Consider the following 72,089-nt stretch of genomic DNA (forward strand, 5'->3'; position numbering starts at 1 on the left):
TTATAGTTAGAAATTAGCATTTAAAAAACCTTAGAAATTCACTGAAAAAACAAAGGTTTCAGGGACATTATAGTTAGTTGGACATTTCACTTGTACAAAACCAGAGAAAATCCGCTGTTATAGTCAGTTCAGCTAACTATAACTCGCGCCCCAGCAATACACTGCTGATGACGTCACATATTACATCATTCATGACATGGTCAGTGACATCACTGATGATATCACTGATGACATCTCAAATGACATCACTGGGCATGTGTGGGCCAGCCAATCAGAGTGTTGCTCCAGCGGGAGCAAGGTGGCCCAAGGGAAAAGAGGCCCTCTAGGCCAAACTGAATGCTCTCATTTTTTTAAAGTTAGATGCAGTACTCTGAGAGTCCCTCAGACCCAACCATCCAGCTAAGGAAATGTTTTTGTACCTTAATTTCTCAAAAACTACTGAATGGATTTACACTAAATCACAAAAAGCACACTTTCTAGGCAAACGATCTAGCTTATAGCCAAATGTGGTGAAATTCTGTTCAGCAGTATGGGATGTTGCTTTTTTTTTTTAAGTCCTAGGAAAATGTATGGGGAACAGTGGCGTCACTAGAGGGGTGCGGGGGGTGCGGACCGCACCAGGTGTCACCCCATCTGGGGGTGACACCAATCTTAGTTACCTGCTGCAGCAGCTTTAGAAAGTGCGCCACTCACGCACCGCACCGCACCGCACCACCAGACCACCTCCCCGATCATACTGTGTATGCGTGGGTGATGATCGTCATCACTGGTGTCTGGTGTGGTGGTGCGATGCCTGCGGATGCGTGCGGCGTACCCACTGGACAAGCTGGCACTGGCAGAAGCATGGGCAGAAGAACTGAATTTAGTGCAGTGTGAATTATTGCACGCACGGCCGGCTACCGCTATTCAAAACAGTCAGTACGACCCCAGCAGCAGCAGTTTGGGTCCCAGGGCCGTCAATCTTAGCCTACTCCAATGACGGCCCTGGGACAGCCCCCGCGCGCTGTGCGAACTTGACTTGCCCTCTGACGTGTCACGGCGGTCAAGCGCCCGCCAGGGAGAGTGCGTGCGCGGTGGTGGTGCGGCGTGAGAATAAAGAAGAAATTACGACGACACCACGGGTCCGGTCCGGCACTATCTTTTGTGTCTCCCCAGTTTTCAAATTGGTACGGTGAGAGTCTGAGAGACTAGAGAAATAATATACTGATAATAATTTTATAATATATTATGAATACTTATTACTGCATGTCATGCATGTCCATGAAGTAAAGTACGTAAGACATGTGGCACTGGCAGTGCAGTGGCACACAAATGATGATCAGATTCAGTACATACATGCTTTGTTTCTTTCAGTTTTATTTTTTAATGGCACAAAACCCCCCTAGTGACGCCACTGTTGGTGGCAACAGGCAGTAAGAGGGTAAGAAGCTTATGTGTGGGACGGTGGCAGTGGGGACGCTTGGGGTGTATCCAGGGAGGTCCCCAACAGAAGCTGGGGCTCCTTAGTAAAACAGAGCTTTGGTTAACCTTGAGGGGTCTGTGAGCTCGGCCTCTAAATCTGGCGTTTGATGGCACGGGCTGCAGAAACGAATGTTCCAAACGGCTTGTTTGTAGGAGGATGGGCACCTCGGTGTCACGTTAAGATGGATGGATGAGGCTGGTCCAAACACACGCCTACAGGAAGAACAGGATGACCTCCAGTGCCTGTGTGGGTAACCGCTCCTCTGTGATGCTGCTAGAGCAGAAGCGCATGTTCCAGGCAGTTGGTTTGCCAGAGGATGGGTCCGACTCCCACGGCGCCACATTGAGATGGATGGGACGGGTCCAACGACCCCACCTACAGGCTGAAAGAATAGGGTGACCCTCCGTGCCTGTGGGTTTCCGCTCGTATTTGATGCTGCTAGTGCAGGAGTGAATGTCCCAAGCGGATGGTTTGTGTGAGGATGGGTACTACGGTGCCAGGTCAAGATGGGTGGATAGATGAATGGATGGATGGATCGATGGGGGTGGCCCAAACACCCTCCTACAGGCTGAAGTTACACGGTGGGCCCAGTGCCTGTGGTTAACTGCTCCTCTGTGATGCTGCTAGAGCAGGCAGGAACAGAATATAGCATTCGCTCATCGGCCCAGTTTGCTGGATTAGTTTAAAAAGGCACATGAGAAGGAATATTCCTTAACACCAATATTGCGCAGTCCTAGGTCTTAGGCTACTGCTGCTTTGTGTTGTATTTTAATAAAGGAAGCCTACCCATTTCTCTGCAAGGTCTTCCTAACATTGCACCTGAGACCTCTGCAGCACTACTAATTCTTTTTCCACGACGCATGTGCCTAGAGTCACCATAGCACCTTGTTTCTTGATGACCAGAAATCAAGAGTACTTCCTATTGTGGCACTAAACTGGTGCTTTTTGTACGTGACCCCCAGTGCATTGTATCAGACGTGAAGGCCATTACCTTACAGCACAGCCTTCCATGCGTTTAGGGGGTCTTGCTTGATGGTCGTGGGTGTTTACTTGAAAACAGTGACAGCCTGCACTATGACAACCTCACTGCACTTTGTGCAGCTTCCAGTGATAGTGCAGTGGGAGCTGACTTGCTGCCTCCTTTTCCTTCCAGCACACTTCTCAGAATGATGCCTCAGAGACTCCATGTCTTCTGTGGGGTATGCCCCCACAGACAGATAACCGAGTGCCCTCCTTACCAAGGTGTGCAGCAGGTATTTGTGCCCATTCGTGACCCTCATCATTCAGTCCTGGTGCATCTAGGTGGATGAAGATTCTTTGTCAGGGTGGCAAGATTGTATGGCCCTGGGTCTCGGAATGTGGTTTGGCTCATCCTGGGTTTGATGAAAAGTGGAAACCTTGTCATTGGTCAATATTCGTGCTTTTCCTTCTAACTTGTAGTAGCAAGTGATGGTCAAAACTTTAAATATATAGATTTTTTTTGTATTCCTTTTCCAGTACTAGGCATAATTGTTTCATTGCAAATTAGACTAGAACAAGTGACCCAACATCTTTTACACAGAATGGCTGGTTCAGAGCAAGTGAGTAATAGTGAAGAACTGAGCCTCATGGTGTTCAGTATGAAATGGGCAACAGGGTCGTAGGCAGATTATCTGTAAAGGTGCAGTTTGTGTCCACCAAAGGATGTCTTGTTGCACTGCAGCGTGCAGGGGGCTTCCATCCAGATGCAAGTCTGGGATGGAGTAGCAGGCCTTTCCTGTAGCTATTGAGGCCCTCACTGACTACTTTAGAGACGGGCACTACCACGGTAAAGAGTAAAGTGATGCACTACAGTTAGATCCTCACCACCAAGGGTAGCTTGTATGTGGCATTCATTGATCTGCGGGCCGCCTTTGATCTCGTCCCACGGAATTTACTGTGGGTAACACTACAAAATATGGGGGTCCCAGAAGAGCTACTCAACAAATTAATCCGATTACACACAGAGAACTATGCAAAAGTGAGATGGGGAAAGGACGACGAACTATCTAATCCCATACCTATAAACCGTGGGGTGCGCCAAGGGTGCGTATTGGCACCCACGCTGTTTTCACTATACGTAAATGATATACCAGCGTATCTAAGGGATTGTGACCATGACTCGCCTAGGTTAGGAGACGAGGCAATCACGGCATTGCTTTTTGCCGATGATACAATCCTTATCTCTCAGACGCCGAAGGGTCTTCAAAACTAAGCCTGAGCGTAGTAGGCGTAGTGGGGCTACGCGAAGCTACGTGAAGTGGACCAGAAACTACGTCCACCTACGCACTTCGCGTAGCCCCACTACGCGCCACCCGCCTCACGAGAAATGCGCATGCTCGGGCGGCCGCGCATGCGCATTACTATCCATGATGGCGGCGCGGTTACCAGAGGGAGCCCCGGAGACGCAGCCGACAAGGTAAGTGGTGTTTATTGTTTATAAAATCATTATTTAAGTATTTAGGGAGGGCGGGAGGGAGGCGGGTGGCGGGCAACTTCGCTACGCCCACGGAGTGGGCGTAGTGTTGCCTGCTACGCCTACTTCGCAAATGGCGAAGTAGGCAACACTACGCCCACTCCGTGGGCGTAGCGAAGTGCTACGCCCAGGGTTATTCAAAACCTGGTGAACTCCTTTAATGGCTATTGTGAAAAGAAGGGGCTGGAAATAAATTCTTCTAAAACAAAATATATGTCTATAAACCCACAAAAGTCTTTCAAGAAGAATTTGGTCTTAAATAACAAAAAACTGGAATATGTGGAGAGCTTTAATTATCTAGGTATTACACTGGATAGTAACAGCTCATGGAAGGGACACCTGACAAAGAGTAGGTTGGCTTTCAAGCTAAATTCTATGCCCATCCTAAAAGTGCACGGAGCTAGCGACTCCAAAGCCATCACACCGGCACTGGAAGTCCTTAAAGCAAAGGCCCAATCAGCTGCACTCTATGGAGCTGAGGTTTGGGGGCATTGCTGTAAACACAATTTTGAACGGGAAGAAAACCACTTTGTGCACAGGCTACTAAAAATACCAACTAGAACCCCCCTAGTTCCAGTATTTTTAAGATTTGGATCTGAAACGTACAGATCACCAAGCAGCCCTCAGGCCATTGATGTACTGGGTAAGGCTATGGACAACCCCCGAGTTGTGTAGCTATAAAAATGGATTAATAGAAATTACCCAGATCGACGAGTATAAGAAAATTGCATGGCTAAAACACATCGAACTATGGTGCACCAGGCTAGGGCTGTCCCATTTCTGGAATGAACCCCATAATATGACTTTTGTGTGCAAAAAGACTTTAAAAAGTATCTATTGGTCCTGTGTTAACGAAGAGCCATCTCACTGTCCATCTATTGGTTCATTGTCCCAGAAATTTCCGTCTATAAAAGACACTGCTGCATTCGAATCGTTTATGGACGAGATAAATCCACCTCTAGCTAAAACTCTATACTTGCAATATAGATATGGGGTACTACAGACCAACACCCACACATGCAAATGGGGAGATAGCAATGAGGACGGTATCTGCACCCTTTGCCCACTAAAGGCTAAAGAGGATGATGCCCACCTATTGTTTTTCTGCTCTGTTTATGCACTACCTAGACAGCGCTGGATAAAACCTCTGTGTAAAAATCTGGGCGTCAGGACGTTTAAAGAGGCTGAGCGTATCATAAGGTCTAATACCTCACAACGGGTGGTTTTTTGCATAAGCAGATTTTTATTCAATGTGTTTCTTATTAGAAAACGCCTTGATTACAAACTATAATGTAATAACGAAATCTGTAGTTTCTCCCTACAATGTTAAACAACGTAGAATGCACTGAGTTTACTATTGTACAAATCCTGTGGTTTTAAAGTTTTTAAAGCGATGTTTTTAGTCTGGCTTTTATAATGAAATAATCTTTTTATGGTTTTGAATTGAATTTTAAGAATAGGCATAACTAACTGTATAGAATTAACTGTTACTCTGCCCCAGTATATATCAATTGCAATGTGTTACTTGACAAATTGTCATAAACTGTACCTTTCCCTTTTCAATTAGCCCATGCTTGTTATAGGTTATTTTTGTGTACTTCCTGCTTTTATGGCTATCAGCCGAAATAAAGTTGAACTGACTGACTGACTTCCTTCTTGGGTGAACTGCACTTCCTTCTTCAGTGAACCGCACTCCCTTCTTCAGTAAACCGCACTTCCTTCTTTGGTGAACTACGCTTCCTTGTTCAGAGAACTACACTTTCTTCTTCGGTGAACTGCACTTCCTTCTTCAGTGAACCACACTTCCTTCTTCAGTGAACCACACTTCCTTCTTCAGTGAACCACACTTCTGTCGTGTATTTCTATAGGTTCTGAATCAGTCCCCCTATTCCTGACCCTATTCTGGTTAAACTAACTATCAAGTTAACTAACAGTCAGCCCATGAGGCAAGAAAACCCCCATGATGCAGATACCGTTATCTGACGCAGTCACGCTACGGCACAGGAACGTGTTATCTGATTAAGTCATAACGCTTGAGATCTAATTAGACAAGCGACATTCCTCCAGCCCCTGATAAGGCATACGACGTTCTCATAACAAATCAAACCTATGACAACCTGGAAAATCCGTGCGTCCATTGTTTTGATTTCACAGAGAACTTTAGTAAAGAATGTGCTAACGAGCAAGTCGTATGACATCTTTATTGACGTATCTATGTCCATCCTTACGTCAATCTCGGCACCTTTAAGGTATAAATATTGCCGACCTTGCCCTATGCAAACACACGCGTGGTGACAAGACGGAGCAGCCATACTTGCCGAAGCCGAGAGCAGAAGCAGACCCCGCTGGCAGCAGCCCCGCCTTCCTGACGCGCTGAGAGACGCGCTGCTATCTCAAGCCGAGAGACCCAGCACCGGCGTTTCTGGGCAGCCCTCGCAGGCAGCCTGGAATATCGAGAGCAGAGAAAGAGATACCATTCCTCATCCATCCTAAATTCCAGGTACAGAACTGAATAACCCCTCACAGAGAATTCTTTAGTTATTCACTTGGCAAAAACAAACTTAACTTAAACTGTAACTTTCTATTCCCGCCCACGCATTAGACTTAGGTCAGGTACACGGGGTAGGCGTATTTAGAAACACCAGTTGAGTACGTTTAGTCAAATGTATATGTGTATGTAAATATATTTTAATCATTTTAAACATCATATGGCTCAGAAACCATATCAATGTTTTTACAGTATTATTTTATACTATTGCTTTTAATGTATGCACTTTACTTAACTATAAGTATTGCAATAATATCGATCCATTTCTCATGTATGAGAAAAGAGACTGATCAATAAATAACACCTTTTTATTGAACACGCCCGTCTCTTCCTTTTCTCTACATTCTGATGAGACTAAGAATGCACGTACTGACTGAGTAAAATAATTGCCTTGTGCTCACACGACTCTCGAGATTGACTCTTGATTAGGGGAGAGCAAAGTTGTCATGTTCTATGGTTGTCAGAAACTAAATCCCTTCTTGTCTAATCAGGGGAGTTAATTCCTTCCTTGAACATTCGAGAAAGTTTCTAGCGAACTCTGAGCTTAGCTGGCAAACCCAAAAATTAAGTCTAGTATCGACAGTAGTAGACCTAGTTAACGTCTGGCCTAGGCCTTTACTGCTGTAGGTACTATTCCAATGCGCAGAGCCTATTGGGAAAATAGGAGCTACACTACATGGCGCCCAACGCGTTTGGAAAGGGCGATAAAACTAACGTAAGACATTTAGAGTAACTCAGTCGTGCTTTCTCACTCAGACCCCTTTTCCCAAATACTCCAAAGACGTCTGGAGTGGGTGAAAGGTTATATCCTCCAAAACCTCGCAGGAGGGAACTCCTATGTATGGTTCTTGGTCAAGTCAACGTTGAAGGATAAACAGTTCCAAAATATTGTGCATCTAATCTTTGTTCCATAAAGAAACCTGATCTGCAAATAGACATAATACCATCCTGTCTGTAAAATGGGAGACAGTGATGAAGAAAGAGAGGCAGTTAGATTAGCTACTGAACTCGCAGATGCTGATGCTACCATGCAAGCAGCAGACCCGAATATAACACTCATTCCGGTCATTAAAAGGAGATCTATAACCTTAAAACTTATAGAAAATGGACTGACACCTAGAGGTGGCACAGTCATATTCGTAATTGAGGCACACGAATATCGGCAGACAGAGGTATACTATTCATGGATACATTTTCCAGCAGCAAATGCTGTAACAAAGTACTTCCACTATTACAAAGTAGAGGAACCTCCTGAAACGTACACTCCTTTCGAGGAGGTGGAAGTACCACTCAAATTCCAAGAGCATTTGCTCTTATTTGATGGCGCCCTAATACATAACAATCACATTACAAGGCTCGGTCCTTTAGGAAGACCAGGAGCAACGTGGCCGGTCTTAGCCGGATACACACCACATCCAGACATCGATAGAATGCCTGCAGCAGAGCTGTTAATACAGCTAAAACAACTACTAAAAATTCATAGACAATTAGTTCAGTATGTAATGCGGACTTCAACAATTCAGCCAGCGATTAAACTTCCACAGCTGACCCCTCACCAGGGGAACACAAATAAAATCACACCACAGAACATCCAATCCTGCCTAGGTAAAGTTCCAGCTAAACGGGAACAGATACCATTCTGGTTGGCACAGAAAATCACCCAAATAGAGGCGGTGTTTCCTGACACCACCCCGCTGGAAAAACACAGGATTCTGACTATATGTCTCCCAATGGGAATCGCACCACACATTGAGGACTGTGACACTTGGGGTACAGTCTTTGCTTCCATCTATACAAAAACGCACGGTGTCCCATCCATTTCGGTAATACCAGATGTTAGACGGGGACCCTGAGGGTCGGCCGGATACCGAGGGAGAGATCCCCGAGGGGGACCGTCTCCGGCGATCGTACAGATAAGTACCCTCCCTCCCCACAAACAGGCACCACACCAAGTCGAGTTCAAGGTTTTATATAAGGTTCTTAAGGCAAGGATATCAGCGATACAGGATAACTTGGACCCGGGGGTCCTCTCACTTCTAGTCTCTGTAGGGAAAGGGGGTAGCGGGACAGTCTTGGTACCGGATCGGTACAGGTTGTGGTAAAAGGCGAGCTCACAATCCTCGAGCTGGAGGGTCTGTGGATCGGGCCGCGGCAGCGCCAGCAGGCCAAGGTGATAGTCTCCTAAAGCAGAGGGCCGCGGCAGCGCCAGCAGGCCAAGACGATGGTTTCACGAGGCAGAGGGCCGCGGCAGCGCCAGCAGGCCAAGACGATGGTTTCACGAGGCAGAGGGCCGCGGCAGCGCCAGCAGGCCAAGACGATGGTTTCACGAGGCAGAGGGCCGCGGCAGCGCCAGCAGGCCAAGACGATGGTTTCACGAGGCAGAGGGCCGCGGCAGCGCCAGCAGGCCAAGACGATGGTTTCACGAGGCAGAGGGCCGCGGCAGCGCCAGCAGGCCAAGTCACGGATGAGTTCTTCTCGGGTCTCTCGACTCCAGGATACAACTGCCTTCCTGGTCTGGCCCTGCCCCAGTTATAGGTCTGGTCCCCTTTGATGTCCGGACCCTCGCGCCTGGGGGCCGGGAGGTCCGGGATGAGGGAGTCCAGACACCCAGCAGGGGGGTGGAGCCAGCGCCCAGGCGGCCTGGGGTGATCGACACCTGGCGGAGGAGAGCCGTTGACGATTCCTTCTCCCATTGACTCGCCAAGTGGTCACTCTGCCTCCTGGGAGGATGGTGGGGCCTCGATGTCGGGGCCGGCTGGGCCCGGGGTTAGGGTCGAGTTGAGGCCACGCGGCCTCGTGCTGCAGTGCCCCAAGATGGCGGCCGGGTCGATGTCGTAGGGTAGATGGTGACCCGGGCCAGCTGGGTCCGGAGCTGGTGTCTTGTAGTGGAGGGATTGCAGGGTACTTCGGGTGGTCGTTTGAGGACTCTGGCTGGGGATGCAGGGAGAGCCAGGGTCCTGGTCCCATTGCGGGGAGGGGGGACAGCTCGAACATGCGGCCTGTCCAACATGCGTCCCCCCCAGCTGAAGGCGGGGAGAGTCAGCCATCTTCCTGGGGACTCTCCTCGCTGAGGCGGAAAAAGCGTGACAGGCCGTCGGCGTTGGCGTGGTCCTGGCCTGGACGATGTTCCACCGTGAAGTCCATCCCCTGCAGGGAGATGGACCAGCGCAACAGCTTCGGGTTCTCCCCCCGCATTTGCATCAGCCATTGCAGGGGTCGGTGGTCTGTTTGCACCCGGAAGTGGGTGCCGAAGAGGTATGGCCGGAGCTTCTTGAGTGCCCAGACTACGGCGAAGGCCTCCCTCTCAATGGTGCTCCAGCACTGTTCTCGGGGCAAGAGGCGTCTGCTGATGAAGACCACCGGATGGTCGACCCCTTCGGTGTTGAGTTGGGAGAGGACGGCCCCCACACCATGATCGGAGGCGTCCGTCTGCACAATGAATTCCCGGCTGTAGTCGGGAGCCTGGAGCACGGGGGCCGTGCACATGGCGGTCTTTAGCTTCTCGAAGGCTGATTGGCAGTCCGGGGTCCAGTTGACGGTTTTGGGGCTCTTTTTGGAGGTGAGCTCTGTGAGGGGCCCCACGATGCTGCCATAGTCCTTCACGAACCGCCGGTAGTATCCGGTGAGCCCCAGGAAGGCCCGGACCTCCGTTTGGCTCGTAGGGGGTTGCCAGGCCCGGATGGCAGCAATCTTGAGTTGGAGAGGGGCCACCAACCCGCTTCCCACTTGGTGTCCCAGGTAGGTCACGGACCCTTGGCCAACTTGGCACTTGCTGGCCTTGATGGTGAGCCCGGCTTGCTGGAGGGCGTGTAGAACCTCCCGCAGGTGGCGGAGGTGGTCGGTCCACTGGTGGCTGTACACAGCAATGTCGTCCAGGTAGGCGGCGCTGAAGTCTTCCAGGCCCGCCAGTACCTGGTTTACCAGCCGTTGGAACGTTGCCGGGGCGTTTTTCATGCCGAAGGGCATGACTTTAAAGTGGTAGTGCCCGTCTGGGGTAGAGAAGGCGGATCGTTCTTGGGCCCTAGGGGTGAGGCCGATCTGCCAGTAGCCCGCTGTTAGGTCGAAGATGCTCAGGTAGCGGGCGGCCCCCATCCGGTCAATTAGCTCGTCTGCCCGGGGGATGGGATGAGCGTCGGTCCGGGTAACTGCATTCAGCCCTCGATAGTCCACGCAGAACCGGAGCTCAGGGGCAACGCCCGGGGCAGCTGCCTTGGGAACCAGGACGACTGGGCTCGCCCAGGGACTGTCGGAGGGTTCGATCACGCCTAGGGTCAGCATCTTGGACACCTCGGTCTGGATGCAGGCTCGTACCCGGTCTGGTACGCGGTATGCTCGGTGTCGAATAGGAGGGCTGTCCCCGGTGTCTACATCGTGGAGGCACCAGGGGGTGACTCCGGGGGTGAGGGAGAACAGGGAGGCGAACTGCCTCAGGAGCGTTTGGCAGTCTTGGCGTTGCTCCGGGGACAGGGCCTCGGAGAGCTGGACCCCCTCCACTGAGCCATCCTGCTCGAGGGCCCTCAGTAAGTCCGGAAGGGGTTCGGAGTCTTCTTCTGTCCCAGTATCGGTAGCCATCAGGAGGCTGAGTTCGGATCGCACAAAATGGGGTTTGAGCCTGTTGGCATGGAGGACCCGTAGGGGGTTCCGGGCAGTCTCCATGTCGATTAAATAGGTGACGGGCCCCTTGCGTTCGATTACTTTGAAGGGCCCGGACCATCTGTCTTGGAGGGCACAGGGCTCAACCGGGGACATCACCCAGACCTGTTGTCCAGGTTCGAACTCAATGGAGGACGTGTGCTGATCGTACCACCTCTTCATGTCCTCCTGACTGGCCTCGAGGTTGGCTTTGGCGGTGTCTCGGAACCGCCGGGTCTGGTTGCGGAGAGCCAGGAGATACCGGTAGATGTCCGGGGGAGTTTTCTGGGGAGGCTGCTCCCAACCTTCCTTGACTAGGCTGAGGGGGCCCCGGACGGGGTGCCCGTACAGTAGTTCAAAGGGGCTGAAGCCGAGGGACTTCTGCGGGACCTCCCGATAGGCAAACAGGAGGCATGGAAGCAGTACGTCCCACTGGCGTCGAAGGGGTTCTTCTAAACCCATAATCATCCCCTTGAGGGTGCGGTTGAATCTCTCGACCAGTCCGTTTCCTTGCGGGTGATAAGGGGTCGTGAATTTGTAGGTGACCCCGCATTGCTGCCAGAGGGACTTCATATATCTGGAGATAAAGTTCGTGCCCCTGTCACTGACGACCTCCCGGGGGAACCCCACCCGGGAGAAGATCCCCATCAGGGCCCGGCCCACCACGGGGGCCGTCACAGTCCGAAGAGGGATGGCCTCGGGATAGCGGGTGGCGTGGTCTACAAGGACCAGGATGAACCGGTGTCCTTGGGCTGTTCGGGGGTCGAGGGGCCCCACAATGTCTATTCCCACTCGTTCAAACGGGGTGGTGACGACAGGAAAGGGTTGTAATGGTGCTTTGATTTTTCGGCCACTTTTTCCGCTGGCCTGGCAGGTGGGGCAGGCCTTGCAGTGGTTGGCGACATCCTTCCGCATGTGGGGCCAGAAAAAATGGGTCACCAGGCGGTCGTAGGTTTTATCCTGCCCCAGGTGTCCGGCAAGGGGGACATCGTGGGCTAAGTTCAGGAGGAAGTCTCGGAAGCGAAGGGGCACCACCAGCACCCGACTGGCCCCTAGTTCTGCAATTTTCTGCTCGCTGTAGAGCAGGTCTTGGTCCCAGTAGATCCAGTGGGCCCCCGAGGTATCCCCGGTGCTCTGGGCCAGGGCTTGCTGCCGGAGTCCTTCGAGAGAAGGACAGGTTTTTTGCTCGGCCCGGAATTGTTCCTGCGTGGGGCCTCCCTCCTGCCGCCATTGCGCCAGGTCAGGGACGTCCCGAAGCTGGTCGGGTCCTTCTTCGGTTTGGGTCAAGGGAATGGCTTCTGGGGCGGCCTCCTCTGGGATGAGCGCGGGAGGAGGTTCTGGCCACTCGGGCTCTTCTGGGCGGGGGACCGCGCGGGCGGTCATGGACCGGGTCGTGACGCAGACCCATTCGGGGAGGCCAAGCATCCCCAGGTGCTCCCTCCGTTCGACCGCTGCCCAGGGAGAGCTTTCAAGGTCGTTTCCTAGGAGGCAGTCCACGGGGGCATCATCGCGGACAGTTACTTTTAACATCCCTGTTACTCCTCCCCACTCGAAGGGGACGCAGGCCATGTGGCATAGGCTTTCGGAGTTGTCGGCTGATCGAACAGGGCAAAGAATGTTCGGCAAGATTTGGTCTGGAGTGACGAGGTGGCGTCGGACCGCCGTTACACTGGCCCCGGTGTCGCGGAGGGCTTCCGCCCGGCGGCCATTGATGTTGACCCATTGACCGTACTTCTGTGTGTTGGCGGGAAGGGGGGCCCGCGGAATCATGTCTCTCTCCCCTAAGCAGACCAGTGCCATGGCGGCGGGTGCCCATTCAGAAGGATCGGTCTCGTACTCCTCTTGGTCTTCCGGGATTATTTCTTCCCCTAGGGCCGCCGCTGCAACTTGGCGGGGAGTAGTGTTCGGATTCTTTGGGCAGTTGGGATCACTGGCGTAGTGGCCGGGTCGCTGGCACCTGTGGCACGTAATGTTGGCCCGGAAACCGGCCCGGACGGCAGGGCTTCCCCGGCCAACCGGGGTCGAGGGGTTTCTGGGGGGTGACGAGGGGCCGGGGTCTCTCCCCCGACCCTGACTTCCTCCTCCCCCTCGGGGGCGATACGATCTGGATACTTCGCTGGGTGCGCTCCGGCCAACTCGGGTGCTTTCCCACCGGTCGGCTTCGGCGGCGAGTTGTCGAGGGTCGGTTAGCTTGCTGTCCAGGAGGTGTTGCCGGAGCTCCACGAAGCAGTTGTTCGACAGGTGTTCCCATACGATAAGGTCAAAGAGTTGTTCGTAGGTGGTTACTTTGTTGCCCTTGATCCACCCCTCGAAGGCTCGGCTAAAAAAGTTCACGTACTCCACCCAAGTTGTACCCGGAATCCGTTTGCAGTCGCGGAACCATTGGCGGTACATCTCAGGTGTGAGCCCGTATCGAGTGAGGAGGGCGGCCTTCATGTGGTCGTAGGAGGTCATTAGCTGGTCCGGGAGTTGCAGCAGGGCGTCCCGCCCTTCGTTGACAAACCTCCCCCATAATCCGGCTCCCCAATCGCTTCGGGGAATCCGGTGGGAGGTCATTGCCACCTCATAGGCTTTAAACCACTGCTGGATATCATCGTTCTTGTGGTATTCCCGGATGACATCTTTGGGGATGTGAACCTTGGGCTCGGTCGAGGCAGACGGGGTCGGTCGTTCGGGGAGCCCGAGGTCTTTATTCTGTTTCTGAATCTCCAGTGCTTTGAGATTGCGCTCATGTTCGTACTCTAGTCTCTTTTCCTCTAGCTCCCTCTGTCTTTGCTTGTCTTCCCGCTCTTCCCTGAGCCGTAAGTGTTCCAGGGTTATTTTTTGTTCTGCCAGCTTGAGTTCCCCATCCAAGCGAAGTCGGGCAAGTTCTAATTCGTGGAGTCTGGTTTTTTCTCTTTCTCGGATCTCTTCCAGGGAGAGATCCGCTCTTTCTTTAGTTGGTGCGGGGCTCGTTTCGGTTGTTTGTGTTCGGGGTACGGCCGTACCCGTTTCTGCCCAAGCCTCTAGGGCTCGTTTGAAGTCTTCCTTTGTGCTAAGACCTGTGGTTGGAAGTCCAAGTTCTATGCAATATTGCTTCAGTTCCCGGTGGTTGTAGTCTTCCAATTTTTCCATCTGAAATTTTTCCGTTGTTCCGCTCTCTATTGACATGGTTGTTGTGTGTGGTGGGGCGAGTGACTTTCTGTACGATTATGCGTAGGTTCGGATCCCGTCGCTGGCCACCAATGTTAGACGGGGACCCTGAGGGTCGGCCGGATACCGAGGGAGAGATCCCCGAGGGGGACCGTCTCCGGCGATCGTACAGATAAGTACCCTCCCTCCCCACAAACAGGCACCACACCAAGTCGAGTTCAAGGTTTTATATAAGGTTCTTAAGGCAAGGATATCAGCGATACAGGATAACTTGGACCCGGGGGTCCTCTCACTTCTAGTCTCTGTAGGGAAAGGGGGTAGCGGGACAGTCTTGGTACCGGATCGGTACAGGTTGTGGTAAAAGGCGAGCTCACAATCCTCGAGCTGGAGGGTCTGTGGATCGGGCCGCGGCAGCGCCAGCAGGCCAAGGTGATAGTCTCCTAAAGCAGAGGGCCGCGGCAGCGCCAGCAGGCCAAGACGATGGTTTCACGAGGCAGAGGGCCGCGGCAGCGCCAGCAGGCCAAGACGATGGTTTCACGAGGCAGAGGGCCGCGGCAGCGCCAGCAGGCCAAGACGATGGTTTCACGAGGCAGAGGGCCGCGGCAGCGCCAGCAGGCCAAGACGATGGTTTCACGAGGCAGAGGGCCGCGGCAGCGCCAGCAGGCCAAGACGATGGTTTCACGAGGCAGAGGGCCGCGGCAGCGCCAGCAGGCCAAGTCACGGATGAGTTCTTCTCGGGTCTCTCGACTCCAGGATACAACTGCCTTCCTGGTCTGGCCCTGCCCCAGTTATAGGTCTGGTCCCCTTTGATGTCCGGACCCTCGCGCCTGGGGGCCGGGAGGTCCGGGATGAGGGAGTCCAGACACCCAGCAGGGGGGTGGAGCCAGCGCCCAGGCGGCCTGGGGTGATCGACACCTGGCGGAGGAGAGCCGTTGACGATTCCTTCTCCCATTGACTCGCCAAGTGGTCACTCTGCCTCCTGGGAGGATGGTGGGGCCTCGATGTCGGGGCCGGCTGGGCCCGGGGTTAGGGTCGAGTTGAGGCCACGCGGCCTCGTGCTGCAGTGCCCCAAGATGGCGGCCGGGTCGATGTCGTAGGGTAGATGGTGACCCGGGCCAGCTGGGTCCGGAGCTGGTGTCTTGTAGTGGAGGGATTGCAGGGTACTTCGGGTGGTCGTTTGAGGACTCTGGCTGGGGATGCAGGGAGAGCCAGGGTCCTGGTCCCATTGCGGGGAGGGGGGACAGCTCGAACATGCGGCCTGTCCAACACCAGATGTGCTAAAACAAATTCAAGATGAATATGGTCCTGAACCCGCTTTAACTCTTGGTATGAAATTACTAAAAGACTTCAAGCAGGTCTCGGCTATACTATTAGCCAACATAAAAGGAGAAGCAGCAAACGTGGCGATCCGCCAGAGGTTAAAAGAGACAGATATAGCAGACCAACCAGCTGAAATTGCCAGAATCATAGAAAAATCCTATGAAGAACTAGGCAGAGATAGTCTAGGTGGAATACCAGTAAAACCGCAACTGACTACAAGTCCAGAAAAAATATTTTTTAATAATAATAATTCACCAAAAAAGAACTGGGATGGAAACAAACAATCCAATCCTAAAGAAAAGAAATTCCAGTCCCGAGGAAGGTCTCCCAGGCGAAGAGAGAAATCTCCAAACCAAAGACAGAGGTCACCGCAGAGTGACCGCTCTGGGAATAGATATAACCTTAGAAATAGGGATAATATTAAAAAACCTGATAGATATCAAGACATTGATACACGTCCCTCTCAATCTTTTCAGAATTCCTCGCAGAAATCGGAAAGAAGAGGACGATCAGAAGAGCACGCCAAGTCCAAAGACAAGGAACCTGCTCAGCTAAAAAAGAAATTACAATTTCCAAAAAAGAAGGTAGCCAGTATCAAGGTAGTTAAAAATGCCGAGAATACTGAGGACACAACTGAAAAACGGAGAATGGGCTCAGACAATGCTAGACAGCGCAGCAGAGGTGAGCATAGCTCGCAAAGTCCTTATGAATCATCTGGAGACAGTGGACACGAATGAATACCTTCAAGTGGAAACTGCAGACACCAGAGTTAGCAAGCCCCACAAGATATACGAGATAACATTACGTATAGAGGGAGATAAGACTAGGAAAATAAGGGGACTATTTTGGGATAACCTCTCAAAGGGTTATGACATCCTTCTAGCTGAAAAAGACTGGCCACCTGAGTTTGTCAGGGAGTGCCCTCATGGCGAAGAAGTAATTATGCCTGCCTTCTCGAATCAAATACCGATTCATAAAAAATACACACTTGCTAGAAAGTGGGCAGTGGCCTTAGCACCTGCTTTATATAAAAATCATGTAGGATGGGATGAGGATTCTCCTCCTCACAAAATCCAGTTAAAATCACAACCTACTGCACAAAGGCAGTACCCAATTAAGCAAGAAGCTAAAAAACAAGTAAATGAAATACTAGATCAGCTAGAATACCAGGGGGTGATTGAAACTTGCACCTCACAAATGAACAACCCTTTGTTTCCGGTCTCCAAACCAGACAATTCATATCGTCTAGTTTTGGATTACCGACACCTTAACACATGTTGCAAAACATTTGCAGTGCAAAACTCACACAGTGCTGCACTAATGAATAACATAGTGCGCAAAAAATACAAAACAACCTTGGACATCTCCAATGGATTCTTTTGTCAAAACATAGCACCAGAGAGCAGATATTTAACTGCATTCTCAGTAAATGGCACTCAAAAACTATTCTGTCGGTTAGCCCAGGGGTACAAGAACAGCCCAGGGGTATTCTCAGCGAGAGTAACAGAATTACTACAACTATATGATGATGAAGCATTATCTTATGTCGATGACATTTACTTAACAGATGATGACTTGGATACTCACTTGAAAAGAGTGAACACCATAATACTTGGGTTCGCTGCAGAGGGTTACAAATTCAACTTTAAAAAGTCCAGAATTGCCCATCTGACAGTCCTATTCTTAGGATATGAGTTATCAAGTGAAGGCAAAAGCCTGGCAGACAATTTCCTAGAGAAATGTGCCGTAATCCAAGCTCCTAAAACACTAAAAAACCTACAGTCAATTCTAGGCTTCCTAAATTTCGGAAGAACATACATTGCAAATTACGCAGAAAGGGTCAAACCCCTTTATGATCTAATTAAACCAGACTTTAAAAGATCCAGTTGGACTCAAACACACACAGAAATTTTGAGATCCTTACAAACAGACATGCTAATTAAAACAAAATTAGAAACACGTGATAACACACGCAACCTTGTGATCCGAGTCATCCCAGGGAGATGCGGATTCACATACCTGACCTCTAATGAGGGAGAAAAGGTACCAATTGCATTCAAATCACACTTGTATACAGAAGCTGAACAGAAATTCAGTAATACAGAAAAAATAATTCGTGCAGTTCAAACCGCAATAGCTAGACAAAAAGACATAGCTGACGGTAGACATATCACAGTCAGAACAGCAGAATCAGCCTTTGAGGCACTAACAACACCTTGTAATTTACCAACAACAACATTGAATCCGGAATGGATACAATGGGTGAATTCAATCACAACGGACAAAGTATACTACTACTTTGATCCAGAACTAGAAGAATTAAAAAATCTAAAATATGAAAAGACGTATCCTCTGCCAATCGACATTCTGCCTCTACGACATTACGCCTGTGTAATCTATACAGACGGACATGCTCAACCCTCCGTTTGGGGAGAACAAGCATACAACCCCACATGTGAGATTACAAAAGAAGTGTGGCGCGGAGGTAAACTAAGACCTCTATTAACAAAATCACACTCAGTAGAAACTAATTCAGAACTACAAACTGAAATAATAGCTTTGAAAATGGCGCTAGATAATGCGGATCGCGAATTCCCGACACTTATAGTGTCAGATTCATATTACTGCGTCAAAGCATATAACAAGGATTTGCAGACATGGATTCAGAACGGTTACAAAGATGACACAGATGCACCAATAAAGCAGAAACTGCTCTGGGAACAAGTAGCTCTTTTGAAAAAAGAACTACCAAAGACTCACGTGACACACTCACTGAGTCATCAGCGTGATGGCGTTCACGTTGTGGGGAATTCATTGGCTGAAGCAGCCGCAGCGGCAGCCACTAAACCGGCTCCCGTAGATCGAAAAAAGCGTACATTAAAATACATTGACGGTGAAACAATGCTGGCAGTGAAAACGTCATCAAAAGGCGACTGCTCAGCGTTACCGATCAACTATCCACTCAATTATACATACATAATCGATGCAAACTCCGTCCCTTTTGCTCGAATCCCTGGAGTGGGGGATAGAGTGATTCCAAACATGGACAGGAGAAGCTTGTTAATCGCAGACGCACACATGGGCGAGGGTCTCAGACACCTCAAACTGAAAAATTCTCTGGAAGAATTACAATCACGGTACTGGTGGCCAGGCATGAGCCTGCACTACACCATGTTTGTAAAAAACTGCCCAAACTGCAACAGAGATCGCAGTGGGGAGAGAAACAGTTTAATACCTTGTCGTATCAAGGCAGATAATATTACCAGCAAAAAGAATGGCTTGCGATTAACATATACAGGCTAGTTTCCACTTATAATGTAGATCCTCAGCACTCGGCTGACGTCCGGACTGTTATACAAAGATTTGCGAGTCTAAATGGCATATACGCTAAGAGCATGTTACGTTTGACCATTGTTTTCACTCAGGCATACCAGCCTGGGGGGAAACATGGCCAAATGAGCACAGCCCAGCGGGAATCTTCTCACTTCCTTCCTGAGGGTACAGGATGGTGTAAAGAAAAAACCAAGGCAGAAAGCAATCTATAATAGAAAGGATATTAGGTTCGGGAGCTGGGTGGGTCAAACATCTAATAAGTGTCCAACGTAGTCTAAATAACTTGCCAAGAAATTCTCTGAAGGGATTCAGTCCGTACGAATTATTATTCGGAACTAGGATGTTGATCTCTGACCTTGATAGTCAGACTTCAGTGGTAATAGAAAAAACCTTTGATGTCAAAGACCGTTTGGCTATTTTGCAGGACTTAAACAAAACAAGAAAAGACCTGAGCAACATACAGTTGAAACAACAGCCAACAACCACTGAAGAATCACCACCTGTCTCAGCAAGACCTGTCTGGATTCCAAAAGTCGGGGATCTAGTCAGGGAGAAGATCGCGGTAAAGAAGGAATTTGGGCCTTCTTACAGAAAAGCAGTTCCTGTCTTGTCTGTCAACGGGACAAGATCAGTTGTACTACCGCCACTTGCTGGTAAAAAGGAGAACCGAGTTGTATCCATCGACCTGGTAAAACCACAACATGTGGCCGATAACAAACAGTAGGCCAAGTGGACTCCCAATAAGTAGCAGAACACCAAGGTTTGCTACCAGCACAGAGGTCCTAACAAAAAGGCTCATCACATTCGAAACGCCTAAAGAAGAACAAGAAGGACTATGCAACAATGCAATAGAACTCAGACCTCTTAAAACCCAAATAAAGACATTTAGCAGAGACACACCAATCTACAATGAAGTGCCGAGTGACAATGCAAGAAACAAAAATCCTGAAGCAATTGGAACAATTGACAGAACTGCATCCGGGTACTTCATCAACTTCGATGATTCCTCTGAAAGCCTCAGTGAATCAAAGACACAGCCATCATCAAAATCCTTTAAAGACAAAGCGAAGGAACTTTTGAAACAACTGAAAGAAACATATCTGGTTTCTCCATGGATTGAATTTTGGGTGGGTTTTGGTGCATTTATCCTCATACTTTGGCTCATCATGGTATTTACTTTGGGACGCTTCATTGAGGGAAAATATGCTAAAATGGACACAGCAAGTCAGAACATCAACTTGATCCTCAAACCACACACATCTTCACACGTCGAGAAAAGAGAACTCTCTTCAGAACTTTCTTCAGCCAACTTCACAGCCAATCCGATACCTGGTGGGGTAGCCTGTGACAACACTGACTATGAAATTTATGGTCCGGTCGAGATCCTGAAATATCCACACCAAATCAAGATCTCCTTGAGTGACTTTGCAAAACCAAACTCATTTGCTGATGATTGGGACTTCGAAAGCATCAACAATATGATGTCTGACTTAGTAATGTCTGCTAAATTTACAAGACATGATTATTTGCAAGGTTCTACAAATTATGATAGTATATATTGCTAGAACCATTATGGTAACCATTTTTTACATAAATCGGCACAACCTAGAAATGTTTTAAATTATAATCAATGGGAACATTGTGCTACACCTCCAAAAGGGAGCTCTAGAACCGTTTATGACAAATATTCATATTTTTCAGGTTTTAACATAAGTAATGCTGAAACATTTTATTTTAAATTGTCAAACAAGACAGGGATGAAAACCATGATAACCAACACAAAATTGATATATTCAGATTCATTCTTCGAAAAAATGAATACTTTTGGATTTGATTATTGGGACAAAAATGTTGATTTGAAAAGTGTTTGGGGTACAAAAGAATGGCAAGTACAGGGTATAGAAGCTTTGTTTAGAGCCTGCATGATCCCAGAACAAATGATATTTTTAAATGACACTGTTCAACAAACCACCTGTCTTGGCTTAGCCAAAATCAAAGATTTAAATAAACCGTCTATTCCAAAGCCAACAATGTTTAGCAATAGCTCTGATACAGATGAAGAGATAGACGTAAACCATATATTAAACCAAAACAGAACACATCCTGATTGGAAACAATGGTTGATCTGGCCCACAGATACAAATAACTGTCAAGATAGATTCCTGAGGAGGAGGAGCCTAGCCTGGAAACATGATGGCCGCCTAAACTCTTGGCTCCGCCACCTCGTTCTTCTTCCCTCCGTACCGCTGCACATCCTGTCACCCATCCGTTTTTCCTGGAGCGGTATCGGACCCGGGAAGTTGCGCTGATTCCAGCGGTGTGTCTCCCGATGTTCTCCCTTCGGCGGAACTGATCGAGTGTCCCGGTTTCCTTTCTGCTGTTGATGGCGGCGTCCTTCTCTTTGTTCTTGGGGCGGACGTGCTCCGGCCACCATGACGACGGCCACGGACGGCGGTGCGGAGTCGATCAACGGGACGCAGCGACCGCTTAGACTATCTGCAGCGACGCGCTTTCCTTCATTTTCACCTCGGCACTTGATTTGGCTCACGGCGGCTGGTGCTACTTTGTATCCCCCTGTTCCTTCCCTTTGCGGAGCAGTGAGGGGGGGCCATTTTGCGCCGAGTGCTCTGTGATTGTACTGGGTGGCTTCATCAACTACTGAGGTATTTACCTCGGCCAAGTGCACACTATGCCCGTGTGCCGCTCTGGTATGGACCTTGCTGCCCATGTCCCTGTGACCTCGCTGTTCTTGCCAGGGCGCCCGTGTGATGACGGACTGCCGAAAGGGGATGCCAGCATGGGGTCTCGAGGACCGGCCCTGGTCGTCGACCCTCGCTTGCGTGGAGCTGCATTATCTTCCTCTCCGGAGGCTCCCCTCCAGATCGCTTCGATTCTGGGCGCCCTGGCTGCTTTGCGAACTACGTGGGTAGGTCACGCCCGGGTCCTGGGGGACCGCTTGGACTCCATTTTGTCTACGCTATCCGCCACCATCCGAGATGGGGAACGCATGCAGAGTGCTTCGCCATACCCTGTGCCCGAGCACCGTGAGCTGCCTATTCCGATGTGCTTTGAGACGCTGGAGGTGCGGGAATTGAATACCGCGGCGACGCTGTTTGCAACCATCATGGAGGAAGGTGCGAATCCTGGACTGGCGCTGCTGAGGGGAGGTCAGCATTGGGCGCCATGTCTTACACTTAATTCTGGACCTGCTGCCGATTCTTCCTCTGGTGTCCTGGATGCGCCGCTTCTGCTCCCGCTGTTCACTTCTGGAGGACTGTTATTGCGCACCGCTTTTCATGGTTCGCCGATGGCCCGCATGACTTTGTGTTGGACTGACCTTTGTGTACGATGCCCTGTCCGGCCATGGCATTTGCAGCGGTTCCAGTTACTCTGGTGGGCGGTTTTCTTTTCGACTTTTGCTGCCACGTTGGATCGTCAGGGACAAGGTTGACAATCCTTTTCACTTAGTTTTCTGCTGTTTGTTTACTGGGACTGTGATGTTTAGACGGGGGACCTGGACGCTGGATCTGTTTTTCATTGGGGTTCATGGGTTGGGCGGCCGCGAGTATCCTGTTGGTCGCTTTTGAGCGGCGTTAATTTGGCCCTCCTCCGGTTTCACTTGTGTGTAATAATTTTTCTTTTCTTTTTCTTCTTCTTTTGTTCCCTATATTTCGGGTTTCCATGGGCGACAGGCACACTGCCGGGGGGTGGGCCGTAGTCACACGCAGTGGTGCAGGGTGGGGGGATGTTGTTATGTATTGTTTTATGTTCCTATGGCCCTCTTTTTCTTTTGCTCTTTGCTGTCTCCTTTTTCTTCCTTCGTTTTTCCCCTTTTTTGTATTTTTCTTATTCCCGTGTGTTTGGATGGGGCCCGGGGCTGGGTGGTGTTCCTTTTGGGTGGGTTTTACACTTTGTGCCTCTGAGGTTCGCACGGCTTTTGATATTTTGTGTGTCCGGCGTTGCTGACAGTATGTGACTGTTGCCTGTATGCCTCTCCTGCCTGCTCTTCCTGACGAAATTGTGGTGAGTGCTTTCCTCCTACGCGGCTTGTTCCCCGTATCGGTCACATTGTTGTATGACGCCGGATCCTTTCTTCCTGCTATAAAATGTGCCCTTCCCTGTTCCACTTTTGTGGCTTCGTTTGCTCACTATGCTGAAGTTATATGTCGCTTGGGTGGGCCCACAGGGCGCGGAATGTGACATATTGTTCGGGTATGCCGTTGGCAATGTTTTATGCATGACTTTAATTGTTGCGGTCCCTTGCTTGATATTATGTCGTGGGGCCCGCCCTTCTCGGCTCTGATCTAAACGTACGATCCTCTTTAACTTTGAGAAAATGAAACCTGCATGATCCTTCTTACGTTTGCTATTGATGCGCTGTAGCACTATTGTTTTAGCTTTCCGCCTATTACGATGACCTGTATTGTTTCTGTATGTCATGGCGGCCGGCCCGTAGTGGTTGTAGGCAGACGCTGTGTACTGTTCCTAAGCTGAATAAAGGTTTTAAAAAACAAAAAAAAACAAGCATTAGAAATGCAATCGGGCTCGGATTTATTTGAGTTTGAGCTAATGGCATTGTAAATGCCAATGTATTGTTGCTATGTGTTATGGAGTGTGTTCATGTGGTGTGTACTGCCAGTGATTTCATTGTGAGTGTGGGAATATTGCACCGTTACTGCCTGTGTTGTCCTTCTTGTGAGTGTGAGAAGCTTGCACCTCTGCTGCCTGTGGTCTCCTTGTGACTGTAAGAAGCTTGAACTGCTGCTGCTTGTGATGTCCTTCTTGTGAGTGTAAGAAGCTTGCACTGCTGCTGCCTGTGATGTCGTTGTTGTGAGTGGGAGAAGCTTGCACCTCTACTGCCTGTGGTCTCCTTGTGAGTGTAAGAAGCTTGCACTGCTGCTGCCTGTGGTCTCCTTGTGAGTGTAACAAGCTTGCACTGCTGCTGCCTGTGATGTCGTTCTTGTGAGTGTGAGAAGCTTGCACAGCTGCTGCCTGTGAGTATGAGAAGATTGCATTGTGCATCTCTGTGCTGTGCCTGTTCTTTATAAGGGACTCTTGCTCTGTTGCTGCTACTGCCTTGGCACAGTACCTGCTGTGAGTGTGTGAGGGAATTTTGCACCGCTGCTGCTTGTGATGTCCTTCTTGTGAGTGTGAGAAGCTTGCACAACTGCTACTTGTGATATTGTTCTTGTGAGTTGGAGAAGATGGCAACTGAACTGCCTGTGGTCTCCTAGTGGATGTGAGAAGTTTGCACTGCTGCTGCCTGATGTATTCTGCAGGGCTCCTCTGTCTCATCATCCTTCTTGACTATGCAAAGAACAGCTGCCTGGCACTGAAGCCTAATCTGTGCTAATGTAATCTGCAGGGCTGCTCTGTGTCTTCATCCTTCTTGCGTCTGCAAGAAGCAGCTGCCTGGCAAATTGTCAGTGCAGCCTGATAGCTTCACTTCGCCGGGTGTGCAGACTGCACGAATATTGGCTGTTTTGCCAGAACACACTGAAGTGCCTCCTTTAATGTCCCGCGCTCCTCGTATAGCTCAGTGGCAGCGTGCGCCTGCTGCACTCGCGTGTGGCAAGTTGTAGGTGCAGCCTGATATCTTCACTTCACCCAATTTGAATAAAAGAGGGGACTGTCTCAGCATTTTATCCTTTTTATGTGGATAAAAGAAAAATAATTTTTTTATTGCGAAAATATCTGTTAAACTGTAACATATTGAAAGGAGGAGAAAACAGCAACACTGAACTAATGCAATGGGGCTGCACTACTGCACACTGTAATGTCGTTCTTGTGAGTGTAAGAAGCTTGCACAGCTGCTGCCTAAGATGTCAACTGCCTGTAGTCTCCTAGTGGATGTGCGAATTTTGCACTACTGCTGCGCCACAGCACCGTGTGAGGAGCAGGCAGGAGACAGACACAGTGTCACGAGAGCTACAGCACCGTGTGAGGAGCCAGTAGGAGGCAGACACAGAGTCACAGCACCGTGTGAGGAGCCAGTAGGAGACAGACAGTGTCACGAGAGCTACAGCACTGTGTGAGGAGCAGGCAGGAGACAGACACCGTGTCACGATAGCCACAGCACCGTGTGAGGAGCCGGCAGGAAACAGACACAGTGTCAGGAGAGCCACAGCACTGTGTGAGGAGCAGGCAGGACCCAGACACAGAGTCACGAGAGCCACAGCACCGTGTGAGGAGGAGCAGACAGGAGACAGACACAGTGTCACAAGAGCCGGCACTCACACACCAGCTGCAGTTTCAGGCGTCCGATCATACTCCATACAGTCCACCACTATTATATTTATATATGTACAAAATTCTCTTTTCTAGATATTTCAACTTCACTATCGTCCACAAACAATGAACTACACAGTCACAACTGATATATATGAGTACATGAATTTACAAGTGCTAATTTACCTGTTAAGAATTGCAAAAGTTAATTTGTACTCATAAACTCAGTCACTTCCACAATTGTGTAAAATTTAGAGCCCATTTTATGTAATTCACTGGATGACTAAGTGAGGTAAACATGCCACTGAGATATGGAGTGATAGACCTGTCACAATTTAAAATAACGATATGGTCGACTCCGAATTTCATCCTGCCAAGGTTGGCGACATGAAATTGGGTAGCATGTATTAATTATAGTGCTTGGAAATTCCAGGGCTGGTATTAAGTGCTATACAAAACACATTTTTACTTTCGCAGTTCTCATCTTAATATCCTGAAAATCTGGCACAACGTATTCCCTATAAATTCCACTTTTGTCAAATGCAAGTGGATTGGCCAATATTGACATAATGTTTGATTGCAGAACAGACTGATGCCATCTATCAGAGCGGTGTCTTTTGCACCTAAAAATTAAACTGACAATGCACGACCCCGACCGACCTTTCAGAGACAGACGATTTCCTCCTCGAAAAGACGGGCCATTCGGAGAATGATGTCACAATAGAGCTGAACCCCCAGCTGACATCATCAAACAGCGCAACGTTCTAGAACGTCTATTGATGGTGATTGCTCATGACGTCACACTGGTAAAAGAAAATTATTTTCTCTACACTTTCTGTGCCTGTTTTCTTGTAGACAGAGGTCAAAGAAATGTGTATGTAGGTATATGTGTCTACCTAAAAAGCAAATGATTTCTATTTATTTATTTACATCCACATTATCATATTATGACTTTAACATTACAATACATATCTTTCCACTGAAGTAATTCCTAAAGACATAAAAAACACTTTGCAATTCAGTACATCCACATGCTTCCTTCAAAGCTGGACCTCTAGTGACAGCGTGCAGTAGTGCAGTCCTGTCCCACCAGAGCTGGGCCTCTAGTGACAGCGTGCGGTGATTCAGCTCTCCTGGAGTCTCGCTCTCCCCAGACCTCTAGTGACAGAGTGCGATAGTGCAGCCCTGTCCCACCAGAGCTGGACCTCTAGTGACAGCGTGCAATAGTGCACCTGTGTATCCCTTGTCTTGCTGAGCGTGTTAGTGTGTATGCCTGGCTGTGCTTGTGTCTTTGTGTACTTCGTTGTCATCAGTTCCTTCAAATGCACTTTTTTCCTGTAACCTCTGTACGTCATTGCTGTTCGACACAGCGGGCCAGCTAATAACCTCATGCATAGACATAGAACTACGAAGATAACCCGGGGGTGTGGCTGTGACATCATGGGATTCTAACCACCGGGTTGAAAACAGGATATTTACCACCCGCAGCGCCACCCTTTGATACAGTGCGAGTTCAGCGGCTTGCAGGATCCGTGCATTTTAAGAGGCTGGTGGGCGACGCTGTACAAGGGACACCATCCTTTCCCGAGCACCAAGCAGAGGGGATTCCGGCCCTGGAACAAAGGCTCGGTGCATCGAAGCCGCCTCCTCACTGAGCAAATCACTTAATCTCACCGTGCCTAACAAAACAAGGAAGCTGCGCGCTGAGCGCTGCAGAATTGTGAACGCGCCCGGCCATCTGTATTCACTAACGGAGGCACCCTGACAGCTCCTAATTATAATTTATGTACTTCTTTGCGCGAGCACGCACGAAATATGCCCAAAATGGCGGAACAAAACTACATTTACCCTATCACTTCAAGCCTATTAAAACGAAAACACAAGGAAGACGAATCACTGACCAGATGACAGAAAACGGTAAGGAATGTGTGGAATTTCTCTCTCCAAGGCCCTAGGAGATACTTTTTTTTCTCCTTTAACATTAGTTCTCGAAACTCCTCCCAGTTTCACTGGGAAGGAGTCCGAGCCCTAAAAAAAAAAAAAAGATAGATTCCTGAATAAAACACAGGGTTTCAAAATGACCAGGCCAGACCCTAGATATCCCCAAAGACATCACCCAGGGATAATAACAACCTACAGTGTGGGCAAATTATGCCTTCAATGGCTACAAACTTCCACACTGCCTGAAATTAAGCAACACCTAACTTTACTTACTGATGGTGCTGACTTGCGTGATTTCATACTGGGACCACGCAAACAGCGTCAAAAGCGTTTCATAGCAGCCTCTGTATATGCAGCATACAATGAGGCCTGGAAGGTTACTCAAATTGAGACAGCAGAAAGAATACGGGAAATTGACCGTATCAATTTGGAAAAATCACTTTCTGTAGTGGACAATGGGTTAATGACTCTGTCCTCCAGAATTTTTTCATTGGACAGCATTGTGTCGTCAGCAATCGATATATTATCGCAAGACTTACTGTTATTACAACATGGTCAGTCACAATTGCGTTCTATTGTACAGCTTGGCTGGACGTTACAAAATCTGCGTTCAGGCTATGTGCCTTGGCGTTTAATCAACACAACGTCACTATTCCAAATCTTTAACCTTACTGATAGACAAATCGGTATGGCGCAAAAGGGTGCTGATTATACAATCATGATGATTGAAAAACTAGAAAGATTACCGATGACAATGTCAGAACGACCTGTCAGTGAATGGATAATCCACGGAATCATAAATATTCCAATCTCAACCTTCAGGTTTCAATACTGCCAAAAATATATACAGGCTGGCATGTACGAGAAATTGGGAAAGGGGTACCTTAAAACAACTTGGAACCTGCCCTATTCACATGCATGTGTCAGTAATAAAGGACAGAAAGTGTTTCTTAGTGGCAACAATTGTGCTATGTCACTAAGCGGCACGCTTCTGTGTAACGGAATTAGTTTGCATGGAGCCTGTGAAGGGAATTCATACAACCTTTCATGTCACCAGCAAGGCGCACCTGCAACTGAAATAGAACCATTCTTTCAAAAACTCTATAATGGGAGTTACATTCTTATTGTAGACCGCAGATGCTGCAGTCTTATGCCCGGGACTCCTTATCTAATAACTACAACGGCGAAGGTCAAGTGCTGTGGACGTTCTTTATTCCCCAGCTCCTTTCCAGACAGGGAGGCAAGGGCATGGCCCAGTTTGAAAATTACTTCTATTCGAATAGATACTTTAAGCAGAATGAAAACAGTGCTTCTACAGACGCCTACAAGGCTCACGTCATCAAAAGAAACGTATGATCTACAAGTCGCAAGGACGACTGCAGAGATACATACATTATTATCAACTAATTCCCCCGTACATTTCGCGGAAATCCTAAGCGAAATCTTAAATATTTCTGATACCACTGGGGTCTCAAAGGTATTTAAGACAGTATTTTCGATGGCATTAACACCATTCAAAGCCATACTGGGTATTTTTCCAGATTTCGTCCATTCGATTTTTGGCGGACTTCCCCTGATCCTGGGACTAATTGCAGGAATCCTATTCCTAGTCCTTATTTTTCGTTATGGCAACCCATGTCACAGATCAAACTCTCGCGACAATGGAAGATACGATCCTAGCCATTGGATACCGGGACCGGATATCAAAAATCCTGGGACTCTCCCGGCTTAGAGACCTGAACATGACTTGGTTTCTATCATTTCGACCAATGTGGCAAAGGTGTGTTTTACCTGTACTAAGGTGTCTGCTATGCGGAGAAGAATGCGTGTTAGACACCTGTCTGACGCTACAATCGGATGCGCCAGTGGATGCAGATACACTGTTGGTTCCTACCAAGGTTCACGCTTTGTGCTGCCCTCAAAGGCTGCCAATCCTGATGACGGCATTCCTGGAATCTTCACCACTACGATTGAAGAGTAGTGAAGTTCAAGGTGAAAGCAGCATCGAACAGGTACGACCTTCTGTCAGCAATGCGAATCAGAATGTCAATGGAGACAATCATGCGCACGAATGCATGGTTACCCCTATTTCCGACTTAGTGGAACTTTCCCATGAAGCTGTTGACAGTTTTTTCGAAAGCCTGAATGATATGATGTTCTCTCCAGAACAGAAATAGAGACTTTTGAGTAAACTCGCACACGGCGTTCCCTGAATTCGGCCTTCAACTTTAAAAATAAAGTCACATGAACAATTTCACTCCAGCTCACGGACAGCAATATTTTTCAGCAAGCCCCTTAAAATATTTTTCTACATATTTTTTCCCGGGACACTGATCTTCTGCTTAAAGTAAGAAACTATTCCTAGAGAATTAAAATTTCTATTTTTAGATACTTTATAAAACTTTAGTTGCCCGCTGGGATGTTCACGAATATTTTATTATGTGATGAAATGGTCTCGAACTTCCTTTCTGTATAGCCATATTAAGAGCCATTTCATGTGTATTTCTCATATACCAATAAGCGATAATGCATAAAAATGCGTGTTTACTTTTGCATTTAATTCATAGCTTAAGTGCATACAATATATATGATTGCAATTTTTCAGTATATTTGAAAATTTCGAAATGCATTTATGTATTTTGGGGTGGTAAGGTATACACTATACTCTATAGTATGTTGTACTATGTTATACTATGCATAGATTAGTAGATATGACCATAGTTAGCGTGGAGTGGGTGTCGTGTATTTCTATAGGTTCTGAATCAGTCCCCCTATTCCTGACCCTATTCTGGTTAAACTAACTATCAAGTTAACTAACAGTCAGCCCATGAGGCAAGAAAACCCCCATGATGCAGATACCGTTATCTGACGCAGTCACACTACGGCACAGGAACGTGTTATCTGATTAAGTCATAACGCTTGAGATCTAATTAGACAAGCGACATTCCTCCAGCCCCTGATAAGGCATACGACGTTCTCATAACAAATCAAACCTATGACAACCTGGAAAATCCGTGCGGCCATTGTTTTGATTTCACAGAGAACTTTAGTAAAGAATGTGCTAACGAGCAAGTCGTATGACATCTTTATCTACGTATCTATGTCCATCCTTACGTCAATCTCGGCACCTTTAAGGTATAAATATTGCCGACCTTGCCCTATGCAAACACACGCGTGGTGACAAGACGGAGCAGCCATACTTGCCGAAGCCGAGAGCAGAAGCAGACCCCGCTGGCAGCAGCCCCGCCTTCCTGACGCGCTGAGAGACGCGCTGCTATCTCAAGCCGAGAGACCCAGCACCGGCGTTTCTGGGCAGCCCTCGCAGGCAGCCTGGAATATCGAGAGCAGAGAAAGAGATACCATTCCTCATCCATCCTAAATTCCAGGTACAGAACTGAATAACCCCTCACAGAGAATTCTTTAGTTATTCACTTGGCAAAAACAAACTTAACTTAAACTGTAACTTTCTATTCCCGCCCACGCATTAGACTTAGGTCAGGTACACGGGGTAGGCGTATTTAGAAACACCAGTTGAGTACGTTTAGTCAAATGTATATGTGTATGTAAATATATTTTAATCATTTTAAACATCATATGGCTCAGAAACCATATCAATGTTTTTACAGTATTATTTTATACTATTGCTTTTAATGTATGCACTTTACTTAACTATAAGTATTGCAATAATATCGATCCATTTCTCATGTATGAGAAAAGAGACTGATCAATAAATAATACCTTTTTATTGAACACGCCCGTCTCTTCCTTTTCTCTACATTCTGATGAGACTAAGAATGCACGTACTGACTGAGTAAAATAATTGCCTTGTGCTCACACGACTCTCGAGATTGACTCTTGATTAGGGGAGAGCAAAGTTGTCATGTTCTATGGTTGTCAGAAACTAAATCCCTTCTTGTCTAATCAGGGGAGTTAATTCCTTCCTTGAACATTCGAGAAAGTTTCTAGCGAACTCTGAGCTTAGCTGGCAAACCCAAAAATTAAGTCTAGTATCGACAGTAGTAGACCTAGTTAACGTCTGGCCTAGGCCTTTACTGCTGTAGGTACTATTCCAATGCGCAGAGCCTATTGGGAAAATAGGAGCTACACTACACTTCCTTCTTCGGTGAACCACACTTCCTTCTTCGGTGAATTAACTGCACTTCCTTCTTCAGTGAACCGCACTCCCTTCTTCAGTAAACTGCACTTCCTTCTTCAGTAAACTACACTTCCTTGTTCAGAGAACTACACTTCCTTGTTCAGAGAACAGCACTTCCTTCTTCAGTGAACCACACTTCCTTCTTCAGTGAACCACACTTCCTTCTTCAGTGAACCACACTTCCTTCTTCAGTGAACCACACTTCCTTTTTCAGTGAACCACACTTCCTTTTTCAGTGAACCACTCCCTTCTTCAGTAAACCACACACCCTTCTTCGGTGAACTACACTTCCTTGTTCAGTGAACTACACTTCCTCCTTCGGTGAACTGCACTTCCTTCTTGGGTGAAATGCACTTCCTTCTTGGGTGAACTGCACTTCCTTCTTCAGTGAAACGCACTCCCTTCTTCAGTAAACCGCACTTCCTTCTTTGGTGAACTACGCTTCCTTGTTCAGAGAACTACACTTTCTTTTTCGGTGAACTGCACTTCCTTCTTCAGTGAACCACACTTCCTTCTTCAGTGAACCACACTTCCTTCTTCAGTGAACCACACTTCCTTCTTCGGTGAACCACACTTCCTTCTTCGGTGAATTAACTGCACTTCCTTCTTCAGTGAACCGCACTCCCTTCTTCAGTAAACTGCACTTCCTTCTTCAGTAAACTGCACTTCCTTGTTCAGAGAACTACACTTCCTTCTTCGGTGAACAGCACTTCCTTCTTCAGTGAACCACACTTCCTTCTTCAGTGAACCACAGTTCCTTCTTCAGTAAACCACACGCCCTTCTTCGGTAAACTACACGTCCTTGTTCAGAGTATTACACTTCCTTCTTCGGTGAACTGCACTTCCTTCTTCAGTGAACCACACTTCCTTCTTCAGTGAACCACACTCCCTTCTTCAGTAAACCGCACTTCCTTCTTCGGTAAACTACACGTCCTTGTTCAGAGAACTACACTTCCTTCTTCGGTGAACTGCACTTCCTTCTTCAGTGAACCACACTTCCTTGTTCAGTGAACCACACTTCCTTGTTCAGTGAACCACACTCCCTTCTTCAGTGAACCGCACTTCCTTCTTCAGAGAACCGCACTTCCTTCTTCAGTGAACCGCACTTCCTTCTTCAGTGAACCGCACTTCCTTCTTCAGTGAACTGCACTCCTTTCTCAAGGCGGAACGGTGTAACGTGAGGTAATTGTGGTGTTCTAATTAGCGCTGGCGCTATTTGTAGCGGCGCTGGAGCAGCAAAGAACACACGGAGCCGGTTTCAGTTTTAATCGTGGCTCTGGACTGACTCCGTGGCCACGCCCCTTTATTTTTATAGCGAGCGCATGACGACACGCTCTCACGCTAACGTGTCCTAGCAGGCGCGGGTAGGCTAGAACGCTAACCTGTGCCGCAGGACACTACATTCCTTCTAACCTTTATTTGAACAAAACACAAACAGCAGCATAGAAATAACGAGGGTCTGTTACCAGTCTCTTGATTTCCAGTCTCAAGTCACCATGAAATCAGCTAGCCGGGACGACGGTGCTGGATTAAGGCGCAAACCATACCTGGATTGCTCCCCTCGTGATAGTGGCACGGACGGTATCACTCGCGGCGAGGTCCCACTTGTGGGAGACTGCACGGGAGAGCTTGGCAAGCTCTCTCCTGGCGTCTCCGGCATTGGCTGGGTGTCTTGGTCCAGTCGGTTCTCATTTTTGGTGGGGTACTGCCTTGGTAGTTGATATTTGTCTTCATCTGCTTGCTGGCTGGGCCTGGCTGGCGGGCAATCTAACTCCTGACGATCTGGTGCTCCGGGATGCGCCTTCTTGAAGAACGAAACGTTTCTTGTGACAACTTCAGATCCTCTCTGTGCGGTCACCATGGTGCCAGTCCGGCGTAGCACAGTCCAGAGCTTGTGCTCGAACGGGAGCCGGAATTTGCTCCCGGGATATCGGTCTCTGATGAACACGCTGTCTCCTTCTTGGATGTCCGATTCTCTAGCCCCTCTCCTGGCACTGGCTTAGTTGTTGGATTGGGTCCGGTTTGCCAGGGTTCTGTCTCCATCCACTCGAGCAGGGACCCAGTCTGGGTGGTTCGGGAGAGTGTCCTTCACTACTCGGCCCACGGATGCTGGTCCTGGGGCTGCTTCGGTAGTGAGATGGGGTGTCTGCCGGTACTCTCTCAAGAAGCTGTAGATGGCTCTTTCCATGGGTGATCCATCTGCATGTGCAATGCGTATTGTTTTGTTGAGCGTACGCATGAACCTCTCCACTTCTCCGTTGGCTTGGGGCCAGCGGGGGGTCACTTTCCGGTGGTTGATCCCTCAGCTCTTTAGGTAGTCCGCAAACTCCTGTCCCTGGAAGGGTGGGCCGTTGTCTGTTTTGACCACCTCAAATATTCCATGCGTGGCGATGGTTTTTTCGAACTTGGTGATGACCTCCATGGCTACCTGGCTCGCCACAATCTCCACCTCTGGATACTTCATGAAGTCGTCGATGATCACCAGTGCATAGCGTCCATCCGGAAGATGTCCAAAGTCTGCACTTACACATTCCCACGGCCTTTTGGGGTTTTCCTCCGTGATGACTGGGTGTGGGCGGTCAGGTTGTCCTGCTGCTTGACACCAAGTGCAGGTTGCGTCCATTCCTGGGAACCACACTTTGGCCCTCAGCCTGCTCTTGGTTTTTACCATGCCTTGGTGTCCACGGTGTGCTAGGTCAACGGCCTGCCGGGCCAGGCTGATGGGCATCACCAATCGCGGTCCTCGCAGGAGGCAGCCTCGACTGTCGACCGACTGTTCATCCTTGACTCGCATCATGGATTCTAGTGCCCCTTTTGCTTGTGATGTCCGCCTGTTAATGGTGGTTTGGATCGGGCGCCAGTCGTTTGCTTGGACAGCCTTGGCGACCAATTGTAGACACTCGTCTCCCCGTGTGGCTTCGATGATGGCCTCCAGACTCATTGGTAGAGGTCGAGCCCTCTCCAGTACCAGCCGGACATATTCTTCAGTATCTTCCGCTTCCTCTCTTTCCGCTTGGGTGGCCGTCCGGGTTTGTCTCGAGAGGTAGTCTGCGGGATTCGATGATCCGGGTTTGTACTCTACTCTGTAGTCATAACCTTGGAGCTGGAGTATCCACTTCTCAATCCGTGGTGGGGGCCTGGACACCAAGCCTTGAAACAGGGGTATGAGCGGCTTGTGGTCCGTCGACATGGTGAAAGGGGGACCATATACGTACACGTGAAAGTGTCGACAGGCCCAGTGGATGGCGATTGCTTCCCGCTCTATCTGCGAGTATCTCTGCTCTGTGTCCGTTAAGGAGAGGCTGGCATACGCAATCGGTGCCCATTCTCCATTGCCCTGTAGTTGAGTTAGGACTGCTCCTAGCCCATAGGGGCTGGCGTCTACTTTGACGTTGGTGGACCGGGACGGATCAAAATAGGACAGGGTTGTGTCCGCTGACATGGCCCGTTTCGTGGCTTTGAAGGCTTGCTCTTGTTCGGGGCCCCACTGCCACGTCGTGGTGGACTTTGTCAGTTCCCTCAAAGGTTTGGTGAGGTTGGAAAGATCGGGGACGAAGCGTCCACAAAAGTTCACCATGCCTAGGAAACTCCTGGTTTCCGAGATGTTGGTAGGGGCCGGGGCTTCTTGGACGTCCCTCACTTTTTCGGGGTCCGAGGCAATTCCTTGATCCGAGAATGTGTAACCAAAGAAGCTGATTTTATTTCTCAGAAATTGACACTTCTCCCGGTGTAGGGTCAGGCCGGACTCTTGGATCCTTCGTAGCACTCCCCTTAGCCTCTGGTGATGATCTTCCACTGATGATGCATAGATGAGCAAGTCATCGCTCACATTTAAGTTTCCTGGGAGCCCACTGAGGACCTCCCGGATGGTGTTTTGGAACACCTCAGTGGCACTTGAGATCCCAAAGTTGAGGCGTCGGTATCTTCTGAGGCCTACGTGCGTGGAAAAGGTGGTTATATATCAGGAGTCCGGGTGTAGTGGCAGCTGGTGATACCCCGACCGGAGATCCATCTTGGAGAACCATCTTGCTCCGTTCAACTCCCCCAGTATGTCGTCGATGGTTGGGGTTAGATGTCGCTCCCTCTTTACGGCGGCGTTTGGGAGGAGCATGTCCACACAAATCTGGACTTGTCCTGGTTGTTTCGGCTTCCGAGCCACCACAATCGGAGACACCCACGGGGTGGGCCCACTTACTTTTTCGATAATGCCCTGTTTCTCTAACGCCTCCAGTTCTTCCTCGACCTTTTTCCTCAAATGGAATGCGATACGTCTGTGTCTCAGTGCCACTGGTTGGAACGATGGGTCGATGTGGAGGGAGACCTCTTTCCCTTTCAGGCATCCGATGCCTTTGAAGACGCCCCCATATTCTTCTAGAATGGCCTCTAGCTCATCCTCCAGCACTGCCATGGTGAACGATATGAGCCTCAGCTCTTCTGCTGACTGTCCGCTAATTAGCATGCCGCTGCCTTCTTTGGTGACGTACACAGTGGTAGGGACTTTGAGGCCCTGGTGTTGCAGATCCGTTTTGAAACACCCTATGAGCGGCATTGGCGTCTTTTGCCCATATGCGAATACCCTGCTCCTAGCTTCGCGGAGAGGGGGCTTTGTACTCAACTGGTTGTACACGTTGGCTGCCATCAATTCAATGGATTCTCCTGTGTTGATGGTGGCCCTCTTGCTGATGGACTTTGATTCGGCATTTTGGTAGACGTCGCTTCTTCCGCCGCAGTTGGTCGATCGCAAACACATAGTGGACCGTATAATCACTTGTGTCGTCGTCCATGTCTTCGCTGTCTCGCTCCTCCACTACTGCTTGCGCAGCTACCTTCTTTGACTTCGTCGACCGGCACACTGCCGCATAGTGATTCATCCACCCACAGGCGCTACTCCTCTTTCCTTTTGCCGGGCAGTCCTGCATGCGGTGGGGCGGTCCCCCACAGTACCCACACTCTTTACGCTTGTCCGGCTGTTTCCTGCTAGCATGTTGACGTGCTTTTGGCCTGACGACGTTCGCTTTCTCCACCATGTTGACTTGCTCCGTTTTGATGGGACGGTGGAGGGCTGCTTCCATGTGAGAGGCTCTGGCCTGCGATTGCTCCTTGGAACGCCCCAGCTTGAGGATGTCAGCTAGTGGCTTGCCGTCTTCCTGGAGGATGGTGACCCTCAGTTTGGAGGAATAAAATCCTTGAATTATCTGTCCTTGAATTTCCTCCTGTTCATCAATGAATCCACCATGCTGGCCAACTCCTTCAGTCTCCCGTGGAAGGCTTCCAATGACTCCTCTGCTTCTTGCTTAGCCTGGCGGAAAATAAACCTCTCATAGTCTTTACTTGCCATGGGTTCAAAGTGCGCGTTTAAGGCGTTAAAGTGTCAGGGTCTGAGCGGGCGCGCCTGCCTAAAACTGCAAATCCCATGAGGCGTAGCTGTAGAACTACACTACCCAGGTGCCCCGGCGGTAGTGGTGATAGGCTGGGCGGGTTCCCGTGTTCGGGGCTCGTAATTCCGTGGTTACCGTTTCAGGACGGCTGTCCTGAGTTTCCTGGCGTTACCGCTGTTACCTGGTCCGGTCGGAGGATCGGTTGGATTACTGTTGCAGTGAGGAAGACGCCATTTGGGTAAAGGATCAAGCGCTGCATTGAGCGCGGTTGTCTTCAGTGTTCCTTCTGACTATCGGGAGTTTTCCGGATAGTCCTTAACCTCGCGGCTGCGAGGTGTTTGGTTAAAAAGGATCTTTGAACCTTGAATTTTGTTGCTGGCGCATTGCGTCCCTAGTAACTTGACTACCTTTGTGTTTGGAGTAGTTTTGTCCCTCATGGTGTGGCGGAATGCAGGGGGTGGAGTCACGTTACCTCCGCATTACCGTCATGAATACATGACGAGTACTAGTTCGTCTATTCTCAAGTGGAGTACAAATACCAAAGCAGAGGGTAGTAGTGAAGTAACTACGCCTTGCCGTATTTGGGTTCATTCGTTTGGAACTTTGAATTAACTTTGTATTTACAAGGGATCGTTTTGTTGTGCTTCCTATGGATTGAACTTAGAAATCCGGCGCTATTTTTGCTTTATCTTCTATACATGGATTCCCCTTTTTTAGAACAGCAATTGCAGGGAGAAGGGGTAGGTTCAATGATAACACATTTATTTCAGAAGGGAGTTTTCGATTCCTGGTGTTAACTTGTTGTGATTGTGTTTGTACAGATAACATGGGAAGCCAGAAGATGCAGTAGGAAGGGCGGGGACAAGGCATTCCTACAGGTGAATCCAATGTGTGTCCATTTAGTGAGAATGTAATGAGAGTAGGGGTTCTTTTTATTTGTGTTAACATTTGTATGTTTTGTCTTTCAGCTTCTGTTCCCTTGCTGCCCCTTCCCTCCTTATTCTTTTCTTTTGGGTTTTTCCCCTTTTGGGTTTTTTTCCCTCACCGTATCGTCTGAACACCCTGTGTATATCACTTCGGGGTGTTCGGAGGGTCCGGAGGTGGAGCATTGATACTGCATGAAGATCCTGCAGAGTGCGAACCTGACAGAATTACGAGCCCAAGAATTTCACTCTGCCCGGTTTTTGTGTAGTATCAATGGCGTCCATGGAGGACGTGTTGCATGCGCTGCTTCTTGTGCAGCAAGAGTTGGCATCTTCGAAGGCCGAAACAGCGGCGTTAAGAGAGAAGGTAGAACGGCTGAGCAGCAATCCTTTTAACGCCTCTGCTCCGTCCTCTTCCGTTCAGGTGACTGTGCCCCCTCCTATTCCTCTTGCAAATCCTGAAAGGTTCACAGGGGATCCACGCAAGGTGCATGTGTTTATGACACAGATACTTATGCATTTCTCATGCAAGCCTTCCTCTTTTCCCACTAACCACTCAAGAGTGGCTTTTGTGATATCATATTTGGTAGGGGATGCGGCGGATTGGGCAGTGCCTTTGGTGAAACGCGATGATCCCATCCTCTCGGATTGGACCGCGTTTAAAGCAGAATTTGAAAGAGTGTTTGACAGAAGGGCTACGTCCTTTAGTGCTGACCGAGAGCTACTAGAGTTGAGGCAAGGGAGGGGAGAATTAGTTACTTACCTTTCTGCTTTTAACAGGTTGGTGGCTGAAACAGAATGGCCGGAGGAGAAAAGAATGTCTCTCTTTTATCAAGGGTTGAAAGAGGAACTAAAAGATGCAGTAGCGCATATTGATCCTCAGCCTACTTCATTTACTGACATGGTGAATCTGGTGTTGCGTCTGGATAGTCGTTTGTTTGAGAGGGGGTATAATCGCAAAAGATGGGACAAGGGAGCCTATAGTAGCGATAAAGGCCCTCGTAGAGTAATGGGGGGATCAGAATCAGTCCCCGAGCCAATGGAAATAGGAGCTCTTAAGGCTCCTTTATCTAGGGAGGAGAGAGAAATAAGAAGAGTACAGGGCCTATGTATGTACTGTGGAAAGAAGGGACATTACGTCAGAGAATGTCCATCGAAACCCAAATCCTCCGGTGCTTCCAGTAGATTTAAAAAAGTGGCTGTGTCTACAACAGTGCAGGAAATAGAAGCAAAGCAAGAGAGGCTTGGGGAAGTACAGGAGTGGAAACTTACCTCTTTGTCATCTTATGGTAACGATGAAACAGAGTCACACATAGTGGTGGTTATGACACTTGACTGTGAAGTAGAACAACATCAAGTCATGGTGATGTTAGATTCTGGAGCCACTGGCAATTTCATAGACGATGGTCTGGTAACAAGATTGGCCTTGCTTCGGGTTCCGAGAGAGAATCCGGAAGAAGTCTTAGCGGTGGATGGCAAACCTTTAACTTCAGGTCATATAACCGAAAGAACCAGAGAGTTGGGTTTATCTATAATAACGCAAGGATATGTCCATTCAGAGAGATTGTCTCTGAATATACTAGCTGCACCACAGTATGAAGTTATCCTGGGCATGCCATGGTTAAGGAAACACAATCCGGTGGTTAACTGGCAGACAAAATCCTTCCATTTTGTGATGGAGAACTGTCAGGATCATCTAGTGCCTTGTGCGTCCACTCATGTTGCAGTGTTAGCCGCTCCATTCGTAGCCGCTACTGCGGTGGAAACAGACGTGCAATTACCCATGGAATACTTGTCATATAAGGATGTATTCAGCGAGAAGGAAGCCAAGACTTTACCCCCTCACCGGGAGTATGACTGTCGCATCGATCTGATAGAAGGTGCCACAATACCGTCATGCAGAGTGTACGCATTGTCAGTACCAGAAACCCAGCATCTAAGGGAATATCTTGACCATTATGTCCGTTTGGGGTTCATTCGGCCATCTAGATCTCCAGCCGCCTCCCCTTTATTTTTCATAGCAAAAGCCAATGGAGATTTGAGGGCCTGTGTGGACTATCGCGTCTTGAATAAAAACACCATCAGGAATCGTTATCCTCTCCCCCTCATTTCCGTTCTGCTCGACCAGGTGAGAGAGGCAAAGATCTACACCCGATTAGACTTAAGAGGGGCCTATCATCTGGTTAGAGTAAGAGAGGGGGATGAGTGGAAGACTGCTTTCAAGACGCGATACGGTCTCTACGAATATCTGGTTATGCCTTTTGGGCTGTGTAACGCTCCGGCAGCGTTCCAGTACTTCATAAATGACGTGTTAAAAGAGTACGTGGACCACTTTGTGGTGATGTATATCGATGACATTTTGATATACTCTCGGAACGTCTCATGTCATACGGCCCAGGTGTGCATGGTGTTGGACAAATTGAGGGAGCATTGCTTATATGTGAAATTGAGCAAATGCGAGTTTGGTGTACAGGAGGTGGAGTTTTTAGGAGTGAATCTCAGCTCAAGCGGACTGCAAATGTCGGAGAGGAAGGTACAGGCTGTGCAGGATTGGCCGTCTCCTAGGAACGTGAGAGAGGTGCAGAGTTTCCTAGGTTTCGCCAATTATTACAGACGGTTCATTCTGCATTTCTCACAGACAGCTGTTCCGATTACCAAGTTGCTACGAAAGGGAAATCCTTTTGTGTGGACAGGGGAGGCAGAGGAAGCCTTCCGGACATTGAAGAGGGCTTTTACCTCTGCTCCGGTGTTGGCGCACCCTGTGTTAGAGCATCCATTTATCGTCGAAGCAGATGCGTCTGACGAAGCCATTGGGGCGATCCTTTCTCAGAGAGATCCAACAAGTGGTCAGTTACATCCAGTGGCTTACCTGTCAAAGAAATTGAGCTCGGCTGAAGTAAACTACACGATAGCCGAGAAGGAACTTTTAGCTATCAAAAGAGCTTTTCAGGAGTGGAGGCCGTATTTGTGGGGGGCTTGTCAGGCAGTGACGGTATATACCTATCACCGCAATCTCCAATACATGGCATCTGCAAGGCATCTGACGCAAAGGCAAATGCGTTGGATGCTCTTCTTTTCAGAATACAATTTTGTAGTGACATTCAGACCCGGAATTGAGAACCGGAAGTCGGATGCCCTGTCGAGACAGGAAATACCCACAGAACCGGTGCAAGAAGAACTACGCTCTATCATACCTTCAGCAAGGGTGGTTTGCGTGGTCAGAGCTGAGACCTTCTTGGATGAGGTGAAAGGATCCAGGTCCATAGTATCGTGGAACCGTTGGGCTGCAGCGAAATCTGGCAGGAAGATGAGACAGGGACTGCCTTTTCAACGGGAGTGTTTGTATCTGCCTACAGAAGTGATACGTAAAAAGGCTTTTTGTTGGTGCCATGACGCTCCATCGGCAGGTCACCCAGGGGTAACAAAGACCGTGAGCCTGTTACGTAGATACTTCTGGTGGGAGTCATTGGCTAGCGACGCTACACGATGGGTGGGAAGGTGTGAGACCTGTGCCAGAGGAAAAGGAAATACCTCCAGGAGGAAAGGGTTGTTGATGCCTATGCCTACACCGGATCGTCCCTGGCAAAACATAAGCCTAGACTTTATCACTGGTCTGCCCTTGGATCAGGGTAAAACTGCTGGGCTGGTGGTGGTTGATAATTTGACGAAGATGGGACATTTTATACCATGTGTGAATTTGCCCACAGCAAGTCAGACAGCCCAGTTACTTGCTTCCCAGGTCATTAGGTTGCATGGCATACCCAGAGTCATTGTTTCAGACAGAGGTCCCCAGTTTATTGCTCGTTTCTGGAAAATGTGGTGCAGGGCATTGGGTATTGAGTCAGCACTCTCGGCTAGTTTCCATCCTCAATCAGATGGGCAAACTGAATGCTTAAACCAGACTCTGAAGAGGTATCTGCGCTGTTACTCAAAGGAAGCACACGATTCTTGGGTGGATTTGTTATGGATGGCAGAGTTGGCGTATAACAATGCATGGCACAGCTCAACGGGTATGTCACCGTTCAAGGCTACCTATGGCTATGATGCTAATACCTTGCCAATCACCATCCCTTCTGACTTGTACACACAGCCTTCTGTGAGAGAACGAGTTCAGGCATTAAGGAGGTTGCATAAAGGAGTGCAATCGCATCTGAGCAGGGCAAAAGAGGCCTACAAACGTTGGGAGGATAAACACCGTGATCCTGGTCCTCAATTTAACATAGGGGACAAGGTATGGCTTTCCACAAAAAACATACGGTTCAAGCTGAGAAGCATTTTTCATCCCCGTTTCATTGGTCCATATACCATAACGAAACGTATCAATCCTGATGCATACAAACTCGGGTTGCCTGGCTCCTTGAGAATTCATCCGGTATTTCACGTGCACTTATTAAAGAGAGCCCTCACATCCCGCAGAACGGCGCCACCTCCTGTTGACTGCGACGGACAGTTGGAGTATGAAGTGAAGACTATACGTGATTCCAAGTTGCGCAGGGGGTGTTGTGGTATCTAGTCGCATGGAAAGGATACAGTGCCGAGGACGATTCTTGGGAGCCGTGGAGTAACGTGCATGCGCCTAGGGCTCTCCGCTCCTTCCATGCTAGACACCCTTCAAAGCCCGGTCCTAGGAGGCGCCTGGGAGGAGGGCGTACTGTCAGGGTCTGAGCGAGCGCGCCTGCCTAAAACTGCAAATCCCATGAGGCGTAGCTGTAGAACTACACTACCCAGGTGCCCCGGCGGTAGTGGTGATAGGCTGGGCGGGTTCCGGTGTTCGGGGCTCGTAATTCCGTGGTTACCGTTTCAGGACAGCTGGCCTGAGTTTCCTGGCGTTACCGCTGTTACCTGGTCCGGTCAGAGGATCGGTTGGATTACTGTTGCAGTGAGGAAGACGCCATTTGGGTAAAGGATCAAGCGCTGCATTGAGCGCGGTTGTCTTCAGTGTTCCTTCTGACTATTGGGTGTTTTCCGGATAGTCCTTAACCTCGCGGCTGCGAGGTGTTTGGTTAAAAAGGATCTTTGAACCTTCAATTTTGTTGCTGGCGCATTGCGTCCCTAGTAACTTGACTACCTTCGTGTTTGGAGTAGTTTTGTCCCTCATGGTGTGGCTGAATGCAGGGGGTGGAGTCACGTTACCTCCGCATTACCGTCATGAATACATGACGAGTACTGGTTCGTCTATTCTCAAGTGGAGTACAAATACCAAAGCGGAGGGTAGTAGTGAAGTAACTACGCCTTGCCGTATTTGGGTTCATTCGTTTGGAACTTTGAATTAACTTTGTATTTACAAGGGATCGTTTTGTTGTGCTTCCTATGGATTGAACTTAGAAATCTGGCGCTATTTTTGCTTTATCTTCTATACATGGATTCCCCTTTTTTAGAACAGCAATTGCAGGGAGAAGGGGTAGGTTCAATGATAACACATTTATTTAAGAAGGGAGTTTTCGATTCCTGGTGTTAACTTGTTGTGATTGTGTTTGTACAGATAACATGAGAAGCCAGAAGATGCAGTAGGAAGGGCGGGGACAAGGCATTCCTACAGGTGAATCCAATGTGTGTCCATTTAGTGAGAATGTAATGAGAGTAGGGGTTCTTTTTATTTGTGTTAACATTTGTATGTTTTGTCTTTCAGCTTCTGTTCCCTCGCTGCCCCTTCCCTCCTTATTCTTTTCTTTTGGGTTTTTCCCCTTTTGGGTTTTTTTCCTTCACCGTATCGTCTGAACACCCTGTGTATATCACTTCGGGGTGTTCGGAGGGTCCGGAGGTGGAGCATTGATACTGCATGAAGATCCTGCAGAGTGCGAACCTGACATAAAGAGGGTATGGTACGTCTTCGGCGTGGCTTCCACTATCGTTTTGTATATACGGTGGATATCCTTTCCTCCTAGGTGAAGAAGTAGTGCTCTGCGCTTTTCTCGGGCTGTGCCTGCTCCCTCGAAGTAGATTTGGAGACGGTCAACCCAGTCCCTCCATCGTGGAGCGAGGGACGACGGAGCTCCGTCGACGACAAACGACTCTATGGCGGGAATCAGTGCCATTTTGGCGCGTGCGTGGCGCGCTCCGCGGCACGTGTGCTGCTCACCCACCTCACAGGCGCATTGGCGGGCATCTGGCTGGGGTCGGTGGTGATTATGTCGGGTGGAGCTCGAGTGGTCGGTCCTCCCTCCCTTCTCTGCAGATGGTCGCCTGTGTGGTGTACAGCCCTGGCCTCAATGGTGGGCTCACGTGGCACTCCCTGGTGGGCTAACTGCAGGGTATGGCGATGGTGTGTCCCTTGTGGCTGTTGCAGTGTTATACCCACAGAGGCAGGCTGAAGTGGGGCTGCACAGGCCCTCTGGCAGCAGCAGGCAGCACCAATGAGCCAGCAGTAGGTTCACACGAGGCCCTCGTGGTCTCACAGGGCTTGAACACTATGGCACATGAAGCAGGCTCACAAAAGTCTCAGGGGGGACACCCAGCACAGCATGGGGTCGATAAGCCCCTCGTCGCCAATGTGGTGTTCTAATTAGCGCTGGCGCTATTTGTAGCGGCGCTGGAGCAGCAAAGAACACACGGAGCCGGTTTCAGTTTTAATCGCGGCTCCGGACTGACTCCGCGGCCATGCCCCTTTATTTTTATAGCGAGCGCGTGACGACACGCGCTCGCGCTAACGTGTCCTAGCAGGCGCGGGTAGGCTAGAATGCTAACCTGCGCCGCAGGACACTACATTAATTAGTGTCCAGGTGAACCAATCAGGATTGCATAGTGTGCAGTACATTTCACCAGGGTTTGAGTGTGCGTTTATCCGTTTATCAGGTGTGTGTTCTGCTGTGCAGAAATGTTGTGTGCCAGCTGATGAAGCCTCTTGCGATGTCGTCATTTAAATGTTTGTGCTGGTGCTGAGGTGAAGGGTAATACTCGTCAGGTAGGAGTTACGAGTTAGGTTCAGAAGGGTGGGGGCCAGGAGCTCTCTTTATTTTTGATAATTACCTTTAATATATACGCTTGCACAGGGAGTCCCAAGGTATATGTTCATTTAGATCCCTGCCTAAAGCATTTTTCAGGCTTATCCTGAACCAAGAAACTCTGTTTCAGTGAACTGCACTTGCTTGTTCAGTGAACTACACTTCTTTGTTCAGTGAACTACACTTCCTCCTTCGTCGGTGAACTGCACTTCCTTCTTCAGTGAACTGCACTTCCTTCTTGGGTGAAATGCACTTCCTTCTTGGGTGAACTGCACTTCCTTCTTCAGTGAACCGCACTCCCTTCTTCAGTAAACCGCACTTCCTTCTTCCGTGAACTACGCTTCCTTGTTCAGAGAACTACACTTTCTTCTTCGGTGAACTGCACTTCTTTCTTCAGTGACCACACTTCCTTGTTCAGTGAACCGCACTTCCTTCTTCAGTGAACCACGCTTCCTTCTTCAGTGAACCACGCTTCCTTCTTCAGTGAACTGCACTTCCTTCTTCAGTGAACTACACGTCCTTGTTCAGTGAACCACACTTCCTTCTTCAGTGAACCGCACTTCCTTCTTCAGTGAACCGCACTTCCTTCTTCAGTGAACTGCACTTCCTTCTTCAGTGAACCGCACTTCCTTCTTCAGTGAACTGCACTCCTTTCTCAAGGCAGAAAGGTGTAACGTGAGGTAATTAGTGTCCAGGTGAACCAATCAGGATTGCATAGTTAGGGAGCATTGAGGAAACAGAGCTTATCCCTTTTTTCATACATTACAGATGACACTCAGTTACAGAAGGAAAATTGAACTGGGTGGAAAGGTGCATGCTTTCAATAAGTCGCTAACTTTAAAACAAATTCACTGGATTTTCATATGAATTGTTGATTAGAAATAAAATATACATATATAATAAGGTCTTAGTGTAAATGTATTGTATGATAGAGATGTTGAAATGATCACATCATATCAAGAAAAGTATTTTACCTATTTTCCTGTTAAAAAGTTCAATTAACACTAAAGTGCTGTACACCCAGAACCAAAATGGACTGTTTTACTAATTAAGAGCAGCACTCTGTAGATAGGAATGCACTGATCTATGTCTTTGCCTAATTTAGCAGAAGTCGACTTAGTCTCATCAACTAAGAAACCCAACCTCATGTTTTTCACCATCTCTCACCACTTGGTAAAACGAGAATGCTATTCAGGTCACGCCTCTCTGCACTGTTAAGATTACGGTATTTCACCATTGTGAATATTGGTGACAAAACACGAAAGTGTTGCACAAAGTTAGGGAACAGAGGGGGATTGTGAGCAATTCCAGATGGGGGCAGCCTGTAAAAAAACACTGTGAAGGTACCATCTGTTTTTCCAGACAAAAGCAGGTTCAAGTGGGAGATAACTGCCCTATATTTAAGAAAGGTTTATGGAAAGGGACTACTCAACGTTGAAAAATATTCTCCCTTCGGCTAAAACAATTAAAAAGTGCAAAACCACTGCATGTAGAATTTTGCATCCAGTGGAAATTTCACAGGTATATATGTTATGCACTGCAGGACTTTTTTTTACTTAAATGTCTGTTTTCTCAAAGTAGAAGGATAGCCATAAAAGAGAAAATGTCGTAGTTTTCCAACTACTATAATGACCTTGATTATGTCCTTGCACAGATAGCCCCTGCCAATATTCTAATTTAGAGCTCAGCCTCAGGCAGGAGCTACTTTACATGTGGACATGCTTCTTCTGAAAGAGCAGAATGCTTCCTCTCACAGGGAAGTTAGCCATGTCTTAAGTGGGCTGACTCGTGTATGCTGTAGTGGATGGAAGAAAAATGTGAATGAGACCAATGGCTAAAGAGGGCTGACTGAAAGCCTCTGTAAGTATATTATACATACCATTTTAATAAAATCAAAAGGTCTTGAATAACGCTGGACCTAACAAATGTTGTATGCATACATGATGTGCATACAGGAGAGCAGCCCAGGGCAGAGAAAACGTGCACCATTATTGTTGGTTGTTAATCCTATAACACAACGTCTACATTTGCATCAGTTTATTTGTGCTGAGTCATTGTATTTACAATGTGCAAGCTCCGATGGGACTGATCTAGCTTCAAAGCGCTTACAAACAAAACCATATAATAAGCTTACAATTCTACACACATAAACAAAACAAAAATGTAAAACAAATACCTAGAGCAAATCATCCAATTTACTCGTAATAATTAGAGAATCACCATCTTTCAACTAATATAGTAAACATCAGTCTGGTTAAACAACAGTGTAACAGCATTCGTCATAGGCAGGGGCAATGGAGCTAAGGAATTCTGTGACCACAGCGTTTTCCACAAAATTATGGATATCCTACTCTTGCCACCTAATCGACATTCTGCGTCAGAATTTGAGGATCCAATTATTTTTTTCTCAAAATGATCAAAAGTTACAAAAAAACACAACGTGATGCTGCGCAGTTGTTATCTGCAGGCTCTCTTGTCACCCTTCAGTTGCTGCTTGTGGCATTGTGAACAACTGATACCAATGAGTGAAACTTTTGCTCATATATTATTATGATGTTTTGGAAAATGACAAAATAGAGAACTAATAATACCAGATTCACTCCCACCGCTCTGGCCGTTTTTCGTTGTCATTCGCGCTTTCTGCTTCTCATTTTCGTTCTTTCATTAGTCAGATTCCTTCTCCTGTTTCCCCCCTTTCTTATTTTCTTGTATTTTTGTTAATATCTTTGTTTTTGTTTTTGTTCCGTTTTTCTCCCTCCTGGTCTGTTTTTACATCATTGTGCGGCGCACTTACGCACACTACGCTGAGGAACGGTCCCCAGGGAGCAGGGAAGACGGAGAGCCGTCACGGTTTCCTAGTAGTGATTCCAGGACGACCCTGGGCCCGCCTCCTCGCATGCAGCTGTGAATGATCGAACAGGAAAAAACACTTCAGCGCAGTATACAGCTCCTGAAACAATAAGGACGCAGAGGAATGGAAGGAAGTGACCATGACAAAGGCGGTGGACCCTGGGGGATGCAGGTGGCAAAACAGCATCAAAACACATTGTCTGAGCCCCTGGTTTACAAAACACCAATGGCGAGTCACCGAGTCTGAAGGGTGGGGGGCACTGAGCTAGTTCGTATGAAAGTTGTCACACCTAGCATAGTATTTGTGATTTGTGTTTGTCACCACATTCCAAATTTCCCAGGCCTGTGATTTACTTTTACAAATGATTGTTCAAAGATGTGTTAGTGCAATTTGTTCTATGGGCATAAACAAAGACTGCAACTCCCAGAATGCATCAGACTGTAAAGAATGTGTCCTTGTGTAACCTAACTGGTGCTCGTGTAAAGCGCTCCAATACCTTCAGGTCGAGTTTGCGCTATATAACACCGCTCCCCCGCAAAAAAATATATATATATATCTGAAAGGCTGGATGGGTAGGCATCTTCTGGTAACTACATAAAAAATAACACGCCTTAAATGAAAAATAAATGCAAGTAAAGTTAATCAGTAGGAAATGCACCATCGTTCATTATGAAACCTCTATTAGTTAATGTACTGAGGTCTGTGTCTGTAACCGGAGGGCCACAGAATTGAATCCTGGTTGGTGCAGTGGAAAATAGTGACTTTTGCATTCTTAGTGCTATAATGTCCCAGCCTGTGACAGAAAGCACTGTGAATATGTTAGTCAGTATTTTAAACTTGTGTTACTCACAGTATACGATAGGCTGCTACAAAATGCGCAAAAAAGTTTAAGATAAAAAGTGCTTCCAAAATATAGATTATAGCAATACACAGAATGTACATGGTGCAATTTGTTTTAAACAGTCAATTAAAAGCACACACTTCATAGCTCAGCTGGAAACTTCCTTGCAATACCATTCGAAAATAATACATCTGTCATCAGGAAGCTTCACATGATTCCATCAATTAGAGCCATTACTGGTTTCCAAGCACCCTTTACAGTAGCAGAGTAACCAGCTGAGCACATTTACATCTATTTCAGGCAGCAGGGATCCTGGTGGCTTTTTTAGCTGTCTACTTGTTACAGCACAGGAGTCTCCCTGCATTTACTGATATTGAGTAGCTTTATATAGAGCAAGAATGCCAGCAGTCCTCTTGGAGCTGAGTCTACTGCACTGGGGGAAAGGAGGGCGACACAGCTTAAAGATGACCATTTGAGGCCTATCATCTGTCCTAAAAGCAAGGTGTTACAAGGCAACTGCCATGTTAACCTATGAAACGGATAGCCTTGCAACAGTGAAAAACAAAATGCATAGTATTTCACTATCATGACATGTAACACACACCAGTACATGTTCTACCTTTCACCCACACTGTCCCAGCCCACAGGGGTACCTATGGCCTGCCTTAGGGGTGTCTTATATGTGAAAAAAGGGAAGGTTATGGCTTGGCAAATGGGTGCACTTGCCAGGTTGACATGGCAGTAGAAACTGCATGCTGACACTGCAGTGGCAGATCTGAGAATCCTTTGAAAGGCTACTTCTTGTGTGGGTGGCACAACCCGTGCTGCAGGCCCACTAGTAGCATTTGATTTACAGGCCCTGGGTACACACAGTTCACTGTACTAGGGACTTAGTAGTAAATCAAATAAGCCAATCATGGAAACCCCAATCCACAACACAATGTACATGGACAGCATATGCACCTAAGCTCTTTTTAGCAGTAATAAAGTGCCCAGAGTCCTAAAGTCAATGAAAAATGGGTCGAAAATAGGAGGCCAAAAAGCAAAATGTGTGGGGATAGACCTGCCCAAAAAGCCAGGTCTAACACTCATCCATTGTTCCATAGCTCCTATGCAGCTATTAAAATGATAGGCAGTGTGCTCAACATCTTTCGAGATAGACACCACACTTTGTGTGTCATTGGCAAAGGCCACTGGGGTGAAGTCGAAAGAGCAAATTCATTTTATCAGGGGAGCAAAGTAAATGTTAAACAATGTGGGGCTCAATGAAAACCCCTGGAGAACCCCAATGTGGGGCTCAACAAAAAGCTGTGGGGAACTCCACAAGGCAGAGTAAAGGCCTCGGACACATAATCCCCCAAAGCAAGTGTTCTTTATCTGAGAGAAAAGAGCACAGCAGTTTAAAAGCAGAACCTCCAACACAGATCATTTTTCCAATCGATCCAACAGGCTCTCATAGTTTACAGGTTTGAAGGCTGCCGAAAGATCCAGGTCTTTACACATCAGCTGAAGCATGTCAACTCTCCGAATAAACCCTCCTGGGACGGTTGACTTTTCACAAAAAGTAGGGGAACTGTTTTTCTTACATTAAAAAAGTATGGGCACGTCATGACCCTCAGATCTCGCCGACTTTGACCATTGAGTCAGCCACATCCCAAGCTAGGACAGGATGGTAACTGAAAGTCAGTCACATATTAAACTTGGGTAGTATGGCTTGTTCATACAGAGACAGCCAAATGATTGAAACTTATGAGAAATTTGAAAAAAACTGAAAAGTACTTTTTAGGTTTGTTTTCATTCATTCAAGTGAAAAATAACACTGTTGAGCTGCATTCACAATGTAGCAGCGAAACTAGCGGCACACTGCATTTCAAATGCAGTCTGGCCTGTAAAACAACCAGGCCCATATTTATGAATATTACACCCCGTCTCACACAGCGAGAAATTGTAGGAATAGTAAGCGGGCAGCAGTGCAGCGTTGCATTCACATGTCAGGGAACCCTCCTCCCTCTCTTTTTTCAGGGTGCCTGTGGTGGTGGGGGGCATTGAGGTGGTCTCAGGAAGTAGGGAACTGCCTATTGGGGCTGAGCACCATGTTGGGTAAACTAAAAAAAATAGAGTATTAGGAGGCCGGAGGCAAGGCCCTGCCATCAGACCCACTTCAATTGTACACAAGTGAAGGCTATATGCTGCAAGTGTTGGCCACCTGTGGAGAACGGGGCAAAGGGGAGGGCCAGCGGGCAGGCCATGTGGTCAACCTACTGCTGTGCAAATCTGAAGGCCATTTGCAGTGAAGGTTGGTTGCCGGCGAAGGGTTAGGAGTTGGGTGTGGCATATACACCTTGTGGCGCACAGGTGCAGGTGCTAGCTGGAGGCCATGATTTGTGCATAATCCTGCTGCAGACAGAAAAGGCTATGTGCAGTGTTGTTGGCTATCCATAGAGGGTGCGGCACATGGCCTAAAGGCCAGGTCCTGTGGCCAACCACGCTGCAATTGGTTTCAGCAGTGTGCAGCAAGGGCTAGCCACCCACTCTGTTCAACCCCCACTGCACACAGCTGAAGGCCATGCTTTGTGGGTATTGGCCGCTGATAGAGGATTCGGCGCAGGGAACCCTTGGATGTTGTAAATGATTAAAAGATCCTGAAAATACACAAATGTGACAGTGAAGTTCTGATTACAGTTGGTTAAATACCTCAACATATTTTTTTTTTTTTAAAAAGAGAAATCCACCTAAAACACAGTTCAAGAGCAGATATGGTTACAAGTTAAAGCTGAAAAAACCACAGAAATTCGCAAATTATGGTAAGGAGCACAGTCCATAACAGCCATGCAAACCATAAATTGCACACCAAATGTAATGATTATGACCTCCCAATATGTATACCAAAAATAATACCATCTAAAAGTGAAATGTAATCAAACAAAACAATCAAACCAATTTATGTTACTCCATTCATAGTTTTCTCTGTCAAAGTGATAAGGGTAATGTGATATGTAATCTTTGTAAAATTATTTACATTTGCAATTGCATCTTATTCACTAAAGGTGAAATCATAAGCATTGCATTTGGTGTGTGAGTTATAGTTTGCAAGGCTGTTGTGTGAGTTATTGGTTGTGCTCCTAACCATAACTGGCAAATTTAAGTGGTTCGTTCATAACCATAACTGCACTCGAAATGTGTTTTTTAGGAGACTTGAATAATATGGATTTGCACATTCTGTGAAACACCAACACATACACACACACCCTCCCCCACATTTTTCCCCAGATCACGTTAACTTACCCAGCCCAGTGTGTCCTCTGTTACTGAGACAGTGTCTAACTGTTCCACATGCCATCATAGTCTGTTATTCTCCTTCTACTCCATACCTGGCCATGAGCTCACGCAAAGGATGTGAGTGAAAGCAAAGGGCTTCCTATATATGGTTGCAGGGGGAATGGCTTTCTATTGCAGTCTGTTAGTTGTCTCTCAGGCTGTGTGGAAGAGAGGGATCAGCTTCCTTAACTTTTGGGCAAATGAAGCACATTGCTCTGGTGGAGTCTCAGGGCAGAGGTCCAATCCCCAGCTGTTCCGCAACCAAAAAGCCTCAAATGTGCATGTGTGCGAGAGCATTGGCTTCATCACATGTGCAGTTTATTTGAAGTTCTGGTGTCAGTGAGAAAGTAAAGAACAGGGTCACTGGATCCAGAATGCCACGGCTGGACAAGCGTGAAACATGGACAGAGAGGACCATGTCACCACTGCCTTCAACGTCTTCTCTGGCTCTAAGCTGCGAGAAGACCCTCATTCAATCTGCATCAGCCACCGGGCAGGCCCCTGAACAGGACACTTCTTTTTATGATCAGAACTCAGCCTCTACTTCCAGAAAAGTAATCAGATCCAGAATAGCATTGCCTCTGGTCACACCTGCTTTTAAAAATTTGAGCAGAGGGATCATTCTCTCTGCAGCAATGACCTTACATTTAGTAGGACACTAAAAGCCCAGGTGTTTTCTGAAACATAATAGAAACTAAACGTAGCTTTATGTCTGGCCAGGCAGGCTGTGACTTCATCTTATGCTCTTTTGCATTGCAAGATGCCGGCTCCAACACTATTGGCGCACACTTCCAGTCCTTTTCACAACACCTAGACATGTCTTCCATAGGCAACACCACTACTAACACCCTTGCAACCATGCATGATGGAGGAGATACTTACCCATCCATCTGGAAATCGCTTTGGGCCTTGCAATATGTAAGCGCTATGTGAATGTATATGTAATTTATTGTAAAGGTATTTCTAAAGTGCTCTTTTACTCCAAGGAATGTCCTGGCACTCTGCACCTCCAGTGAGAAGTAGCTAAGAGAAGTAACATTACTCTTGCTCAAAAAGCCAAGTTTCCAGCTTCACCTGGAACTGGGGGGGTAGCTGAAATCCACCTTGACTCCAAAGGGAGTTTGTTCCAGAGTGAAGGTCCCAAAAATGAAAAGGCCCTGCCCCCAATTCCGGACCGTACAATCCTGGGGATTTTGCCCAGAACGAGGTTGGCTGAGTGCAAACGTCTGGAAGGAACATAAAAGCAAATTCTTGCTCTAAGGTATTCTGCGCCAGACCGATGAAAAGCCCTCTGAACCAGTAGCGAGGTCTTGAAAAGAATCCTCTTCCTAACAGGAAGTCAATGCAGCTCTCTAAGATAGGGGGATACATGCGTTCTTAGTGGCAAGCCGAGAAACGTGCGAGCTGCTGCATTTTGGGCCACCTGCAACATACTGATCGGGAAATCAGGCAGGCCCAAAGACAGTGCATTGCCAAGATCAAGCCTAGATGTTATCAAATCCTGTACCACCAGTTTCCTAGCAGAAAGAGGCAGAACATTAAGGTACTTCTAAGCACCCCTAGCCGACCAAAGCTTGCCCCTACTACTGCATTAACTTGTGACAGAAAAGAAAGCTCACCTTTAAACTTAATACCCAAATTTGTGACAGAGCAAGTATGGTTTAATGGGGGGAGAACCCTACGGCCAAAAGGACTGCCATGGCTCGTCTGATTTGATACCAACAAAAAGTAGCTCCGTTTTGCCCGCATTACACTTCAACTGGTAGTGAAATAACCATTGAAAGACTTGTCAAGCAGGTTCAGATTTTTTCACCAAATGCCAACACAGTACAATAGAATACACCTGTATGGGGCCACCTCATATGGCATATAGGAGGCATCCGTGCACTGTTGTTGCTTCTATGACTTTGGATTTGAGGTTGGGCTTGGCCTCCAGGCTGACCTTAATAAGCACCCATTGTTCTTTTAGTCCCTAGACCAGTACAGTTCGTGAGGCTTTCTTCCTCTCGGGGGCTCAGCTCCTCTCGTGTGGCAATGAGGACTTGCTTATCATGCCTTTTGCCTCTCGCCTCACATCGAGCCTTCCCTGAGCCCAAAAGGCACCCCTCCTTTAGCACAAGATCTAAAGCTGTCAGCATATCAATGTGATACATTTGAAATAAAAGTCAGAAACATTTAGTTCCCCTTACTTTAGTTCTAAATTTGTGTTTTGTGAGTGGTTCACTATCGGACTGGTTTATAGAGCAATCAAACAGTGCATGACAGGTCTTTTTGCTGTTTATGGTCTGGTGGGATTTTTTTGTGTGAATTTCCCTGATATTACCACAGACATTGCTTGCTGAAAGTACAAATGTATGCAGCCTCCCCAATACCTTTCAAAACACCTTGACAGAGTCTTTACACGTTCAAAACTGCCTCGCTAACAGAGGCACTTTTATTTTTATGACCAGAACCTATTTTTTTTCTCAATCCGACCTTGAGTGGTTTAATTGTTTTGGCTATTTTTTTTTTTTACATTTAGCAGGAGTTCCACCCGTTACAGCCCGTTTTCTTCCCTGTCTCCTTTTCTTTTCTCCTCCACCTCCTTTCAATTTTCTTCTGCGCTGTTTTTGCTTTCTTACACCCGCTTTACCGTTTTTTGTGTTTTTGCGCACCAAGCACTTTTACCTATACTTCCTCTAGGTCATGTCCGCTTGCAAAATAGTGTGTTGATGATTCCTTTTTCTGTCCAACATGTCAGGGTTGTAAATTCAAATTCCCCATTTTTTCTAACCTATTGAGTCCACCTTTTTTGTTTTCAAAGCTTTCCCTTTGTATTTTCGGCACCATTTGCCACTGCAAGTGGGTGGCTGTCATGTTCTCTTTAGGGTGCCACCTTTCCAAAAGAAAACTACCGGCTATGTGATCATGTTTTAAGTGTCTGCAATGCCCCGCATGTGATACTTAAAAGTAGCTTCATATAAAAACATCTGTATTCATTTGTAACATTACTTTTTTTTGTTTTTGTTTACTTAACTTACCAGTCAGGTGTCGTTAACGCAGCTCCCGAGCACATTTTAAAGTGATTTCTTCTTATATGTGCTGTTTGAGGTAATGATTAATAAGGGGAAAAAGACTATCTTTAGGTGATTTTCCTTTTTTTTGTATTTTGCACTGGCTGAGGCATTAAAATGAACCCTGGGCGGACAGCTATGCTACGCTCGCGTAGTTTGCGAAGTTTGCGCTACTTCGCACTACGCTAATTGCACGTAGCACAGTGCGAACATGCTTAGCGTAGCGGTCATTTTTCACTTGCTCGCGGTCCTCAACGTCAAGTTGGCAACCGCGAGCGAGAAAAATGACACCCCGGCAAGACTTTTTCCTTGTTCGCGATCAGCAACATCAAGTTGGCGATCGCGAGTGTAGAAAATAAACCTCCCAGCGAGATTCTCAACGCGGGGAGGTCAGGTTTCTCATTGCGAGTGGTCATGTATGCTCGCGACCGCTCACGATGAGACACTACCAGTCCGCGTTGAGAAAGCTGCTGCTCGAGTAAAAATCTACTTGAGCGGCAGAAAACGACAACTCGCACTGTGCAAGATGCCGTTTTCAATGATTGCACAGTGTGGACAGGCATCTGGCACTGTGCAATCATCGCGAACAGCGCACTACACAGTTTGCGTAGTGCTACGTATAGCTCGCGAAGTGCACTTTGCGTAGCTTCGTGTAGCGCTACTTCGCGAACTACGCCCAGGGTAATTAAAGTAACGGTCATGTCGATGGTAAAAGGCCAAGTGGCTACCCTAGTGCTCTCATCCCTGCTCCCTCAGGAAGTCGGATCTACTTTGAGCTTCATCACTTCCTTTTTGAGAGGTCAGAGTGCATCTCCCTTTTCAGAAAAAAACAAGAAAATGATGGACGGAATGCTAGAATTATTATCTACTACTTGTACTTAGTATGGGTCACATTTCATTCCATCATTTTTAGTTCCATGTATCAATATAAACAGGGTGCAAACATGCAAATCAGCCTGGCCCTGCGCCATTAGGAACAGTCCAGCTAGAATTGTTAGGCTGGCGCCTGTACATTGGAACAAAAGCAACCAAATGCTGGTTTAGCCTTGTTTGACTTCATCAGTGAATGACAAATTGAGTCGTATAACACAGTGAACGCAGGTATCACGTCTGTGCTTATGCACTGTATATGTGCTGTCTTACTGAGGAAAGCGAAAATTTCGAGCAGAAGAATGCTTGAATTAATCTTGGCCAGTGGTAATTACTCTGGACCAAATTCTAGTCCATCGTGTTTGTGCTCATTGTGATCCCAACATGTGTCTTTGCACAGTTCTTGTGCCTCAGGAGCATACCTCTTTGGAACTCAGTCTGACCACCTCTCCCTACTTTGTGTGGGCAGTACAGTGATCTCCTAACTATATTAATTATATTCCTCACGCCCAAATACTACACAACAATACCGACAACTATTTTGAAGAAAAGATTAATAAAAATCTATCTCAAATTTCCCAGAGATAATGACACTTTGAATATTACTGTTTTACAACCTACATCCCTCAGGAAGAATGATGTTTTTTTAGAGCGTTTTCCCCCTCTACTGTAGTGGAAGAGATGCTGAAAGGAGTTAAATCTGGTTCCCCCCTTGATATCATGCCAGCTTAACGTTTTGCTTTATTAGCAGTGCAACTAGCACCCTTCATGTGTGTGTTACTAAATATATCTTTGAAAGAAGACCAACTTCCACGTGAACGGAAAACTGCACAAGTGTTTCGGAACTCCAAGAAAGTGAATGTACCTGCATTGGACCAGGCTAATTACCGCCCAATTTCCCTTCTTCCACTGATGAGTAAAGGATATTTTCATACAAAGCTTATGGAATATATAGAGTCACAAGGCTGCCTTGTTTCATGACAGTCAGGGAGTGAACTCTTAAAGATGTTATGGACTGCATCAAACTCTCCTTTGATAACAATCTGCTCCTGGTGTTGTTGGATTTGCTCGCAGCCTTTGATATGGTGTCACACCATAAGCTACTCCAACGACTAAACGAGATTGGGATTTGTGGACTCGCTTTAAAATGGTTGTCTAGTTTTTTAATTCAGCGTACTCAATTAACCTGGGACCTTTTCATTGCCGCACTATGGAGCTTTACGAAGGGGGTACCACAGGACTCCTGTCTTAGCCTCACCCAGTTTAATGTTTATGTGGCCCCTCTTGCTAAGATTATTAGAGTTTTTGGGTTTACTACCTTCTCTTACGCGGACGACACCCAACGCCTTTTATCATTTGATAATAACGCAATAGCTACAACATTTCAAGCAATTTCAGGCTGGATGATGGACAACTTTCTCCAGCTAAATGCAGATAAAAAACAGGGATTTTACTTTTCGGCAACACTCAAACACTGTGGTCTCCAGAATGGTGACCACCAGAACTAGGTACAGCTCCAATCCCTAAACCAGTGGCTAAAACTTGGGTGTCGGTTTGGACCATTATCTCACTATGAGAGACCAGGTGATGGTTACCTCCGGGACTTGTTTCCATATGCTGAGTCTCTTACGTAGAGTGTTGCATCTCCTTCCTTTATCTGTACGAAAACCTCTGATTCAGGCCTTGGTGATTCGTTGACTAGACTATTGCAATGCGCTTTTGGCAGCCGCAAATGAATCTTTACTGAACAAACTCCAAGTGGTTCAAAACACTGCAGCCCGTTTGGTTCTTAATATGCCACCCAGAACTGCCTCTTCCCCTCTGTTCTGTGGCCTTCATTGGCTATCCATACACTAAAGAACTAAGTTTAAGATCTGTTGTTTTGTATATAAAGTGCCTCATGGTATGGGTCATAGCTACTTAACTGAAAAACGAATTTGTTATTTGCCGAACAGACCTCTACGTTGAGGGGAGAAAGCACTTCTTGTCACCCCCTGTTGTCGGAATTCTCGCACGAGGGTGGGGGGGCAAAGCTTTCCTCTATCTTGCTCCACGATAATAATAATAATAATCCACATTTGTAAAGAGCACAATCACCCGTAAGGGTCTCTAGGCGCTGGGGGCCGTCGGGAAGATTAAATTAAGCAAGCTATTGCCCAGAGTCACATGGTGCTGGGCTAATCTGCTGCCGGTGCCGGGGATCGAACCGTGATCCCCAGATTCCGGAGTCAGTCACCCTGGCCGCGGCGCCACACCTCTGCCCAGATACCCGAGCACATTTTAAAGTGATTTCTTCTTATATGTGCTGTTTGAGGTAATGATTAATAAGGGGAAAAAGACTATCTTTAGGTGATTTTCCTTTTTTTTGTATTTTGCACTGGCTGAGGCATTAAAATGAACCCTGGGCGGACAGCTATACTGGAACCTATTGTCTTTACATCTCCGAAAGTGCTCTGATTTCCACCGTTTAAGGAAACTTCTGAAGACAGAACTCTGTTGTAACTGATTTTCCTGGTCTGGTATGTCTGGAGCGCAGAAATACTCCTTAGGGGGTGATTCCGGCGATTTATAAATTCTTTCATTCATTCCTAATTAGCTGCGTCACTCAACTTGTTCCAATTTCAGTCTTCTTCCACGTTCTTTTCCTAGTTCTAGGGATCCAACACTCGGAATCCTCTGAGTGGCGACTGCTAATGTACACTCAGAATAAGGACAATCAGCCAAAAATATAGGAGAAGAAACCCATTTCCTTTTTATTCTGTGTTTCCAGCCAATCAAAGGACATGCAAGCAATGGCCACCTTTCCAGACTGCAGGCTCACCTGGAAGGCGCTGACTACATTCAAAGGAGTTACTCCTCTAAGTGCTCCATGCTCCGCACTTGCTCTCCTGTTTGGCTGTACCAGAGGGGGTTGAAGGAGAGCATGATTGAATTGGCTGGTGTTTGCTCTTTCCACTGTTGGTGTCCTTAGGTCTTTGGATCAGCCTCGCATGGTGCTGCTTCCTTGGCTATTCCCGGCCCAGGTCAGCTTCACTAAGCACGTTGCTTTTCTTTTTGCCCTTGTAGTATTACCCCCTCCCCATTTCAAATTCCAATGTAGAGATTGGGGCCAGGGCATTTTTTGTTACCAGCACCTGGTGTGGGCACTTGCCGGAAACTAGAAGCCTGACCACCTAGGACCATCTGCTGGCCTCAGGGCTGGTCATCTTGCCCCCTTCACCATCTTGTGCTTTTATTTTACATTGCACTCTTTTTTACCACTGGATGTGCCTGTAACCTCTTGGTCCCTCGTCAATGTCGGGAGTTGCGACTTTACTTCATCCCTGAGGAGTTCTACCCTCTGCTCTCAACGTACATATCTTTCAAATGCCAGGGACTCCCTAGTGTGTAAGGATACCACAACTGGTCTTAGGAAGGTTTGCTCCAGGGCCCTTTTGTCGCCAGGACCTTGATGCTGAGCCTGTATTTTATCCTTATAAGCATATATTTTTATAGGGAAAAAAACCTATGCACGCACAACTAAATACAGAAAATATGATATTTTTTCGATCTTTCTTTACAACAACAACGCGGGGCAGTTGGTATCTGCAGCAATTTCACTTATTGCGCCAGCCGACACGTGTTTCATTGGAGTTATATGCACTCCAAATCTTCAGGGCTGGAAAAAAAAACACGCAACAGAAATACATGACTTCACTGGCTGATCCAGTTGCATTTGTCAGTTAAAAAACAAAAGAAAAGGAGCTCTAATCCAATGGATATAGAGCGGACAACTAATACATATATTGATATTAGACACTCGAGAAGGCTTAAGCACAAAAACCGTGATCATGCATGGAGAGGCATCCATTGATGCGTGCAGGAAAAAGAAGTAACAGTACAGCAAAGAATTATGAAGACCGACAGTGTGGTGTCGCACGGAAGAAACAAGACCGATGGTGTGATAATAGGGATACCTAATGTGACCGCCATCAGAGCTATTGTGCCAAAGACAAATGAAACACAGTTCTTATTCCACATATGCAAGATTTAGGTATTGCTGTTAAGTTATTAAAGTTCAGTTTAGATACTTATCACTTTTTAGGAAGACAAGGTAATGACATCATTGTTATACGAAACTAAGTAAACAATTGTTAACAGACAAATCACCTCTCGCGTGAGTCGGGTGTCGATGAAAAAGGAAAGAAAAGTCCCACAGACCAATGTGTGCATGTGTGAACTGCTAGTTACAACTTTAAAACGTAGTGATAAGAAGCCCCAAAAGAACCCCACTAGTAAAAGGAGGGTAAAGGGGTGGGAGAGAAAGAAAAACGCGGCAGTGTCTTACTACACTTCGGGTAATTACCCGAAGTGTAGTAAGACACTGCCGCGGTTTTTTTTCTCTCCCACCCCTTTACCCACCCTACCCCATACCCCCCCCCCCGCCCCTTTGGTTTACCCTCCTCTTACACGCGAGAGGTGATTTGTCCGTTAACAATTGTTTACTTAGTTTCGTATAACAATGATGTCATTACCTTGTCTTCCTAAAAAGTGATAAGTATCTAAACTGAACTTTAATAACTTAACAGCAATACCTAAATCTTGCATATGTGGAATAAGAACTGTGTTTCATTTGTCTTTGGCACAATAGCTCTGATGGCGGTCACATTAGGTATCCCTATTATCACACCATCGGTCTTGTTTCTTCCGTGCGACACCACACTGTCGGTCTTCATAATTCTTTGCTGTACTGTTACTTCTTTTTCCTGCACGCATCAATGGATGCCTCTCCATGCATGATCACGGTTTTTGTGCTTAAGCCTTCTCGAGTGTCTAATATCAATATATGTATTAGTTGTCCGCTCTATATCCATTGGATTAGAGCTCCTTTTCTTTTGTTTTTTAACTGACAAATGCAACTGTATTTCTGTTGTGTTTTTTTTTTCCAGCCCTGAAGATTTGGAGTGCATATAACTCCAATGAAACACGTGTCGGCAGGCGCAATAAATGAAATTGCTGCAGATACCAACTGCCCCGCGTTGTTGTTGTAAAGAAAGACTGAAAAAATATCATATTTCCTGTATTTAGTTGTGTGTGCATAGGTTTTTTCCCTACAAATTGCAAATGTGTGCATAAGCATCACATTGTCAATGGGTTGTGAAGGTCACCCCTTTTCCTAGTAGCGCCACCTTATTTGATCCATCCTTGAAGACCAAACCAATAACCGATGGTGCGCAATCTTTCCCTTCAGCTAAGTACCTTGTCCTTGCTTTAACTACATATATTTTTATGACTTCCGCAATGCCCAAACAATCACACCTATCCTCCACCACATCAAGAACTAAATCATTTGGAGCCGCCTTCCGTGTCCTGGGGAGGTTTTACTTGCAGCCTAGCTTTGCAAACAGTTCACTCCTGATCAGGGATGCCTATTCAGTGCAGGGCTTTCTAGCTTACTGTGTGATTGTGGGGCTACACCAGGTCACCATGTTATAACTGAAGACATCTTTTGTCACAGGTCTGACTTTGACAGGGGCCCCAGCAGAAGTGCCCCATCCAGTGGCTTAACAAATCCTGAGGCCCCCCTGCAAAGTACATGGAGGGGGCCCACCAAGCTCTGGCCCCAGTCAGGAACTCCCAGGCCTGTGCCCAGTGCCGGAGGGCCCACCTGAAGCTTGGACCCCTCCCGCTCCTCAGGGGCTGAGCGGGCTATTGTTACGCCACTAGTCCCATCCTTGCATCCAAGTGATGTTCCCTACTCATGTATTACCAACTGTCTCAGCCCAGATCCTGTTTTCCCCCTTATCAGTCTGATATCGGCTCCATCCTGTAAACGTGCCATCTACCGTGGGCTCCAAGCAATGCATCAAGCATGGAGGGCAGTTCTTGGCGGCTGACCTTCATATGCCCAGCTTTATGTATCTGGCAGACTTCCACCCAGTGAGTTATTGCTCCTTTTATGCAGGAAATAGACGTGAGCGCCAACGAAATGCCTCCTGTCCTATCTGAGAAGGAAATAGTACCTGTGAAAGACATGACTTCATTGCAGGATGGAAGTTGTCACACCGTTGTTCATTGTGAGGGTCACTTCCCACATACTTGGTCTTCCAAATTCTCAGGCTTCAGAGGCCCTAGCTTTTGCAAGAAATTCTTGGGTACTTAGTGTAGGTGTGTGGTACATCCGAGGTAATGCTCTGATGTGATAATAACACTACAGCATGTTACTCCTGGATTGAGATGTTCAGTGGTGATAAAAATGAGGAAAAGAGTGCAATTACAAGATTGCAAAAAGTTTTTTGCGTTTATTTTAGGTCTGGCCTTGAGGCAGCGTTAGTCCTCTCCCAATGTCCTGTTTTCCCAAAAAAACATACAAATATGGAGCACTCTCAGCCCCACCGACACTCCAATTGTGCTCACTTCAAATTTTAGTTTTTAAGTAATGATTAGCACAGTGCCATCCACGCTGAGCTAGAAAGTGTCAAAGCCTCTTGCAATTTTCATAGCAAAACCTTTAAGCATAGGATCAGCAGGTGCCATCCAAGTCAAACTAAAAAATTACTGTGATATAAACCCAACCTGCTCCTGGTACTTACTGGGTTCTCCAGCCACTGCGCCTTCCTTCCACCGTAAGGGACGCCGAGACCTGGAAAAAAACAAAATTACTGTGTTAGGAAAATGGTGGGGCTGACCCAGACACAACGCCACAAACATTGAGGAGGGACTTTCTTTTCCAGGCAAAAGGGGGAGGAGCAAGGCCATAAAAAGAAAGGACAGATGCGGGAAAAGTCTACTTCCATCTTGGAAGTAGGACGGAGAACGCCATTGAAGGGAATAAAAACCAGGAGAGTGCCAACTCAACCCTGGACACGACGGTGAGGAGGGGACCACGACTTATGCCTTGGGAGAAGACAGAAGGAATTACAGAGAATCTGACCCAGCAGAGCTCGATTCTGATACCTGGTGGTGGACGCTGACAGGAGAATCTCAGAAGCCAGCCACAACTCAGGAGAGTTGTGGCTCTGCGGTGAGTGGCCGTGGGAGGGGGACCAGGGCCTGACACAGGGAGTGGCTGGTTTTATTTGAGGGGGCGTCGGTTTTTGTCCATCATCCCCTTTGGTATCGTTTTGTTCACCCTAAGTTGGCAAGGTATGCCCAGACGTTGGTCCCTTGCTCACTTTGCCACTGGATTCACGATAGCCTGGCTGATGAGGGCTATGAACCCGAAACAGGTCCCAGGATGCTTGTTTTCGGTCCAGGGAAGACATGGCTTGGCAGTTCGGGCTGGACTGTTCCCACAAGGCACAGGGTCAGACTGATTTGCATATAGCCATGTCTGAACTGGGGTGGTGGAGTGAGCTAAAGAATGATGATGAATTAAACCCAGATCAGTTGACTGGGGGTGAGTGTTTGATTTGCTTAAACGCTCCATCCATCATCCCCTTTTGTATCGCTTTGTTAGCCCTAAGGTGGCAGGGTATGCCCAGACGTGGGTCCCTTGCTCACTTTGCCACTGGATTCAAGATACCCTGGCTGATGAGGGTTATGAACCTGAAACCGGTCCCAGAATGCTTCTTTCCGGTCCAGGGAAGACATGGCTTGGCAGTTCAGGCTGGACTGTTCCCATGAGGCACAGGGTCAGACTGATTTGCATATGGCCATGTCTGAACGGGGGTGGTGGAGTGAGCTAAAGCATGATGATGGATTAAACACAGATCAGTTGACTGGGGGTGATTGTTTGATTTGCTCAAACGCTCCGTCCATCATCCCCTTTGGTATTAATAACCCCATAGTCACACATTTGTTTATCTGAGCATACCCGACCAGAACCCAAAAGACAAACATGCATGGGTGCTCTAATTTATGGTGAGAAGGGAAAGCAAGGTCACAAGCCACAAAGCTATTGACACACCAGCTTTTTGTAACTCCTAGCTACAAGCCCACATTTTATGGTGCATGAAACAGGGCAACAGCACCCAATATACCTATCCTTTTTTAAATTACTTTAGGATAACCCCACAGGTGTACGGGGTAAGAAACAAATCCTGCCTATCCTATTCATGGATCCTTTGGGATAAAACAACCCGAGTGCACTTGTGAAGGAATAAGCCAATTTTTCATTTTGCCTTATACTTACCGCAACATTCTCCTGTCTTTTCCTGAGGTAACTGGCGGCGGCAACCATCTTGAAGAACCTAAGGAGGAGAAGGGAATTCAGCATTACCACCACCTGTCAGATCAGGATGAACACCCTCACTCAGCCATGCTATGGGTAGTTCTCAAGTTTTAGGCGGAGAGCACCTCCTGTATATGGAGCACTCTACAACACCATGAGACTCCAAATAAATATACGAAGCTGCAACCTTTGTAGAGAAATCATGAATAGAAGAAGGAGGAGCTGACATCGGCATCTGAGAAAGAGAGATTGGCATATGAATCTTGATTTTTTTTAATTAGAAGATTGTGTTTATTACGAAAAACTGCAGGGACTGCAAATATATATTGTAGTTCATGGAAAGTGAGGAATCTATCACCAGAGGATGTATGATGGTACGACGCGGGCTATTACCACGCGTACCGTTACAACGCGTGTTTTACAACGCAAGTCGTTACCACGACTTGCACTGTAGGGTGCGGACTTAGGAATAGTTTAATTTACTATTCCAACACCAGTCCCCGTGGATAGTAGGGAAGGTGTTGGAATAGTAAATTAACTATTCCTTGTCCTTGAGCTCCCTCCAGCGCAAGTCGTGGTTACGACTTGCGTTGTAAGAGACGCGTCGTAATGGTAGCGCGGGGTAACATCCGCGTCGTAAAGGATGTTCCCCATCACTAGACATTAAACGTTCCATTATATGTATGTTCTTGGTAAATATGTCTAACTGAGTAATTTATTATTTCACTTAATATTTGCATTTTACCATACAGAAGAAGACTTGAAAATATCTTATTTTGACAGTGAATGTTGTAAAAGGGTTCTTGCTAAAAATGCAGAATAATCATTAACAGGAGAGTAAAGAGAGAAAGGTTTCTAACTTCTGTCACGTATTTAGACAGTCTGGAGGTTTATCAGACAAGACTGGCTTAATTTGTTTAAGTTGAAATGTTGAATGGAAATTATGAAAATTCTGGAAGTTTACACCACCTTTTTGTTTCAATCGCTGTAGTTTGCCCTAAGAAATCTGAGCCCTTATGGTATTCCAAATTTGGTTAATTATGTTAGTTATGGCTTTTCAAAAAAATGATGGATGTTTTACAGGAAGCATTGACAAAAAAAAATAACAAGCGGTAGAAGTGTTATTTTAATGGTGTTAAGTCTACCCTATTGAGGCAGGATAAGAGGAGACCACTTATCTGTGAGGAAGCTAATTTTATATTTAATTTCCTGAAGATTAACATTAATAGTTTATTTCATGGAGTTTGAAATGAAAACACCTAAGCATTTTATTTTCATAGATTTCTAGCTGAATGCTATGCTTAAAACATATCTTTATAACAGCATTTGATAAGTAGCATTGCTTTGGACTTATCAATATTTAACCTGTAACCAGAAACTTGTGAATATGAATTTAATGCATCAAAAAGGCCAGGACAGATGTATTAGGGTTAGACATATGAAGCAAAATGTCATCAGCATAAGCAGTAAACTTGACTTTAACTTCTTTAAATCTGTATCCACTGAAATTAGTAGACGTGTGAATCTTCTCTAAAAATGGTTCCAAGGTTAAAATAAAGAGCAAAGGTGAAAGATGGCAACCTTGCCTGGTACCTCTTCTAAGAACAAAATATAAAGATTGTATGCCATTAACAAAGACAGATGTTTTAGGGGAACTATAAAATCTATTTATTATAGGAATTTAGGGCCAACACCATACCATTGCAAAGCTTAAAACATAAATTACCAGCTTACCGATCAAAAGGTTTTTTAGCATCTAGTGTGAGTGCAGCAGCTGGTTCCTAATTCACCATGAATTATATTTCAAAAAGTACTAGAATTATTAGTAATATATCTATTAGAAATAAAAACCAGATTGCTTGTGTTCCACCAATGAAAGAATACATCCTTTAATATGCATAGATAATATATTGGACTACATTTTATAATTGGTATTTATCAACTATAAAGGTCTATAGGTTTTGCAATCAGAAAAGTCTTTATGTGTTTTTGGTGCCAAACAAAATATGGCCTCTAGGACAAGACCTTGAGCATTACTTTGAGTAATAACAATCCCTGAGAGGTTAGAATGGACTCAACAGAAAACCATCAAGCCAAGGTGCTTTGTCTTTTGGGAGAATAGAAAAAGCATGTGCAATATAATCAATGACAGTATCTGCTTCCAATGAAGTTCCAATTGCTGTGTTTTTTTGGGTATAGTATAAAAATAATTGTCAATGATATTTTGTTGTAAACTGCAGAGTATAAGGATTTCGATAACACTCCACAAACAATTCAAGATATTCAAATCATTGTGAAGTTTATTATCCCAATATTCGTACGTGAGTGAAATTATATAGGTGGGTATGTGAGGACATCTTCCCACATAATGTCTCCTAGATAAAGATCTCAATTAGCTGACCATGAAAAGGCTAAAATTACTTGGTACCAGGTACTCCCACTGTTTGTGTCCTGTTGAGAAAACTCTTAGAAGAAGGGTCCCAGAGAGAATTAAGGCTCAGTGCACGCTAGATCCTCCACTGAGTCCTCACCTAGGCAGGAACTTGGGTTTTACCCTCTGGATAACTCTGCCAGAACTACCCAAGGACTTGCTTTCTGGATGCTCAGAGAAAAAACACCATAGACAGGCTCTTGGGAAAGGTGCAGAGAGGTCAGACCATCCCAAGTTAGTTGAGTGCGCTGTTGACAGAGGGTATGATCTTTCACTTGCAACAGAGCCAGGCACTTATTTGTTTGGATGTCCTTTATCCACAGACAAGAGACCCATCTTGGGAGAGACCTCTGTGAGGGATGAGGGGCGTGGATGATTAAAGAACAGGAGCCTTTGAATTAGGGCCTTATTACGACTTTGACAGTCCTAAAGCGGACAGTGCATTGCACCGTCTATTCTAGGACTGCCAAAACAGTGGTGCAGCTGCCCGCCAGATTAGGACTTCAATCTGGTCTGGTGGGCTGTCCTTTGGTGGTCTGACAGGAGTGCTCATAGAGGAGCCTAACATGCTGCCTGCTGCTGCTAGCTAGAATGCTGACTGCACCTTCCTGCACGGTATGACATACATGCAAACCATGCAGGAACTGGGGGTCCAAATTCAGGGGGCACTTTAAGTTGTTCCCCCGTATTCACCCCAGGCCTAGAGGTGGGAAGAGGCCCCCTTGTTTTACCTCTCCACCACCCTTTCACCATGGCAGTGGAGATGCAACTAGAAATCTGCTCGGCGGTGTCCCTACAGCAGCGCCTCCATATTTCAGCTTCTGACCGCTGCACAACTGCTGCGGGATCCTGGATCCCCGGCGCTTGCAACGAACCTGTGGCGGTCCAGCAGCCACACCAGGCTGGTCCGCAGTTTGGCAATGGTTGGACCACCACCACGGGTCCCTAAGAAGGCCCTTAGTACCATCCTTCAGAGACCACCAGGAGGACCTCTCAAGTGTGCACAAGGTGCCAACCTCAAAAAACAGGATTTCCATTGCTGAGACTCGTGTTAAATGTTACTTGATATTTACTTGCTGGTACTTTCATACCACCACTTTGAAGAAGTTCATACAGACCTTGAGCTGTCCGGGAGATACAAGCACTCTGTTTCCCAAATAGCCAGGACCAGAGATATTTTCCTTGCAATAGGGTCAAAGATCCGCTGGGGACATTCCACTCCAGGGCTGCAAGTGAGCTAAGCCTGGATAACTCTGATTGACCAGTACCAGGTTTTGGGTGAAATGAGAGTGAATCATCAAAACTAGACTTCTTAGTGCTTTTTCTGGCATATTAGCATGCACGTCATGTTGTACATTTGCAGAAACCCCTATAGATTTAGGTGATAATTCAAATATATTACCGTTTTTTGTATATTTCTAAAGTTGTGAAAAATTCCCAACTTCTGACTGTAATCAGTGTCAAACTGAAGGAAGTGTCAGTGTTTCAAAACCACGATTTTAATTGTATATATTATGTCACTTATTTTGTGTACCTACCTTAAACCTACCCCACAACGAGAATATTCGCTTCCAGCTCTTGCTGAAAGAGTGCAGGTTGAAGTTCTTCCTTCTACTGTTCAGCGACTGATTAATCACACCCTTGCTTGGTTCCAGTCAATCTTAAAAAGCCCATATACTACCTCTCTTACAAAAGCAGATCTTGAGCCAAATGTCAGTCCGGCTCCTTGTTTATAAATGCAATAAACTACATTGGTGGGACTTCATAGTGAGTGCGCCTGCACTGCATTAATGACTTAGACTGTGCTGCAGTAATAAAATAGACTACATTAATTAACCAGTTTCCAAAATGTTTTTTTTTAAATATCAGACACTCTTTGACCACAGATGACAATACAATGTTGACCTCTCATTCCACTCTTGATCCTCTTAACAGTTTCCTATTTGCTGCTGATATTCTTGGTGAAAGGAAGGACATGGAGTGGAAACACAGCTCTTAAAGCCATTCTTCCTTTATGTTCCAGCCTCTGCCTTTATAAACCCTGAAACCAGGTCTTGTGGAAACTCGCACTCTGATTAGGTGGCCGCCATATGAAGAAAAATGTTGCATCTGTCATTTCAGGACACAAGGAACTGGTCCCCATGTCCCGAAAATTAAAAACAATAAGGTATAAAATGGCAGTGAAGGGGTATCCGAGCCCCTGGGCCTTGTGGGATGGTCCCAAAGAACCTTACCCCACCCAGGCCAAATTAAAAAATAAACATTTCTTTTGGTTTTTCTACAACCCCAAGTCCCATGGGAGTGCAAAGGCTACACTCTGGACATTCCATCACCGGAGCGCGCTGCAGGGCGAGCTCTTCACGAACGCAGTAGCGTTTTTTAAAATATCCCTGTTCTCTATTTGTTTTTATTTTATTTGCATTTACCTTGTTCTTACTTAGGATCGCGCTTCCTTACCTGCACTATAATAGTATTTTCACCGCGCTTTGCGGGTCCCGGTCCACACCAGCTTTGGCCGCCATCTTGGGTGAGTCTTCCTCCACGCTCGGTCATTCGGGGGTAGCAGACCAGCTGTCACAAGGACACGCTGGCCTGCATATAAGGGGGCATTCTAGGCGGGCCACTCTGTTTATATCTACCTCGGAAGCCTGACCCAGACATTCCATCACGGGAGCGCGCTGCAGGGCGAGCTCTTCACGAACGCAGTGGCGTTTTTTAAAATATCCCTGTTCTATATTTGTTTTTATTTTATTTGCATTTACCTTGTTCTTACTTAGGATCGCGCTCCCTTACCTGCACTATAATAGTATTTTCACCACGCTTTGCGGGTCCCGGTCCACACCAGCTTTGGCCGCCATCTTGGGTGAGTCTTCCTCCACGCTCGGTCATTCGGGGGTAGCAGACCAGCTGTCACAAGGACACGCTGGCCTGCATATAAAGCAGCCATTCCACGCGCAGCGCTCTCGCGCAGCGTTCCGCCGCAGTCACGCCAGAGTCCAGCCCGTCTGCGCCCGTCAGCGTCCCGGAGGCGAGCGGAGCGGCGGGCGGGCTCATTGTGACTAAATCCATCTAGGGTCATTATGGTTTGTTATACATCTGTGGAATTGCGGTCCTTTCAAAAGGCCTCTTGTGCGTGCTTTAAAGTGTTTCCTAGTCGGTACAGGGGTAAGAGGAGATGTCCGGGTTGCGGCTGGTCTCCTGTCAACAGCCCGTCTTCGCTTATTATTCAGGAGACGGGCAGTGTGAAGCATCTTTGCCTGTTGTTAAACACCAGATCAGTGCAAAGCCATGCTCAGGAGCTCTTTGATCTCCTGTCCACTGAAAAGCCGCTGTGCCTGATGCTGACAGAGACCTGGTTAGGAGTCTCATCTAATCCCGATATCGCCATAGCGATTCCCCCAGATTATAATTTTTATAGGCAAGACAGATTGGAAGGGAGGGGTGGAGGTGTGGCACTCGTAGTGAGTAAATCTGTTGTCTGCTCGATTATCCCGACGGAGGCTATTACAGGGTCTGAATCCCTTGCTTTTTCCTTGTCATTGGCGCCGCATCAATCGGTTAAAGGGCTGTTAGTTTATAGGCCCCCGGGCCCGGCTGGCTCTTTTTTTGAAGAGCTTCAGTCCGTTATGTCAGCTTTGGTCCTGAGAACCGATCATTGTATGTTGGCTGGGGATTTTAACGTCCACATGGATGTTGGTTCGGACCCAGATGCGATCAAATTGACCGACGTCACGGCCTCTCTGGGCCTAGTCCCCTATCTCTGTGAACCAACGCATGATAAAGGCCATACTTTGGATCAGGTCTTTTCGACCTCTCCTATAGAGGTGGCGGCACTTCTACCGGTCCTCTGGACAGACCATCGGCTGATCAGTTTTCATGTGTTGGGTACTAAGAAGCCTTCGAGCATGGCCTTCAGACAACAGGGATTAGCGTCAAGAGCGTACCATCGGGTGACCCCAGATATGCTGGTTCAGGCATCCCATGATCATCCTTGTCCCCTTACTGGGGATTTGGATAAGGATCTGGAGTCTCTGCAGTCGTGGCTTTTGGACAGGCTGAATGATCTAGCCCCTATATTGGCCCCCCGTTCGGGATCTAAACGGGTCTCTGCCCCGTGGTTTACTGGAGCGCTGGTGGCCTCTCGGAGGCAGTGTAAGGTGGCCGAAAGGGCTTGGCGTGCTCAGTACGACTCTGCCGCCAGGCTCGCGTATAAAACCATGGTCAAGGCCTATCATCGGGATATTCTCCTAGAGAAGAAAGGCTATTTTGCCAGGAGGATTGAGGCTGCGGCTAATTCCTGCAAGGAGATCTTCACGATTGTCAGGGAATTTACGGCTCCGCGGTCGAATTCGATCCAGACCGCCCCTTCTGAGCTGTGGGTTTCTGATCTCGCCAACTTTTTCACCACGAAGATAAAGCTGATTCAGGACTCTTTTCCACCAGGGCAGGTTTTAATTTCCCCCTGCTCTGATGTTGAGCCAGCTCCAGCGGTTCCTTTAGGACCAGTCCTGTCAGACTTTCCGCCTATTTCAGCTTCTTCGTCATTGACACTCATGGCCAATCTTAAATCGGGTTCGCCACTAGACCCGTGTCCGGCCAAATTTCTGGCGAAGATGGCGGCAGTGGTTAACCCGTTGGCGAATCCCCTCCTGAATCTCTCCCTGAGCCGGGGGGTGGTCCCTTCGGCTTGGAAGCAGGCAATGGTCATCCCCCTCATTAAGAAGCCTGGTCTCGACCCCGAGGTGTTGGCCAATTATAGGCCCATTTCTCTCCTCCCTGCGTTGGCCAAAATCTTGGAGAAGCATCTGCACAGTGTGCTCTCGAATTTTTTGGAATCGTATGATCTGCTTCACTCCACGCAATCCGGGTTTCGCCCTAATCTTAGTACTGAGACGGCATTGCTGGAGGTCTCTGAAGCCATCAAGGAGACACTGGATTCGGGCGGCAAAGCCATGCTGGTAATGCTTGACCTGTCGGCGGCCTTTGACACCGTCCCCCACAAGGGTCTGCTCATCAGACTCCATGAGATCGGTCTGAGGGGGACGGTGCTTAGCTGGTTTAGATCGTTTCTAGCGGGCCGTCGGCAAATGGTCTGGGCCTCATCCTGCTGGGCTGAGATGCCGCCTTTGGGAGTCGGAGTCCCGCAGGCCTCGGTGCTGAGCCCGACTCTATTTAACATCTTTATGACCCATTTGGCGGCATTGGCTGAATCTTTTGGGGCCCAGATCGTATCCTATGCCGACGATACCCAGCTCCTCTTTACCTGCAGGAAAGGAGAGGATTTTGATGGAGAGAGTATCCGTGAGTGCCTTGGGGCTGTTTTTGAATGGTTCCTCATGTGCAACTCAGATAAATCGGAGGTACTCTTCTTCGGAGGTCAATCGGATCCAGACTGGCAGGAATGGTGGTCCGCTGATATGTCTCCTCCAGCTTGCTCGTCTCAGTCGGCTAAGAACCTGGGAATCAGGATAGACAATGGTCTGACTTTAAGATCCCAGATCCTTGCCCTCACTGGCACCTGTTTTGCCCTCCTCAGGACGCTTCGGATGTTTCTTCCTCTGCTCTCTGAGGAACACAGGAGGACGACGGTACAGGCCTTAATTGGTTCTAGATTGGACTATGCCAACGTCCTCTACCTTGGCCTGCCAGAGTACCTCTTGCAATGGCTACAGGTGGTCCAGAATACGGCTGCGCGAGCCATATTTGGCCTTCACAGGCGAGCCAGAGCCTCCGGCCTTTTGCAGTCTCTTCATTGGCTGCCTATCCGGAAGCGGATAGTTTTTAAGGCTTTGACCCTGGCCCATAAGGCTCTCCACGCGTCTGGGGCTAAATATTTGCAAAGGAGGCTCGCCTTTTACCATCCGGCACGATCTCTGAGATCAGAATTGATGTTCCTTGCTCTGGTTCCTCGTGTGAAGAAGGCCCGTATTGGAGGGCGCTCCTTTAGGCTGCGGGCCCCACAGCTCTGGAACACTCTGCCTCTCGCATTACGTAGCACCTCGAACCTGTTGGCTTTTAGGAAGGGCCTGAAAACTTGGCTCTTTGCCCTTTAGACTCCCTTTTTTCTTTTAACAGCTCCCACCGT

This window comes from Lissotriton helveticus, chromosome 7 (assembly GCF_964261635.1).
Source record: "Lissotriton helveticus chromosome 7, aLisHel1.1, whole genome shotgun sequence".
Classification (NCBI taxonomy): domain Eukaryota; kingdom Metazoa; phylum Chordata; class Amphibia; order Caudata; family Salamandridae; genus Lissotriton; species Lissotriton helveticus.